General features: G+C 30.9%; 9 protein-coding genes across 14 annotated transcripts; 2 read left to right on the top strand and 7 right to left on the bottom strand.

Annotated features, from left to right (window-relative positions):
- The first annotated feature begins 9,377 nt into the window (after positions 1-9,377).
- Positions 9,378-15,710, top strand: LOC124829089 (RING/U-box superfamily protein). Of its 4 annotated transcripts, none has more exons than XM_088096700.1 (8): positions 9,378-9,547; positions 9,987-11,203; positions 11,936-12,054; positions 13,044-13,625; positions 13,894-14,206; positions 14,694-14,862; positions 15,034-15,136; positions 15,248-15,710. In XM_088096700.1, the coding sequence occupies exons 2-8, from the start codon at positions 10,058-10,060 to the stop codon at positions 15,363-15,365; spliced, it is 2,550 nt and encodes an 849-aa protein (XP_087952826.1). In that variant the 5' UTR covers positions 9,378-9,547; positions 9,987-10,057; the 3' UTR covers positions 15,366-15,710. The 4 variants fall into 4 exon arrangements, with proteins under 4 accessions (XP_087952826.1, XP_047158503.1, XP_087952825.1 ...); XM_047302547.2 differs by having other exon boundaries at positions 9,741-11,203; XM_088096699.1 differs by having other exon boundaries at positions 9,693-11,203.
- Positions 15,711-16,692: 982 nt separating this feature from the next.
- On the bottom strand, positions 16,693-23,152 carry LOC124829092 (uncharacterized). Its single transcript, XM_047302552.2, has 8 exons — positions 23,148-23,152; positions 22,466-22,583; positions 22,193-22,387; positions 21,863-21,982; positions 21,340-21,377; positions 21,090-21,246; positions 17,022-20,520; positions 16,693-16,931 (listed from the first exon to the last, which is right to left on the bottom strand). The coding sequence occupies exons 1-8, from the start codon at positions 23,150-23,152 to the stop codon at positions 16,921-16,923; spliced, it is 4,143 nt and encodes a 1,380-aa protein (XP_047158508.2). The 3' UTR covers positions 16,693-16,920.
- Positions 23,153-31,043: 7,891 nt separating this feature from the next.
- On the bottom strand, positions 31,044-31,777 carry LOC124829093 (leghemoglobin-2). Its single transcript, XM_047302554.2, has 4 exons — positions 31,671-31,777; positions 31,465-31,573; positions 31,281-31,385; positions 31,044-31,169 (listed from the first exon to the last, which is right to left on the bottom strand). The coding sequence occupies exons 1-4, from the start codon at positions 31,766-31,768 to the stop codon at positions 31,044-31,046; spliced, it is 438 nt and encodes a 145-aa protein (XP_047158510.1). The 5' UTR covers positions 31,769-31,777.
- Positions 31,778-41,755: 9,978 nt separating this feature from the next.
- Positions 41,756-42,477, bottom strand: LOC148194638 (leghemoglobin-1-like). Its single transcript, XM_088096645.1, has 4 exons — positions 42,380-42,477; positions 42,175-42,283; positions 41,990-42,094; positions 41,756-41,881 (listed from the first exon to the last, which is right to left on the bottom strand). The coding sequence occupies exons 1-4, from the start codon at positions 42,475-42,477 to the stop codon at positions 41,756-41,758; spliced, it is 438 nt and encodes a 145-aa protein (XP_087952771.1).
- A 2,834-nt stretch (positions 42,478-45,311) lies between these two features.
- On the bottom strand, positions 45,312-47,992 carry LOC148194637 (leghemoglobin 4-like). Of its 2 annotated transcripts, none has more exons than XM_088096470.1 (5): positions 47,104-47,992; positions 46,166-46,447; positions 45,944-46,052; positions 45,737-45,841; positions 45,312-45,628 (listed from the first exon to the last, which is right to left on the bottom strand). In XM_088096470.1, exons 2-5 carry the CDS (start codon positions 46,261-46,263, stop codon positions 45,500-45,502), a joined length of 441 nt encoding a protein of 146 aa, XP_087952596.1. In that variant the 5' UTR covers positions 46,264-46,447; positions 47,104-47,992; the 3' UTR covers positions 45,312-45,499. The 2 variants fall into 2 exon arrangements, with proteins under 2 accessions (XP_087952596.1, XP_087952595.1); XM_088096469.1 differs by having other exon boundaries at positions 47,131-47,992.
- An 842-nt stretch (positions 47,993-48,834) lies between these two features.
- Positions 48,835-49,965, bottom strand: LOC148194636 (ubiquitin receptor RAD23b-like). The gene is made up of 4 exons (XM_088097255.1): positions 49,864-49,965; positions 49,705-49,778; positions 49,581-49,625; positions 48,835-49,045 (listed from the first exon to the last, which is right to left on the bottom strand). The coding sequence occupies exons 1-4, from the start codon at positions 49,963-49,965 to the stop codon at positions 48,835-48,837; spliced, it is 432 nt and encodes a 143-aa protein (XP_087953381.1).
- A 163-nt stretch (positions 49,966-50,128) lies between these two features.
- On the bottom strand, positions 50,129-50,859 carry LOC124835334 (leghemoglobin-1-like). The gene is made up of 4 exons (XM_047310251.2): positions 50,753-50,859; positions 50,548-50,656; positions 50,363-50,467; positions 50,129-50,254 (listed from the first exon to the last, which is right to left on the bottom strand). Exons 1-4 carry the CDS (start codon positions 50,848-50,850, stop codon positions 50,129-50,131), a joined length of 438 nt encoding a protein of 145 aa, XP_047166207.2. The 5' UTR covers positions 50,851-50,859.
- Positions 50,860-54,678: 3,819 nt separating this feature from the next.
- LOC148194635 (uncharacterized) lies at positions 54,679-56,450 on the top strand. The gene has a single exon (XM_088096149.1). It carries the CDS (start codon positions 54,726-54,728, stop codon positions 56,133-56,135), a length of 1,410 nt encoding a protein of 469 aa, XP_087952275.1. The 5' UTR covers positions 54,679-54,725; the 3' UTR covers positions 56,136-56,450.
- Positions 56,451-58,306: 1,856 nt separating this feature from the next.
- LOC124829848 (coatomer subunit alpha-1-like) lies at positions 58,307-64,097 on the bottom strand. 2 transcript variants are annotated; one of them, XM_047303424.2, is made up of 4 exons: positions 63,669-64,095; positions 63,101-63,595; positions 59,085-62,079; positions 58,307-58,746 (listed from the first exon to the last, which is right to left on the bottom strand). In XM_047303424.2, exons 1-3 carry the CDS (start codon positions 63,874-63,876, stop codon positions 59,126-59,128), a joined length of 3,657 nt encoding a protein of 1,218 aa, XP_047159380.2. In that variant the 5' UTR covers positions 63,877-64,095; the 3' UTR covers positions 58,307-58,746; positions 59,085-59,125. The 2 variants fall into 2 exon arrangements, with proteins under 2 accessions (XP_047159380.2, XP_087952427.1); XM_088096301.1 differs by lacking the exon at positions 58,307-58,746 and having other exon boundaries at positions 58,748-62,079; positions 63,669-64,097.
- Between the last annotated feature and the right edge of the window lie 6,592 nt (positions 64,098-70,689).

The following is a 70,689-nucleotide window of genomic DNA, read 5'->3' as shown; positions in this document are numbered from 1 at the left end:
GTAATCCAATTTTATTTATTGAGCAACTATGATCTCACTTAAGTAAAAATGTTTAATATAAATGATAATTGCTCATTGTTTTAACATTGCTGAAATACTTGTTGAATGATTCAACCACTTGTTGAATGCTCAGTGAAATTTACATAAAACTACCAACATCAAGAATGTATAAGGTTTACACAATTCATTCTACTCAATTTTTTTAAATTTTTTTTATAGTATATCAATTTATTGGGAATCCAAGTTGAGTCAAAGCCCCATATTGGATAGAAATGAGAAAGCATTATATAAAGGTGAAAGACCCATTAACTCATTGCTTTAAGGATTTAGGTAAAAAGTAGTATTAATCCTTTATATGATTATATTGTAAAAATTGAGTACCTGAATTCATAATTAATTTATTTTATCACTCTTCAAAAAAGTATTTGCTCACTTCTATAAATTATAATTTAATATAAAAAATAAATATGTTTGGATAAACTTGTTTGAAAAAACTTTAGGAAGAACAATACCAAGAAAAATATATGAAATTAATTTTTTAACGAGTTAAAATTAATTTCATGTACAAGTTAATTTGTATAAGCTTTCTAATGTTATTTTAAAGAAAATTAGTATTTAATTAGATCCAATTTTAATTGGAATTTTTCATTTCTATATTGATATTGTTAACTCTTTTTATAACATGTTGATATTAATCACACGACACCTATAACTAAAATTATTATAAAATATATTGCTTGTGAGAAAATTAATATAATATTAAAAAATTGAATAATTTAAATTTTAATAAAGTAATTATAATACTTTAAGTATAATTTGTAACAATCCCCAAATTGTTACTGTGGTAAAAGTGATAATATAAAGCTCATAAATAATATAAGCCTTAATATATACAATTTTTTTTAAAAAAAAATGTTGTATTATATGTTTATAATAAAAAAAATTGAGTTTAAAATATATTTGATCATCAAATTAGTTCCCAGGTATCTCTCCTATACATTTGTGTGGTAAGAATCTTTATTGCTTAAATTATATTCATCACTCCATTCATATAAAAAAATTACAACACAATCTCAAATTTAAAATCTTAAAATAATTTACTTATAATTAACCTTGTACTGTATGGTCATCCAGTCAGTCAAGAACCGAGCGGTAGACCGTCCAGCGAGAAAATATTGACCGGTCTGGAAATTATTCTAAACAATAATAACCATTAATGGATAGTTAATGAGAATAATAATAATTAATTAACAATTAATAGGAATAAAATATTTATTAGTAATTAATGAGTCAGACATAATGGTAAACTCATTATAATATTTACTAATATTTATTACAAAATTATTACGTTTTGCAGACACCCTACTCCACGGCCAGGACAAGAGGAAGAGAGAAAGTAACTGAATGATGAAGCGGACAACTTTGAATGATTTGAATAAGATATCTTAACCCTACTTAAACAAACCTAAACGACTCAAACTTATTTATAATTAACCTAAACTTCAGACAAATTATTGGATAAAACAACATAAAATTTAGTTGAAAATATAATTATCTTATAAACTCATTCCATAACCACCGATCAGATTATAAAGTAGCCACAATAATTATTTATTATTACAAATTTATCACTATATTTACTATTTGATTGATTTAAACACATTATTTTTTATTAATATTAGAGTGTTTTTACAAAAATACTAATACCAAGTAGAAGGAAGAAAAGCACATAACATTTAAAAGAATCAACATTTTCTAATTTTGTGAGGATGTTATCAACATTTATAATAAGAAGTAAGTATATACTAAATGAAATAAAATATTTTGATTCAGAATTCTTAACTACATCTTAACACAATATATATATATATATATGTGTGTGTGTGTGTCATTTTTTACTTATTCATTATTTATTTGTTATTGTACTTTAAACTTGATTAGAAAATAATAAATGTATTATGTGACAAGTTAAGAAAAATCTATATTAATATATTATTTCCCGTACCAAATAAATAATTTTTAAGAGTTTTATAATTTATACTGGCTCCGTATTTTTTGTCTTTTTCTAAATAGTATGGAAGAAGTTTATGTGGAAATCTACGAAATTGGAAACTCAATGAGTGAATGGATTTTGCAGAGTTCAGAAAATCGAGGGTGAAAGATGAGGAATAATATATAAAATTAAAAGTCAAACAAGGAGGAATGTTCGAAAATTTAGATATTTGCCCTTGAAAGGTGAGACAGTGACTTGAAAACAACCAAAGTGAATTGGTTTCTTCAACGTCTAGAACACATGCATCAATCTGATTAACTTTATATTTTTCTTAATTCCATTATGGATTAAAAAAATACTCCAATCTTCAAGGAAAATACGTGTATCTACGTTTTCGTGTAAGAAAAAGTTCAAAAACACTTTTTTATATATTTCAGTACGTAACTCAAACGAATACATTACTATTTGAATATTGAATATATTCATTAGAGTTTGACTCAACAATCACAGTCTGGATTAAATTATATTTATGAAATATCGAATCGGAAGATAAAAAAATAAAAAATCAGTGAGAATATATGTTTGATATTTTAACTCTGAAAAAAAATGGATCAGTGCTAAAATACTATTTTATTGAGTTTCTAATCATGCTTGAGAATCGCGAAATCATTATTAATTTGAAAATGTGGTTCCCACCTAGAATTAGGTCTTGGGTTAGTTTTCGTAACCAGGACCACTATAATCTTTGATCATAAACTAATTGCACACATTTTAAGAAGATTCACATTCAATATAATTTTCTCGGTAAAACTAATTTTGGTTAGGTGTAACCAGTGATTTTTCTTGTAATCACTCGTTCATCTAATTACAAGAACAATCAATAGAAAAACACTTTAAATTTTCTATAATGTATTGTGATTTTCTAGTTTGAGAAAAAAGATTGAAAAACCTAATTTCCGTTTTAATTAGAGAAAGATAATAAAGTTTTAAAAATCACAATCCATGCTATAACTATATAAATAGTAGGTCAGCTCAATGACTGAGTGTGATGATTGATGGTTGAACAAACCTTTGACCCAAATTAATTTTGTTAGGTAGATGAGTTGATGCTTGAAGGATAAAATGAAGATGAATTTTGTTACAAAACCTAATTTGAAATTCATGAATGGCCAACTTTATAGTTGTGATTAATTTGAAGTTTGAATAGAATATATTATGTGAAGGGTTGGTTGAGATGAGAGTACGAAGTGTACTCATAGTGTACTGAGTACTAAAAGTTGGAAATCAGTTCTGCAAGGGTTACCTAATGAAGGGACTGCCCAGCACAAAAGGGAACAACAAACATTCCCCACCTTTATACAACACATCTATTCTCCATCAAAATAATCCAAAAAATTAAAATTTACTGTTTAACCAATCGCCCCACTAAAACACAATTCCACTCGTTGAATAAAAACTGCTTTTTCTGGTAAAGTTAAAGTGCCAAATTACCTTACTTTCATTACTGTCTTTTGCTTCAACACTATTTTATGACAATGGTGGTGACGTTTAATCTTTGGCAAAATCAAGAGAATCATGTAGTTTTTCTCCAAAATTACATTAATACGTATATTTGAGAAAAAATTTACTGTGTATGATTGTGTGATGCTTGAAATTGGTTATATTTGGTGTTAAGTTGATAACTTGAGTTTTTGACCATTTGAGCAAATTAGTATTCAATCTGACTTTGAAACATGTTTTTGGACTAAATATTGAGTCAAAAATATCAATTTGATCATCTGAATAGGTCTCTAGTTCACCATATTAAAATTGTGTTGCATGTTTTTGGTATGACGCTCAATGTCAGTTTTCACCACTGAGCCACCCAAAGTGCGAATGGTCTAACACTAAAGAGTGATAGGGTACCGTTGAGCGCTAGTTATCACTACAAGTCTAGTGTTATTTTTTCTGTCTTTTTCATTGAATGACAAGTGAGTCTCACTGAGTTAGCAAAAGTGCGAGAGCTTTGGCATTGAACGCTCTCTTTTGCGAGAGCTTCTGTGTTGAGCGTCAATCTTAACACCAATGCGTCTTTTTGTAATTTTCTGATATTTGCTTACCTAAAGTGGTTCTACATGAATGCTATGTATGTTTAGTATGAATTTGGATGCCTTATGAATTATAGTATGATTATATGTATGTATCAAGTATATTGTGAAAGAGAATTCAAGGAAAAGTTTCTTATATGGTTTTAAGTTGTGTATGTAATGATGTAAGGATTCCATATTGGGGGTTATCCTGACCTCTAATAACCATCCAATCTTAAGTAGAGAATGATGGGGTGTGTGGTGAGAGGAATATGAGGTCCTAGTCTAGAGGCTTTATCTTAGCCTAAGACGTTAATGACTAACCTTGTGTGTGGTAGAGTAAAATTCATCAATAATGGTTCCGCAAAGCAGTAGAGACTATCACAAATGCATAACTTGTCAGAGTTTAGTATCAATATATGTATCAAGATGGTCAAATTTAAAATTAATGATTGTACGCTTTAGGATTATTTGATTTACTTGTGTTTAAGTGTTCATATTCATAATTTACTTGTGTATGTTTCTTTGATAAATTAGTTTACCCTTTCGTTTGTTTGTATGTTTGTTTGTTTTCTTGTTTGTTGTGATTATATTGATAGTGTGAGCAGATAATGCTGTGAGCAGATGAAGATGTTTCTATAAATCAGATATACAGTGATGATTTAACAAGGACATAGAATAGGATAATATATATATATATATATATATATATATATATTAAGTAAATAAATAAATAAATAAGTAAAAACGATTGTTTTTAATTTTATGTTTATTTTTATCATTTACAAAAACAAATCTTTATTTCTTACTTATTCTTTTGTCCAAATGAATAGAATTATTATTATTTATAATTTATATTATAAAGTTAATTACTAATTTAATTTTTATATTATATGATTTATTTTAGTTCTTATATATTTTTTTATTCAATTCAGTCCAAATATGTTTAAAATAAAATCAATATTATTAAATTAACATTAACCATTTATTTTTAAAGAATCACTTTTCAAAATCTAAATAATATTTAATCTTAAAAAATATATATTCCAGGTTTTGATACATGATATCTTCCCTGTATCTTCCAAACATGTTTATAATAATTTAATGAAATATATCAAATTGATGTTATAAAAAAATATTAAAACTAAATTGAATAAGAAAAACAATAACAAAAATAAAAAATAATCCTAAATATATAATAATCAAATAATTGAGTATTCCTTTATATTCTATTTAGAGTTAAATATGTTTTTAGTCCCTCAACTATTGGTCGTTTCTGATTTTCGTACATCTTTCAAAATAAAGTACAATTTGGTCCTCATTCTTTTCGAAACGTTCGTTTTAGTCCTAAAAAACTAACACCGTTAAAAATTTGGTCCTCATTTAGTCAACAAAACGAGGACTAAAACGAACGTTTCGAGAATGAGGACCAAATTGTACTTTATTTTGAAAGAGGGACGAAAACCAGAAACGGTCCATAGTTTAGGGACTAAAAACATATTTAACCCTTCTATTTATTATTATTTGTTATGTACATTTTAAGATAAAGATACCAAACAAATTTAAGACCAACGGCTAATCAACAAATTTATATAAAAAAGATTTTGACGTTATTTTTAATATTTATGTTAAATACTTGTTTTCATTTCTAATAAAACTTAAGCAAGACACGTAAATTTCTAACTTTTTTTTAAAATTTAATTGCATTACCTAAATTTAAATTTGTAATGTTGACAAATTACTATAGATTAAAGATAATTTCAAGAATATTATTGATATAATCTAAGTTAACTTTAATTTATTTCTTAAAAGTTTCACTTGTCATATCAGTAAAATGGCATGTTCTGGTTTTTAATTTTATTTCACAAAGTTCTCCCTAATTTTAAAAGTTGTAGTTCTTTAACTTCAATTTTTCCAATAAAACGTTTATTGTTAGTAGATTAATAACATTAATTATGTTTTACGTATTTATATTGATAAATTTCACATAAACTTAAAGATATACTATATTGTTTGAATTTGAAAAAGCAGTGATATTAAAATTCTACAACTCTATAAACAAAGTCCAAGCCCTGAGATTGGACTGGTGTGATAACAAGGGTCTGAATAATTGATACGAAACCATAAATCTAAATTTGATTAATGTACTCGACAAAACTATGGACAAACATTGGATAAATAAGCTCGTAATCTTAAACCGAATTCGGAATAAACTTAGAAGCAACTCCTAAAAGTAGAAGTAACTTAGGTTTGAGCAATTTGATGAATAGGATCAAAATCAATGCAAACCATTGTTGTCACTTTTTGCTTCAAGTCATTTTTCTTAAAGCAAAAATTACAACGTGAAGTCATTATTCAACATTACAAACTTGCATTAGATACGTTTCGTGCTTCTGTAATCTCTCAAAAAGTTTGCAATTAAATCAATATTTGAAGGTAACATGTTAAAGAATTTGTTTAGCCAATTGTATGCAGCTCTATATGAATATTCTCAACAAATTTAAAACCATTGAATTATTTCATTCCTTTATCGATAATTAAATTTTGTTAAAAATATAAAAAATTTATTGGTAATAACTTTTTTTTTTATGAATTTCTGATAGATTAAAATTTGTCATTAATAATATAATCGGTAAATTTATCAATATAATTTTATATTCATTGATAATTATTAAAAAATATTTATCAATAATTACAGGAAAAAATCGTCACTAAATAGAAAAAAAATTATAGATAAATACTGTGATTTGATTCATTTTCTTCCTCTCCTATCATTTTTCTTTCTTTTACAAGACCACTGCTCTTACCAATAACTGTTGTGGCATGGACCTCTCACAAACGCAACTGATGTGTATCAACCCCAACCACACTTATTTTTGTAATATTTTGAAATTTATGAAATCAAATAGATGAGTCAAATAAATATTATATATATATATATATATATATATATATATATATATATATATATATATATATATATTCACTATGCATGTGAGGATTTACATACAATTCATATATATTTGAATATATTTAAATTTACATTAGGGTGCTGCATTTATTTAAGCGAATTCTGTTTTTTTTTTCTATTTTATTGGTAAATATTGTATGACTATTATTTATTTGAATGTAATAAGCGGATATGTCCCTGTATCTAGCCATACAACATAAAAAGTATTCTGTTGTTAATGTTTTATTATCTCTAAAGTTTATTTAAAATAAATATTATGAAACATTTTTTAAAAAGTGAAATTAATTTAGTCACTGAAAAGATATTCCTTACAATTTAAAATAAGATTTTATAAAAAAATAAATTTGTTTCATTAAAGTGAAGAATAAAAAAAAGTTATTTCTATTAGGAGACACTTGTGTCCTGTGTCTAGGAAAAATACATCCCAAGTTGTAAAGGAGAGGAAGGCTTACCGTAAATATATATATATTGAAGAAGAAAATAAGAATTAAGACAAAACATTTGAGTTTAATTAAGGAAGAATTAATAGATTTTTCCTTCTTAAAGTTATTTTACTCTCCTAGTTGTACTTTAGTGGCTTTCACTTACAGCTATTTAATTTCATTATGAAAGATGAATTCAAAAGGTACTCTAGATTAATATACTGTAAAACAAAATTAGCAATGATAAACAAACTGGATTTTAGTATTAATATGAATCTTTATTGTCACAAGAAGACTAAAAGAGAAAAATTGATGATGCGATAGTTTTTATTTTATGGTTTAATTGACTTTTTTTTTTAAAAGTTGAAATTTCTTCCTTTTATATTTGTTTAATTAAATTTTATTTTTTTAAAATTAATTCAATTATATTTTTCTAGTCGTTATTCACAAGTCACATTAAAAATATGTTACATGTCCATAAGTAGTTTTGTTTTTGTATTTTTTTCATCTAATTTATTTTTATTTTTTGTAAATTTTTTTATTATTCATGTATCAAGTTTTATGACATGTCACAGATATTCCTAATGTGATTGGTAGGATAATACCTTGTCTTTTTATCTTGTATTCAATTTAGTTATATATATATATATATATATATATATATATATATATATATATATATATATATATATATATATATATATATATAAACTCAATTTAATACTATTATTTTAAAATAAAACAATTTTGTTCTTTCTTATGTTAGGGTCAAATTTTTTAGTTGTATCATTATTATATTAATATTTATATTAAAATAAACTTTTTATTAAATATTTTTGAAATTATTTTTAAACAAACTCTAATATTATAAGATTACATTTAAAATTAATTATTTTTAATTTTATAAAAAAATATAGATTAATAATATAGTGGTTTTAAATATTTAGTTTTTTTAATAAATGAAACTTAAATTTATTTAATAAATATAATAATAGTTATTCAATAAATAACAAAACATTATCCAAGTTAAAATACAATAAAATATAGAATAAAATTTAATTATTATTATTATTATAATAATAAAATAATTTAATAACATATATATTTTGTTAACTCTTAATTTAAATTGATTAAGTTTGTTTATTGTCGTTTAACATAATAAAGGTTTAATTATTCATTAAGTATCTATTTTGGTTGAAAAATTATAAATAGATTTTTACTTTTATTATTATATCAATTAAATCTTAATTTTTGAAAAATTTATTCAATTAAGTTTTTTTTCTGCTAATATTTTATAAATGACAGAAATGTCCCGTATTAATTAATAATTTCATTTTCTATTTTTTTGAAAAAAATTGTTATTTATGTGTCAGTTCTCGGGGTAAAAATTTACTATCTTTACATTGAAAAATGCATTCAAATTTATAACATTAAAATAAGTTAGACTGCATTAAATACTTTTAAAAAATAACTAAAACTTAGTTATAACGGGTGTCAGAAACTACCTTTCAGTTAATAATTAAGAATTACGTCAAAATAATAAATAGTCCACAAATATTATTACCATAGAAAGGATTAATATATTAGAAATTACCAAATTAAGTTTTTTTGAGTTAAAAAAATCAAGTTCGTTTATAATGATTAAAACTTTCACTCAAGTCAAAAGTTTGCAAACACGGATATTTTTAGATTTGCATGGATAAAATTTGCGACAAGATTATAAGTGTTTTATCTATATAAAAAAATAACGAACATAATGATTTTTATTTTTATTTTTATTTATGTGGAACTAAGTTTTTTTTTTTGTTTTTGTTTGTTTGTAAAGAAAAAAACACGGTTAATGGAAAACACAAATTTCGTGTTAAGATTAGATTAGATTAGATTGGGCACACACACCACTCTCTCTCTTCTTTCTCTCTCTTCTGTAATAATTTATAAATTGTCCCATCAAAGGCTCTTCCCATCTCTCTTTCTTTTTCTGTTTGTGTTGTGTTGTGTTCTATTTCCATTTTTTCGCCAAAATTTTCTCTCTTCGCTTCTCAATTTTCCTCCATTCCCACGAAATCTAGGGTTTCCATCTCTCCTTTCATCCCAGGTACGTGCTATGCTCTTCCCTGCTTTGGTTTCAACCTCACCTTCCCATTTTCGGTGATCCCGAATTTGATTTAATTTCGATAATTTTTGTCTTGATTTCGCCAATTTTCTTTTTCTTTTATTTTCTTTTTATTTTTCTGCACCAGAATTCTTCGTGGTTGTGTATGTTGATTTTGACTCGCATCGTTTATCAGGTGGCATGTTCGGTGGGGCTTTGAATTTCAGTTTAATTAGGGAAACCCTTTTTCATTTCTTCCCCTGTTTCCCCATGGCCTTCACTCCCAGATTGGGGTTCCCTTTTTTCTTTTTCTTTTTTGTTTTCCTTTTCGGTTTCCGAGAGATTGAAATGGTGGTGGCTTAGCACTGCTCTGTATTTATGTTAGTCTTAGGAATGGATTTTGTTTGAGGTGTATTTATGCTTCGTGGGTTGATACATACAGGGATAGAGGTTGGTTGGGTTCTCTATAGTGTAGTGGTAAGAGGAGGGTAGAAGAAGGAATTTTCTGTGAGGATGACAGATTTTCAGCCGCTACAGCAGAAACCCGAGCCTGCTGATTCCCATTCCGAGTTTGAGAGGGGACTGGAGGAGTTTATGCGCGGGCACTTGGATGAGTGTATGTCGTTTGCTTCATGTAGCTCCTCCCGCGCACCTGATGATGAGGATGACGAGAGCGATCAGCTGGTTCGGAGGAGACGGAGGTCTGACCTTGAAGGGGATGATTTAGCAGAGTCGTCGGCTGCACGCCGGCGGCATTCAAGAATTTTGAGCAGATGGGCTGCACGGCAGGCACAGGAAATGATAACCACTATTGAGAGGAGGAATCGAGAGTCTGAGTTGATGGCGCTTGCGGGTTTGCATACAGTCTCGATGTTGGATTCTTCTTTCCTGAGGGGTTCACAGTCTCCAACTTCTGGCCAGGAGGGGGCTGTGGAGAGGCCAAGCACTCAGGCGTCTGCCATTTTGCAGATGTGGCGTGAATTGGAAGATGAACATTTGTTGAATCGGGCACGGGAAAGGATGAGGGTAAGGTTGCGGCAGCAGAGGAATTCTGACTCTAATACCAATGTGTCCAGTACCATGTCAGATAGTCGAGGCAGTGAGAATCATGGGAGTTTGGGAGATGCAAGTGAAAGTGAAAATGATTATGGTACTTGGTCACATGATCAGATTGGGTCGAGGAATGCACATGGGGATCATAACGGGTCTAGCAGGGAGCAATCTCCTGATCTTGGCGAAGTTGAGAGGGAGAGAGTTAGACAGATAGTTCGGGGGTGGATGGAAAGTGGCATTAGTGATCATTCCTCCAATGTGAGTCAGCGAAACAATAACCGGAGAGCAGAATGGCTTGGAGAAACAGAGCGTGAGAGGGTAAGAATTGTCAGGGAGTGGGTGCAAATGACTAGCCAGCAGAGAGGTTCGCGTGGGAGCCGTAGGGATTCTCAAGTAAGTGAAGGTGCTCAAGCTGATCCAGTCCGTGATGTAGCTGACAATGATGAGAGTCAGCCAGAGCATGTTCGGCGGGACATGTTGAGGTTGCGCGGAAGACAGGCTCTAGTTGATTTGTTAGTGAGGATAGAAAGGGAAAGACAAAGAGAGCTGCAGGGATTGCTGGAGCATCGAGCTGTTTCTGATTTTGCTCATCGCAACCGTATTCAGGTTTGTTGAGTACTCTATTTGAATTGTTTTGCAACTGATGGTGTCTTCACTTAAATAGAAAACCTGAGATGATAATGGAAGTAATGAATTGTATAAGGACCTGAGTTTAGTTTGAGGCTTTGCTTGTTGCAATATTTAACATAACAATATCTCTTAAAAGTGTGGTTTCTCGCTCCTTGGATATGTTTATCGATTGCTATTGGTCCTAGTATTTAAAGTTGCTACATGTGCTGTGTTATTTTCTTGGCCGATGCATGACAATTTTAGAATATTATGAAAGAGGTATTTCTGTGGTCTGGATTACCGAACTCTTTTCTAGAATGGAATACTTAAGGTTGCTAAATATGCTTAGTTATTTTCTTGCCTGATGCATGGCATATTTTGAATATTATAAAAAGGCAATTTTGTGCTCTGGGTTACCGAACCTTTTTCTCGAGGGGAATAATAGAAGGAAGGAAGAACATTTTTCTTAATTCCTCTGGTTCTGTTGATTGTCATAGTGGATAGTGGCCAAATTGTGCTTCTATATATAATCTACTTATTATAAGAGATCTTTTATTGTTCTCTTAAAATCTATTGCTTTCTTTTTCAATTTGATTTATTCAGTTGATTAATTTTTTGTTTTTAATTATTTTGTATTTGAAATTTTGACAAATCATTTGATTAGGAGATGTTTATGCACCCATCAATTTGATTCATTTTTTTTTCACCATGATTACTTGTTTTTGCCAGTCACTGCTTAGAGGTAGATTCCTGCGAAATGAAAGAACTGTTGAAGACGAGAGGCCACCATCTATGGCCGCTAGTGAATTAGTTCAGCTAAGACAGCGGCACACAGTCTCTGGTTTAAGGTATGCAATTCAAGAGTTTTCCAAAGTGTCCCTCAACTCCCATCCCCACCTTTCGTTATTTATTCAATCTATTTAGGGGTTTTATGTTCGTTTCTTTTATTGTTAGAGGCCAAACTGATACAAAATAAAACTGGCCCTCACCCTGTTATATTTTAGGCTTCTCCAAGATAAGAAAGAAATATGTTATACAATCCTATAATTTAAATGAAATTGAATGTTCTCTTTTAAATCCAGTATGTGGGTTTTTCTTCTGCCAATACTCGTCTGTGACAGGGAGTAGTAGCTTTTGGTAAATAAAATAAAAGTAATTGAGATGCTCTAACATCTTTGACAAGAAGTAGTAACTTAGGCACACGTTGGTGGAATTTTTATGGACTCCATGTCTTGTATTATGTAATTTCGTGCACAATGGTTGATTTTTATTCTAATTCATTATATCTTGGGAAATAGTCTTGGTACGGGGAAGAGTATAATTTCTTTTGATATTTGTTTGTGGTTTTAAATGAATGTTTATTTTTATTTATTCTGCAAGAAAAATGGCATTTTTGTTCATAATGACAATGTACCAATACACATTCTCGCTGATTTATTTTTGTGGTTGATTACTTATAATAGGTTTCTTCTCTTCTGAGTGGCACTATAAATAAAATATTTATGATTAATTTATCATTTTTTATAGTTTCCGTTTATTTAGTCATGTTTGTTAGCACTTTAGTTTTTTCTCTTAAGTTTCTTACTCTATTTTCTGAGCTCTGTATATTTATGCCCTTTGATAAGACGCTGGGCTATACCATGTGTGTTAACTTGGCTTGCTTTTTTATTTCCTTTTAAGATTTTTATTTGACGTACGTTTATAATAAATATGTTTATGATTATACTTCTATAGTTCTATTCCAATATGGTATGTCAATGAATAATGTGTGTACAATTTGTTCCTGTCATAGTTACTAGTTCATTGTCATGCATTGATTCTTAAATATGTAATCCAGGGAGGGGTTTCGTTCAAGATTAGAAAATATTGTCCGTGGTCAAGCAGGCACAAATCCTGATACCACATCAAATAGTAATGCCACTGAAACAAGAGGGGATGAAAACCAAGCAAACAGTATGGTAGATGGCCAACAAGAAAATTATGAACAACAGCAGATTAGGAGCCTGGAAACTGATGTGCGTCAGTTGCCTAATGGAACAGGAACTATGGAGACTAGCACAAGTGAGAGTATTAGTTGGCAAGAAACTGGTAACCAAGGAGGGAATTGGCAGGAACAAATTACTGAGGAAGGGGGAGGAAATTGGCAACATAGTCCATTCAATCAGATGAGAGATGGAAGGGCAGTCAATGATTGGCCACAGGAACCTCCCAGAAATTTAGCTGGGGAAAATCCTCATCCGCGGGAAGGTCAAAGAATTTGGCACGAAGATAACAATAGGGAAACTGCTGGTAATTGGTCTGATGGACCTTCTGGAGTTTCGAGGAATCACCGTGGGGTTCCTGTTAGAAGATTCAATAGATTTCATCCACCTGATGATGATAATGTATACAGTATGGAGCTTAGAGAACTTCTGAGCAGGTAATTTTTTCCTTTTGGATCTTTTGCCTCAGATGGATTTCAATTTGTCCCAATGGGCCTTTATGAAATGGAAATCAGAGGTGTTTCTCTCAAGAATATCTTGCTTTTCATACAATATCTGTTTTACCCTTTACAAAATCTGAACGAGTAGGCAATTTATACATTGAGATTGTACTGAATGTGGTTGATACTTCATTTATTGTCTTTCATTTATTCTAGCCACTGAGCCTTATGATTGTTATGGATTTTTTTTTTGCAAATATTTCAGGAGAAGTGTTTCTAACCTTCTACGCAGTGGTTTCCGCGAAAGTCTGGACCAACTAATACAGTCATATGTGGAAAGGCAAGGTCGTGCACCAATTGACTGGGATTTGCATCGGAACTTGCCGACACCAACTCCTGCTTCACCTGAACGGGACCCAGATCAGCAGACTGGTGAACGTGCTGAGGGTCAGCATGAAACAATTAACAGACCTTCACTGGTGTTGCCATCTCCACCTGTGCCTCCGCCACAACCTCTGTGGCACCAGGATTTACATCAAACTGGATGGTCTCGCCATAGCATGCATCGTTCTGAAATTGTGAGCATCTTTCAGATCTAAATTCCTTGTGGACTTCCATTCATGTAATGTCATGTAGAATAGTATTACGTTACTTCTTTCTTTCTCTTATTTACTGGCAACCAATCTAGGCATTTCTTTGCAGAGTCTTTAGTGGTCACTACCAAGCTAGTAAGCAATCACCTTTTTGTATTGATTGCTACCGTGTTAAATGATGCCACATATTTATTAAGGCGTCCAAGTAAAAGTATTAGTTGAATCTAACAACACCATACTAAAATGAATTCTAGTCTAATTAAAATGAATTCTGGGTAGCTTATAATCTTAGGCTAATTATCGTTTGAAATCTTTGATGTCATTCAGGTATTGAATATTAATTTTCCTTTCTGACAATCGGTCAACTTATTTTACCTCTCATTTCTGGAGTTTTTTCTTAGCCTAAATAGTTTTCATACTGTGTTTTATTAAAATCCTTTTTGAAGTAGTGGTATTGTTTGCTGGTTGGTAGCAGGAGTGGGAGATAATGAATGATTTAAGATCAGATATGGCAAGACTTCAGCAAGGTATGAATCACATGCAGAGGATGTTGGAGGCCTGCATGGATATGCAACTGGAGTTGCAGCGCTCTGTCAGACAGGAAGTATCTGCAGCTCTGAACCGCTCAGCCGGTGAAAACGGTGTGATTTATTTTCTCTTCTGTCAATGCAGTCATTTTTTTTAACTTCGTATGAGGGGTTTAATTCTTTTCATGATAGTGCAACTGTATCGGTTGACTTATTTAAATGTCAGTTATCCGTGTATATCTTTCTTTATATCCTGTTCATATTAGATATTAATTTATTTTGTAGGATTGGGTGCTGAGACATCTGATGATGGGTCTAGATGGGGGCATGTGAAAAAAGGAACTTGCTGTGTTTGTTGTGATAACCATATAGATTCTCTTTTGTACAGGTATTTATACATTATACTGAACATTTCATTTCGGGGTCCGTACTTTATACTCGTAACTTTTCTGAACAATGGTTTTGTTTCTTCCTTTCTCCAAATTGCAATTTCTTGCAGATGCGGGCACATGTGTACTTGTTCAAAATGTGCCAATGAGTTAATTCGTGGTGGTGGTAAGTGTCCTTTATGCCGAGCACCAATTGTTGAGGTGGTCCGAGCATATTCCATACTGTAAAAAGGAAGTTAAAAGGACACGGAGAAGAAAAAAATCTGAGGGTGTTGATGCCAATTCTCAAGGTCTCAGAGGTTCTTATTTATAAGTGTTCAGTAGATGCCATTGTTTTTCTGATTATATGGAACTCCACGAATTGTATATTTTGGATTAACAAATGGCGCTGTTAATTCATCATTCTTACGTAAATAAATAGTTGCCCTGATTATTCTTTCCAAAAAAATTTCGTTGAAAATTCCAATCTTGTATATGAATAAAAACAGAATTACCAAAAAACAGAGATGGTCAATACTTTGCCTCAGTATATCGCAAATAGGAAATGGTTACTTATACTGCATATTTTCAGAATATTTTTTTCTCAAATAATTCTCAACCAGCTTCGGAGACTTAAAAATAACGGGTGTTTAATTTTGTATGTTTTTGGTTTCTTTTAATGTTTAATTGATATTGTCTACATTCTTAACCTTACAATCCTCATCATTACTAGAGGAAATATAGTCAAAAGATTTATAGGTTACTCGACTCTAATCGTCACAAATAAGATAAATTGAGCAACAAAAGAAGATAAATTCAGGCACGTTGTGCCTATAACACCCAAAGTATATTAGGTGCTGTATTGCTTGATTTTTTATTTTTCTTCTGTTCTCTTTGCTCGTACAAAAGATATGTTGATCTTGAGTACAAGTTGATTCAAAGTAAGGGCTTGCATGAAATTTAATTTACTGTATTTTGGCCTTTAAGTCAATTGATTACTGGAATAGTTAGTTTTATGTGTAACGTATATTCCCTAGCGTTTGCTTAAATGTTGTAGTAATTTAAGCATTCGCAAACGTGTAAAAACATTAATAAGTTCTCTATTACAACAAATAAATGCAAGAAGCAGGTAAAGAAACATGTTGGAACAACCTAAGTGAAACTGTAAAATAACATATTACCTCCTTTCAAGATTATACGTACACATCCAAAGCTATTTGCCTGCTACCTTACCTAAATGAAAGCTAATTTCCCGTGTGTTTATTTAATAACGTGATGTTGGGGAAAAGGATTTGCAAGGATGGCGACGTCATGAAGAGCGAGTTTAAGTTTTGTTTATTGATGCGCATGTTATAATATAGCCACCACTTTTCTTTGTTAGGATATTGGCCGCGACGTCGCAATATTGTTATTTAATTTTGGAAGCGTGACAGTAGTGCTTCCTGTTAGTTTAACTTGTACAACAATCATCATTGAATCTTGGTAAATCTCGATAAATTCAACTAAATAGTTATTGCTGATTTGCTGTGAAGCGTTGCTACATGAAATTTTAACAAGATAACGCAGGCATAATTGGTGGCAAATAGAGTGGAGAAAGAACTAGTAGGAATGGAATTTCATGGACCTGAAAGCCAGGTTCTTTGGATTGAAAACCCATAAAATAATGATTTCGAAATTAGGAAAAGTTAAAATCAGCTACATTGTTATGACTTGCAGTCTTGTACAGAAAAAGGAACAAAGAGAATGGTTCTAATGTAAACGATCTGGCAAGAATGACCCTTCACTGGATTTGGTACTGCTTCAGTTATCCTGTTCCTGCAGAACCAAAGTTATGAACCCCATTATCTTTTTGGCGCAGTTTGAAAGAATAAAAAATAAATTAACTGTTTTTGTTTTTGTACATACCTGTAAAAATGTTCAAATCATGTATGGCAGTGTTAGAAGTACTGCAATCTTTGGCGTCATAATGGTCTTCTTTTACATCCTTCTTTTGTTTCAGCCTTTCTTCAAGATCTTTAACCTTGTTCTTGTACTCTTCATTCTCTTGTTGAAGAAAATCTTTCTTCCTGTGAAGCTCAGCATTGTCTTTTGTCATTTGGGCAATTTCATACTTTAACTGGGCATTATTGATACAGGAAGCTTCTTTTGTTTTTAGATTCCATTGCAGCCGTAGGATTTGTTCCTCAAACTCAATTTTACTGCGCTTGCAGTCCTCCAACTCAGATGTAACTTTCTCAGTGGTTGAGATTCTTCCAATGTAAGATGCATTCTTGGCCTTCAGCTCCTCAAACTCCAAGGATAGCGTCTGATATGAAGCTTCCAATCTTCTGAATTCAAATTCTGCTTCATACAGTGATCTCTTGAGGATAAAGATTTCATCTTGAAGCATTTCTGTTTTCTGAAGTTGAACTTCTAGTTCAAATATTTCTTCAGTTGCTTGTAGCCCCTCTAGTTCAGAGGCTTTCAATTCTGCTTCGAGCCCTCTGACAGTGCCCTTCAGTTTCTCCTCGTTTGATTTGACGTTATCCAACAAAGCAACTACTTTTTCATAATTAACCTTAAGAGTTTCTTGGTCTGCCTTGGAGGTTGCCAGTTCTTCGGTATAATTTTGTATCATGACTTTGTATTCAGCTTGAAGATTATCAAGCTTGGCTTGATGTAGCCTTCCTTTCTCCTGTTCTTGTTGAAGAGCAGCTTCAATCATAGCTTTATCAGCACATAAATCATAGACCTCAAGTACAGTATTAGAAGCCATCGTCTTGTGTCTATCACAGATACAAGAGATCTGGTCTCTTAAGTGTTCAACCTCTTTCTGCAAGTAACCTACCTCAGTTGTTTTTTCTAAATTCGTCTGTGTTAACAATTTCTCTTCAATAATGAACCTTTCTTCTTGCTTTCTGCTTTCCTCAAGAATGGAATCAAGATCTACATTAATGGTTTTTTCTTTCAAAGCTATTTCTTCCTGCATTGAAGTAAATTTGTATTCCAATTTTTGAATTAGTTTCAACATATCAGAAAATGCAATATGTGATTCCCCCAATTTAGAATCTAATACTGTACATTGGCCATGCAAGTCCAAATTTTTCATTCTTAACTCATCATTTGTTGTTTGAAGAGTTTTAGATTCTTCAATCAATTCTTCATTTGTAGCTTGTAATTCTAAGTTGGCTACTTTCAGAAAGCTGCACTCCTCTTGAGCTTCTTTCCATTTTTTCTGCATGCTTTCCTCCTTTCTTTTCAATTCAACTTCTTGTGCCTCATTCAATCCTTCCATTCTTCTGATCTCATCCTGGAGATTTTTTACAACATTTTCAGTATTCTTCAGTGCCAAATTAGTCGACTCCTTTTCTTCAATCAAATGTCTCATTTCAGCTTCTAAGCTAAGTACCCTTTCAGAAAACTGTTCCTTTTCTGCTTCTAGTCCAAACAAAATATTGCCTTCATCATCACAACTTGCAAAAGATGGATTCCTTACACGATCTTTGCTGATCAAAGCGTGGGAGTCCTTTGTCCAATAATGAAACTTCATATCGTTTGGAAAATCAGCTGAGCAACTTGAAGAAATTTTGGATTGCAAATAAGCAACTTCAGTTTCCAGTTGTAACTTGGAATATCTTAGACAGGTTTTCTCCTTCCCTGACATATTGTGAGATTTAACCTTGTTCGTCTCTGCAGATTCAACCTGTTGATTTTTCATCTCTGGTGGAATATGAGACATTAATTTTTCCTGTATATTTCTCAATTCCTGACAAGAAATACAGACTATATTTTCCCTTACACTGCAATCTCTAACTTCATTCTGATATACATTATCATCTCTGATTTTTCTCCCAACTAACTCATCTTGAGAATTAATCTTGTACTCAAAGGAAGAAGTTTTTGTTTCAAGCAACTTCTTCAACAGGATAATGGTACATAGGATTGCTTCAGACAATTCCTTTAAATCTATTTTTCCCACATCTTTTGAGAGATCTGATATACTGAAACAATTCTCATTCTTGGTTAATGTCATTTGACTCAGAAGATTCTCTTGACCCCTCAGTTTTTCTACTGAAAGCTGCAGCTGCTTATATAACTCAAGGAACAATTCAACGATGTTGATAGTACTACTATCAGAGCAAAAGAGTGGAAAGTTAGAAGAAAAGGAACTAGAAATTATCAGATTCTTTCTGGACTCTCCTTGTTCCTCACAATATTCAGCTTCAAGATCTTGCACCCTTTGTGTTAAAGATAAGATTTCATTGCCAAAAGCATAAACACCATCAGACAACCTCTTTTCAAAGTTGATGATTTGTTTGCCTTTCTCAAACAGCCTACTCTTCCATTTTGCCTCATTTTCTTCTAATGTTTGAGCCATAAAACATCTTGCAGTTTGCATCTCTTTATCTTTGTCGTTCAGAGTTTTCTCCAGAAACTGGATAGTACTTTCCATATTTTTGTGCTTCTCCTGCATAAGTTGGTGCTCAAGTTCCAAGTTCCGGAATTCCTGTAGTTCAATCCCTTCATGCAGGCATCTTATTGCATTTTCATAAGTGCCAAGATCAATATCTGAATGACAAAACTCCTTTTTCATTTTCTCTGGTAGCACTTCCTTGCTTAAACTAAAGTCCTCTTCCTCACTGTCTTCAGGCACACAGCTACTAATGTCAACATCTTGAAACGGCAAACAATTCATTGATAGACCAGCAATCTTCATTCTCTGCTTTTCTTTTATCTTTTCTAGTTTCTGTAGGATGGAAACAAGATCAATTTTTGACTCATGTGTTTGCTTTATCAACTCCAAGTCACAATTAAGTCCTTTCTGATACTTGATCTCATTCTTCAACTCCTTTATTGTATTATCCATTTCTTCGATCTGGAGCTTAAGATTTCTGCTGTCATTTTGCTTTATCCCTGAGGTTAGTAGTTGAATTTCATCCTTCAATGCATCAATCTCTTTGCGTGATGCTGACAACTCCATTTCCAGTTCTTTTTTATTCTTCGATTTCTTGTTTAAATGCTTTTGCAGTCTCTCCACATCAACCATCAACTTTGTAGCATTTTCTTCCCACATCTTTGCTTCACCATGAAGTAAATCAATGGTTACTTGTGCCACACCCAGAAGATCTTTAGATGAACCAACACTCCTTGTCGACGTCGTGTCGCTGGCATGTGAAACTTTCCCAAGCTCTTCTATTTTACCTTGAACCGGTGTCCTCGAACTTGAGGTTACTGGAGATGAATGTATTGATCCGGAGGCATCATATGATGGATAGTGGATATTTTCAGAGTAAGTTGAATCTTGTCTCTCATTCATATTCTTCTTCAGTCCACTGACATTGCTTTGTTGGGGGAGCTTCCCGATCCAGAAGGACAAGGAGCTCCCAGTATCGTGATCTGAACATGTTGCCAGTGGACTTATTCTCTGTAACATCAGAAAGTGATTTTATCAATTTATTGTCTTAGAGGAAAACCAACTTGAAGAAGAACTTATCAAAAGAGGAAAGAGGACAAAAATTACAACGAAAATATACTTGTATATACTCTGGGAGTTATGGGAATAATTAGTATAGTTCTTTGCAAAGAAAAGATAGATCGGGAATGGTTTGCACAGGTGCATGTGAATATGCTTTTACGAGTATCACGCTTAATGATTTCAAGCAACTAGTAGGTTTGCTTCATGTAAGTCGTAATCAGTAGAATCTAAATTCTTCTTCTTAAGTACAACCCTGATTACTAGGTGTGTTTCAAATAATAAAGTGGAGACTAATTATTTCAAGGGAAAAGAGAAATCAATGAACACGAAGGAATTGCGTCACTGAAATGATAGTACTTGATGACTCTTACCAAAATACAAGAGTTTTCATTTACCAGGAACATTGAACATTCCACTATTAACATGTACAATTGTTTGACTAAAGACTGAAACACAGGACATTGGAAGGTATAAAAGGTTGATTACATGGAAGTTGATTAACTAAACAATCCACATACCTTACTGCTAAGTTCTCTTCGATGATATATATTTTCTTGATAGTCCCAATATGGAGATCCACTAGTCCTGCTGAATGTATTGTCAGATACATCAGATATGCTGTCTACATCATCAGAACAAACACTCATTTCTTCCACAAATGAATTTGCTCCCTTCCTGTGTAATCCCATAAGAATAATACATAAATATATTTTTTTATAAAAAGCAAACATAACTTAAAGCAGAATAGTTATTCTAAAAGCAGAAGACCTGTGTTTGCTTCTCGGGGTCAAACATTGAATTTTAACCTGAAGAAAAGAGAGAAGATAAGATTTTTGACAACTGCACAAAAACTAAGATTTAAGAAAGGCAAACCAACTTTTATCTAAAAGCTGAAATCATGATTTTCGACCACAACTGAAAACCTTCTACTGATTCTATTAATTTCTAGATGTATGAATTGCATCTTAGAATACCTATGATCTTGTTTTGTCATTGGGTGTTCAAATTCACCGGCAATTGAAATTAATATGCTTTTCTAAACCACTGAATACGTTTTCAGAAATTTTGGGACTTGGAGGTGTTTCTACAAAAATTAAGGCATTTTCTTATCGAGTACTGTATTAAACTTCACTGGTAATTATAAAAAAAGTATAAAAAATTGGACAAATTGACGATGTCCGTGTTCTACAGTAGTATGGGGGAGTAAAACTTGCTGAAAACTGGTAATAGCCCAAGGTTATTAACAAGTTTGTTGCATTTAATAATGTAATTGAAGAAAGAGAATTCTTACTTGTAAGATTGTCCCATGGGAACATTGTCTCAAAGGCAATGATGCAGTACTCACATCTGGTCTAATGTAAGTTGCTAAATTAATGATAGCCTCCCCAAGAGTCCCAAATCTCGCAGATCCCTAACGGCCATTGAATTTCAGGTTCAGTAAGTTATACTGCACAATGTTTAGGGTGATCAAACACACTGCTGATTGGAATTTACCTCGGCACCAATAATGAATATGATTAGAGGTTAAATCTTATCATATGTTTGTGTAAAATTGATTTATACCATATATTAAATAAACAAAATCAAATGTGAAGCATGGTAATGAATGTAACCAACAGACCATGGCAACAACAAGCTTAAGGAGGAAGCTTTCATTGTTTTGTAAAAGATCCTCAGAAATCCACATGGTACTTAGCATCGAATCTTCCCAATGACACTTCCCATTTTGTACTGATGCTTTGCCAGACTTGGCTATGGTTTCCCCTGTTTCTATGGAAATAATGGAAACAAAAAGATTGTTCCACCCTTTTTCTATCTGCAATATAATAATAATAATAATAGTAAGTAACCATGAACCTTTTTAATACTAAGAAGTAGAGTTAGAAAAAAAAACCTCCAGAGCGTGGAAATCATAGAATTTGAAATCTAATCTCTCCTGGAATTTATCTCTGCTATGCCTGCTCAAATTGCATGTTTTCTTTTTCCCTTTTCTCTCATAATAGGCTTCAACTCTGTCACATTGAACCGATTCACGTCACATAATTTGCTACAATAATGAGATGTGCATAGTTTATAGATTAATAAGAAAGAAACATATAGATGAATTTGTTATTTTTTTTCTTTTTACGGAAATTCATATTCATGAGAACGATACCAACTACACCGAGCCAAACTTATGTAAGAAATTGATATCATTTTCAACCCAAACATTAAAGAAAACGAGTTAATGGTCTTCTTGTTTAACTTTGTGAGACTAAAACTAAAACTAAAACTTGATTTTCAGAATATGTTCTTCCTTGTACAATTGCTCATAGTATAACTAGCTATTCACATTAATAAAAAATAAATACGATTCATTTTGGGTTTTATTAGGATCATAAAGTTTAGAGTAATGGTGGATGTGGTTATGAAGAACGTAGTGTATCTTAGGAATAGCAAAATAAATTTTACCTTGACACTGACATGGGCCTTCCACTTGTATATGCAGTGCAGAGAGTAGTAAAGTGTGATAATAGCAGGGGTATGTAAATTGTGGAAAAGAACAAGAAGGTTTATATACATATGTGCTAACTAACCCCATTCTTAGACGGCAAGAACTTTAAAAAGCACTTTTGGAAAAAGTTGATTGAATAATGAAATGGGGAAGGGAAGTAAGCACTTATGATTTGTGATTTCTTGCGGTCCAATGGTAAGTTTTGGTTTCGTCATTTTCATTACATAAAAAAAAAACAGTACTAAAAATATTAGATCGATTAAAAATTAAATTAATTTAAAATGTATATGATCATGAATGTAAAGTACAAATTAGATTTAAGATTAAATTAAACTTAAAATTCATTTTTTAATTTAAGTTAGAGTCAATCTTAAGATTTGTATTAATTAAATATATCATTTCGTCTAATCTAATGTAGGACGACCCATTAGTATTACATTTTTTTTACAGTAAAAAGTCAAAAGAATTGTGTTTGGTAAACGATTTTAAACCTCATTTGTAAGGACAAAGTATTTAACAAAATATTGAGCGTGACTAACGTATTTTATTCCGAGTTTGAAAGTCTTAAAACCATGGTTTAAGCGTATTAGACAGCTTTTTTTTTATTATTTAAATTATGGTTTCAAGCTTTCCAAACACAAAACGACGTGAATTTATTTTATTTTATCTTTTAAATTATGGGTGATTGAAAAATGAAGCATTGAATTGTATTCAAATAGTTGATCGATGACAAACGTGATTCAGAAAGGAAATTGAGCTAAAATAACGAGTTGAGTTTTCCCACAAAAATTAGTCATCAATAAAAAAAATCGCACCTATAAGACATTAACGATAGTAGATATATATATATTCATAATTTTGAATGTAAATTGGTAGATAAGAAGATTACTGGAGATCAATGTTGTATCTTTCGTACCATTGAGGAGATATTAACAAGGATAAGCCAAAATAAGTTTTTCATCACAACCTTCTTGTTAATAATAGGAATATGAGATTGTGAATGTTTTAATTTAGAGAATATAGTATATTCTATTTGAAAGTCTAGGTTATTGATTTAAATAATCCATTATAATTTTTTTTAGATTAAATGTATTTTTAAAAATATTATTTTAATTTTAATTGTCCTGAAAGATAATTGAAAGTAATCAAATTAAACAAAGTAAAACATTCTTGAACGCAAATAATCATATAATATATATAAAAATATAAATAAATTTATTGTTTTTATATGATATTATTATATTTAATTAATTTTTCTTATAAATCATTAAGTAGTGAAAATATATTATTGAATAAATTATAATTAGTATAAAATTCCATGCCTGTATATATTATTGAAACACACATTAAAAAAATATTGTTTTATTTTTGTTTTATAAATTATTTAAAAAACAATCGAATATGTATTCACGTAACATATAAATAATTTTGTTGATAAAAATTATAAGGAGAATAAATTTCCTAGAAAAAATAAAATCCATAATAATTCTGGTGATATACAACATCCGTAGCAAAGGTTTTACAAGTAAGTCCACAGGTAAATGTATTTTTTACGGAAAATATTGGTGAATGTGCCCGAAAATTTCACAAATAATTTTTGAAGCAGAAAAATGTAAAAATCAAATACTTTTCTTATTTTGTAAATAACACATGACTCTATAGTTTTAAATTTAATTATTATTGTTTTATTATAATAACATTTAGTTTACAAAATATTAAAAAATTATTTAAATTAATGACTTTTGTATATAAAAAAGAACAATAATATATTAAATTTTAATTGGGTAAGTTAACTGATTTTTCACAACAAAGGCTAAACATTTATTACAACATATTATTTCTATTAGACATCTGGTATATCAGATATAGCAAATGCAATCCTATTTTATATATGAGAAGCAGGAGAGTCTTTTTTATTGTTGAAATGAAGAAGAATAAATCTTAAGATGCAGCAGAAGAAGAACCACTGATCTTTAAAGTCTGTATTTGTTCTTTAATCTCATCTAACTCATTTCTCGTTATCATTTTCTGTTCTTGGAGTGATTTGTTTAATGCTTCAATTTGACTTCTTAAAGCATCCACATCCTTTGACCTTCCAAAAATCTTTGCCAGTGGAAACAAATATACAACACCAAGACCAAAACTCCTTCTTTTGTTCACATTTATGGTTGAATCTACCCTTGTACTTAAATCAGATGGAACATCATTTCCAGACAATTGATTATCAACTTCGTTCTCTTCTGATATGGACTGGTATCAGAAATAGTGGACAATAGTCAAATTTGGAATAAAAGGTTTACATGCAATACAACAAGATGAAAATGTATATATCCAGAAGCACCAAGAAAAGTTCACAGAGCTAAAGCAAAAACCAGTAATTATGACTTGTTTGATTGAATTACTACGTAATTAAACTTAAAAACATTTCTTAATTACCTTAATTTCTTCAGTGGACTTTCGAACAAGATACTTTAAAACTCCTTCAAAAAAAAGCAGCATGTCAGTTTGAGAAATCCTAAATAGACAACAAGATGTAGCACAATGAAACAAAACATCTGTTCACCTTTTCGTAGTCTTGACTTGGGTTTGCTGCTATGGCTTGAAAGTTTTAACTGCTCCTTCTTCCTCTGAAAGCTTTATTTGCTCACGAAATATTGAAACCAAAAACATATCCACCATCAATTTTGAACACTCCCGTAAACAATAACAATCTAGAAACTCTCTAATTTTAACTTCATTGCTCCGACACACACAAAAAACAAATATATAATTTCACACACACGTACGTGTTGTCCAATCATCTACATTTTTAGGGCAATGGACAGTAATGATGATTGGAAATGGAATTGATAAGCATGTACCAAATTAGGGCTTGATTACAGGATTTAAAAAGAAGTATTCAATTTTTTATGCAGATTAAAATCTGCTAAAAAATGCTAATGAGAAAAAGATGATGCATGCATTTGTAGTAATATAGTGGAGAAGACACTCACTAGGCAATGAAACAAAGGCTATTATTATGAAGAATACGTTTCTTCACTTCGTCGTTTGAACTGGTCACTGCCTCTTGTCTTTGGGTTAATACTCCCATTTTTTTTCCTTTCTATTATTTGTATGTTTTTTCAATCCAAGAATGTTGAGTCCAAGGCTTCTTTATATATATATATATATATATATATATATAGAAATCTTGGAGGGTAACAAAAGCTTAGGTAAATTTCGTGATTGTTTGTCCTTGGCTTGTGGTGGGTGGGAATTGGCATAAGATATTATATACTAAGTTTTTCTAAGAATTTAATCAAACAGTTCTTATTATAACCTAAAAATGCATCAATAATTTAAAAATGTTGTAAAAGTGACTATATTATAATCCCTTTTCAGTTGTTCATGTAATTGGCGAAATTGCTAAAATGGATTATTGGATGACATTCGTCTATTTTGTTTTTGTATACACATTTGAAGGGATTAAGCATGGAAAGGCACCTCACAAATTATGAATACAACCACCATTTAAAGTATATGTGAGGTATACGTAAATTTAATCTTAAAAAAATTAGATACTTTTATTTTTTTTTCAACTTAATTATACGTAAGAAATGAGATTTTATTATAGATAAGATTTTAGATAGATAAATAATACAAAGTTTAGAAATAAGGTATGGGCATTTCATTCATTGTTTCATCATAATTTTTTTTAATTTTTTATTTGAATTTTTTTAAAATATAATATATCATTAAGATATTGTTGAGTTGATATAATACAAATCTAAAAAGATAATAATAAAGTTTTAAGCAAAATTAACTTACTAATGAACGTGCAATTTTATATATTTATACCTATGATTTATGTGACGAGTATATGTTTGATAGTGATGATGATAAATTGCACGTATTTAATATATATATATATATATATATATATATATATATATAATATTGAGATGTATATTATATGTGATATATGTATAATATTTTGTTCTCATGATATAATTATTTGAGTGTGTATTATTTGATATCTTTTATATTTTCTTTCACATTTTCTAAGGAAATAATAATAATTTTTTATTAAAATGTATTTACATTGTTCTCTATTTCATTTTTCTTCATAATTTTTCATTTAAACAAGTTACATCTTTCTACAGGCATACTTACCCTATATGCTATTTTTTAACCTAATTATTTGTGGCTAACAATAAATGAATTTTAATTAGTGTAAATATGTATTTAGGATAGTATTATGACAAGGTTACAATTATTATACTGATATAAGTTTAGGGTTTAAGAATTATGTCTAAATAATATAAGTTAATAAGATATTTTTGTGTCTTCTTACTAATGAAGAAAAGAACTAGCAGGAATCATAATAAGATATTTTATATTAGTTTAAAAGTTAGTCTTTAAGTGAATTTTAATTAACAATTAATATAAAAAATATAAAAAAGTACTCAAAGTGTGATTTTGAATGTGTAAGCATTTTAAAATGGTGTTGGCTCTTGGTGCTTCCAATTCCAAATTTCTGAAAACTGGGATTTGGAAGACTATATAGTAAACAAAATCTCTTGGGAGATAATAAAAGTTGTTGGGTGCAATTTGATATTTGGTTGGCTCCTCATGCTTCCAATGCTAATAACTGTGATTTGGATTACTTTAAACAACCATGCAAAGAAATTAGGTCTCATTTTAAAACAATTATAATAACTCATTTTGGCAATTAAAGTCATTAATAAAAAAATCATTACCACCCATTCCCATATTTATTAAGTTAATCAGCACAAATTAAAGAATAGCAAATGAATATAAAAATATCCCTTAATTAGCTGCTTTTCAGATATTATATATTTGATTTTTTTTATATTTGTATTATTTTTAACATTTAAGATAACATTAGTTAAGGTTTTAACCCAACAAACCACCTTATGATCGTGCTTGTCAATTAACTGGTTGAGAATGGGTCAAGCGGAAGAATTCACCCATCTTTTTCTTTTAATATTATTAATATCCAACACTAATTTAATATATATATATATAATTTTTTCTTTTTTATTTAATATATGATACTTTAATTTAAAATTTCATATAATTTAATCTTTTTAAAAATATTTAATATTGAAAAAATAAAAATATATTCTTTTAATATTAAATATTTGATAATATTATATTTTTTAACTGTAATTTTAATTTTTAAAATTAATTAATTGATGTTAAAATAATAATAAAAAGTACAAAAACATCTATTAGCATATTTCTTATTTCTATGAGATTGAAGACTAGAATAAATTTTTATACCTATTAAATATGAGAATAAGAATGAAAATGAATTTTTATTTTAACAACATAAAGGAAAAGGAAATTTTACTCGTTATCATTCCTAAATACTCACTCATAAGACTCTAAATTTGAAGTGACTAATCTCAATAGGTGAAAACTCTTTCTAATTGGACAATTTTGAAGTAATACGTAAGGTGGATGAAAATATGAAGGGGCTTCTGCATGCAAGTGTTTTCTTCTTGCAACTCCAATTTTTTTTTTAAATGGCTAAAATATTGTTTGGGTGTTGCTAGCTCCACCACCACCACTTCTCTCTCCACCTCCCCAACCTTCCGAAAAAAATTTTAATTACAAAAATAACCTTTTTTACTATTAACCCTATTTATTTACTTTAAACTCAAACCTTATATCTTTCTACCCATTTTTACTTTTCACTCAGTCCCACCTTCCAACTCTCCTTCTCTCTTTTTTCAGATTCTCATCCCCCAAACTCCACCACATTCGTTTATTTTAATTACAAAATATTAATATAATAAAATTATATATTTCATATAATTAAACTAATAAATAATTTTTTATATAATTATAAAATTGTTAAAGAATACAAAAACCATATATAAAAAATATATATTATACAAAAACATTAAAACAAAAAACAAATTATATATAACTGCAAAATACAAAAAAATATAAATATAAACTAATAACAATAAAAATCTTAAAAAACACATTATTAAAATACATCAAAAATATATTAAAAAATAATACATCAAAACATATAAATTACATTATTAAAATATCTCCAAAATTAATATAAAAAAACTAAAAAAAATAAACTCGAAAATAAACATGTAACTATAAACGGATGCGAGCATCCGTCAATGGATGTCAACATTCGTTTAAGGCAAAACGGATGTCAATATCCGTTTAAGGCAAAACGGATATCGACATTCTTTTTCTCATAAACGGATGTTAACATTCGCTGAGGGATGCTCACATCCGTTTAAAGATTATACGTTTATTTTTTTAGGGTTTATTACGCACCTTCACGATGAATCCTTCAAGCACCACCACACACTGATCTTGGCACAGTTGATCAATGGCTTCCACCACCACTTGCAATCACTCACTAAGCACACCAGCTATTGAAAGTCCACCACGCTCTAAGACCACAATTCTATCACAATTAAAGAATGAAAGGAAGAAGTGAAACGCGAAAAAGAGGAAGAAGAACACAATGAAACAATGAGAGAACAAACAATAAAGAGGAATAAGAATGGAGTGTGTAGAGGTTAAAATATTAACCATAAAATTTTACTAAGAGTAAAATAAGAATGGAAAAATAAAGAGAAGAGTAAAACAAGAAGGAGGTAGTGAAGGGAGCAAGGGGTGGTGGTGGAGGGAGCAACACCCATATTGTTTTGATTTTGATTAAGTTAAAAACCCTGTATCATACATATTTTGCTTTGCGTAGCTGCACCTCCTTCACATGTGGGGTACAAGAAGAAAAGCATGGGGTGAAAGAAGAAGCCCCCGCATATGAATGGGAAAACGGAAGTACTTGTACCAAGACACCTGCCACTAGTCTATAAGAAATTATTAATTTTTAATTTGATAAAATTTATTTAAACTGATAAATTTATTAAATAAATAATTAATAATTTAGATTACTTTTTAATAACTTTAAATACAGTGTTACAATTACATCAATTGAGTTCATAAAATAAATTAATAATAAAAAATTACATAAAAATAACCTAAATATACTAAACAAGATAGTAACTTTTTTAAAAATAAAAAAAGTTAAGCGGGAACAAGCATGTAAGTCTACTGAGCGGTCTAATTAAATGTAAGAAATTTTATCACTTTTATTACACAACCACTACTAATAGGGTATACGCCACAATTATTTTCGATGTTAAATTATGGTTAATAAACCATAATATAGGAAATAATTAATAAATAATAAGTCCTTTAGAATATAGTTTTAAACAGGCGTATAGTTTCACCGTGCTTAAATTCCATTGCTCATTAGACGAATACTTTGATAATAGTTTCAGGTTTTTTTTTTAAGTATTATTTTTTCTTATAATTGTTTTCTCAGTTTTTGATCATGTGGTAAGATAAATTCTGTGTATCTCTATTTTTTATACAATAAGTTAAATTTTCTTATTTATTTAATATTAATCTTTTTTAGAATAAAGATTGCATAATAAACAATATTCATTAAAAAATTTAAATTTGTTGGTGTAATTAAACTTGTTAATTTGCATATTGTTCTTTTCATTTGACAGATGACTTAAACTTTTAACAATTGTCAAATTTTTAAAAGTCACACTAAAATTTATATAAAGGTCATAGATAAATAGGTAAGAATCGGTCCAAAACCTATTATGAATTATTTTTTTTTATCTCAAACAAATATGGTTGTTAAAAGTTGATCATTAATTCAGTCTTATGTTCTCTCGTTCCCAATCCCATTTAATTAAGTTTAATGAAACAATTTTAAAACAGATAAACTATTTCGAATTTATTTGTGTAAATTATTATCCATTACGATTCGCAAACATAAATATATGGAAATATATAACTTATAAGATTGTTTATCAAATAGTACAATATAATTTACTTATTTTAACCAACATTTATATGGGTAACTTGTTTATGAAACATAATTTATTTATTACAGTTTAATTTAAGGCAATAGAAGCTAATATGCCTTTTTGATAGCCGCTGCCAATTCATCGTAAGCTACTTCCACAGCACCGCTGAGCTCATCGCTCCATTTGGCTCCAACAGCTTCCTTCAATGTTTTCACGAAAGCTTCTTTTACCACCTGCGATTCATTAACACATTTTTATTATTATTATTATTCAGATAAAAAAACTTGAAAATTATGCATTAATTTATTCTAAATAAGACCATAAAACAATAGTAATATTGGTACCAGAAACTGAGCATCGGTGACTGCTTTCTGAGAGTGGACAGCACCAAGTGCAGCATCAGCCACGACTGCTCCATTTGCTTTAAGTTGTGCAGCCGAATCACGCACCTACAATTTCAAAAATATGATAATGATATGATAAAAGTATAAAAAAAGAAAAAATGAATATGATTTGGTTGAGAGTTACCAATCCAAAAAGCTTTTCAGCATGACCGGTGAGCTTAGGATTGCTGGGATCAACTCCGTTAGCTAGAAAGGAAAACAAGTTCTTTGCTGCTGGTGCTTTCTCCAGTATTCTGTTCATTTTGTTTTCGTCAAAACCAAAACACACACACATACGATGCATGCATGCATGAAAAACTGCACATATGTTTGTTTAAGGAAAATACTTACGAGGTGTAGAAGACAACACTGTATTTAGGAATGTCTGCCTTGAATGCTTCCCACGCGACATTCACCAAAGCCTCTTGCTTGTCGGAGAAAGCAACCATTTTCTTTTCTACTTTTCTCTTCTTTCTGTTTCTTCTATTGAACTTAGTTATGCAACAACTTCACATCCTTTACTTCTTTATATAGAAAGCCTTGGACAGTACAAAACATCTAAGTTCACGTACTCTCTTGGCTCGAGGCTGCTAATAGACATCACCAAGAGACAATTATCTTTTTAAAATCGTAAAATCATTTTTTTTCTCATTAATCAAGGTAATAATTAATTTATATCTTATTATAAACACTAGAATATATAATGTCTATAAAAAAAAAATCAGTTTCAAGTAAGCACAATTTTTAACTTAAAAATATATCTACAAAAAACTGTGTTTTAAGTTTCATTAGTCAAACAAAATCTGACTTTTTTTTCCTTTTACTATCATTTTGAAGTCTCAAAATATATTGATTAAACATGTTTAAAGTGATAATTGCTTTCAGTGGCTTGTATTGTTTAATATAGTAGTTCTAACTTTTAGCATTTTATATTTATTTTTTATACTGTTAGAATTTATCTTTTAATATTCTCCATACGAGATAATTTTTTTTTATATATTGTTTCTCTTCTTCCATTTATAAAATAAAATTTTGTTTTATTATTTTCATCGATAAATAATAATTATTTTTGGATTTCTATATCACATTTATTATTTTAATATTTACAGTATTTGTTTTGTCATTTTGGAATTAAACTTGAAAATATTAATGTTGTTAGATGCTAGTTTTTATATATACTTTTTAAACCATTATATTATATGAATGTATGACGTCAATCTGAGTTATGATATTTTACTGTATTTTTAGTAGACCTTAAGGTAGTTGAATACATAACAAAAATATATAATAATTAGAAGAAAACCGTATAATTAAAATGATTTATTTGCAAACAAAAAATTGCAAAAGTTTAAAATTATTTTTTCTAAATAGTTTTCAACTGCAAACTAGTTTCTTTCTTCGGTTTTTAAATAGTCTTTCAACTTCCAACTAGTTTCAACATTACTTTAATTGTTTTGGGAATTGTAAATAAACTCTTGGATTTTAAACTTTTTTCTTCAATCTATATTATTTGTATGAGTAATGATAGGGTGATGCAAATAATAATTTTTATATTTAAAAAAAAGTAAAAAATAAGAAATAACAGTATCAAATAATTGTAAAAAATTAAAAAAATTATATAAGTCAAAGTATCATTTTTCTATTTTTATTTCTTTTTAAACATTCTTAAAAGTTGTTACCAAAAGTTTTAAATAAATTATACAAATATTTTTTGGCGATGATTTATCGAAGATTAAAAAAAGGCAATTCGTGTGGTGCATGTAAGACAACGGTGACGTTTGTTATTTTAAGCTGATTACGACTACTGGTTTGGCTTCTCATGCTTACAAATCGTTGGCCTTGTGGTTTAAGTTAATGGTACTTTTACTATTATGATATGAATTATTTATCAATGAAACTAAAGTTGCAATAACGTTATATTATTGTAAAAGAAAACGTTGGATTGGAATGGTTAAAACTTTAATTGTCAACGACGTTCAAATTTATTTAATGTTTCAACGGTAAATATTAATGTTGAGAGTTTTTTCTCCATATCAAAAAACATCTCAAGTCAGTCTTTGTCTCCTTCTCCTTTCTTCTTTCCTCTTCTAAAATTATTATGAGTTTATTTTATATTCTTAAAAACTTATGGCTCACATCAACAACTCAATCCTGGAAGATCAAAACTTTGTTTTCAGAACTCAGACAATGTTTGCGAAACCCATAACTTCCGGAGGCTGCCAAGGTGCTTGTAGAAATGATGGCTTCTAATCGCATTTGTAAGGACTGCGGATGAGGACATAGAAGATGAGGTACTTGAGTAAATTTTCGTATACTTTACCTAAAAAGGGAAAAGCACAACCAGGTATTATTCTCGTTTACCAATTTTAAAAATTATTTTTAAAATTGTGGGGGTGTAGGTAATTTTACTTAATTACTCGAAAAAATAAATTTTGGTTTTTCACTTAATGATATTGATAGTATTCTAAATTTGAAAATGGTGATTCTGTCATTATATGTTTGTATGTGGATGACATGCTAAATTTTGGTACACGCAATGAGATTGTAGTTAGAACTAAATTGTTTTTAGGATCAAACTTTGACATGAAAGCCAATGTGTTTTTAGGTATTAGAATCATAAGGAAGGGAGATAGTATATTACTATCCCAAGAACAATATATTGAGAAACTTCTTAAAAAGTTTAGGTTTTATGACCTAAAACCAGTGAGTACCCCTTATGATGCTAATTCTAAATTAATGACAAACAGAGTAGAATCATTATCTCAATCTCAGTATGCCCAGATAATTGGGAGCTTACTGCACTTGATGAGTTTTTCTAGACCTGATATTGCTTATGCAATAAGTAGACTGAGTAGGTACACTCAATGTCCAAATCAAGAACATTGGGATGTACTTTCCAGGCTTATGAGATACTTAAGAGGTTCAATGGATTATGCCATTGAATATAGTGGATTTCCCGATGTACTAGAAGAGTATAGTGATGCTAACTGGATCTCTGATTCAAATGAGACAAAATCTACTAGTGGTTATATATTCACACTTGGGGGAGATGCGATTACATGGAGATCAGCCAGACAAACAATTATTGCAAGATCAACAATGAAATCTGAGTTTGTCGCTCTTGAGATGACTGATAGTGGGGCTGAGTGGTTGAAAAACTTCTTAGCAAACATTCAACTAGTAATGAAACCAACCCATCGGTGTCAATACACTGTGATTGCCAATCGGTAATAGCTATAGCTAAAAACAAAAATTACAATGGAAAGAATAGACATATTCAATTGAGACACAATTTTGTGAAGCAGCTGCTAAAAAGTGGAACTATTTCCATTGATTATGTGAAGTCAGAACGGAATCTAGCAGATCCTCTGACAAAAACCCCTCAGAAGACAACTAATATTAGAAACATCGAGGGAAATGAGACTTAAGCCACTTGCAAACAAACAAGTGATGGTAACCCAACCTTTATGATTGGAGATCCCATGATTAAGGTTCATATGGGTAAAATCAAGTCACTTGTTAGTTCTGATAGCACTAAATTGATTTTAATCAATTATGTCCATTCCTATGGTGTGTGTGAAAGTGCTAGAGACTGCATTATTGAGAGACTAAACTTTGTTATTAAAATTCTACATGGTGAAAGTTTTAGCTTAAACAAAGTTTTTAATGATTTTCATATCCCTTATGGATGGTGTATGATTTGCAGCATACACTTGATGAAATCACTTATATGAGTGTCAAGTGGGGCCGCTTGCATGAGATCTTGGCATGACCTCTAGAGCACTCATGAATACCGGGCACGCGCATGGTCTAGTAAGCGCAACACAACGATAACAACAAGGATTGTGGGAGTGTATTGTGATTGATAAACCTCTAACACACGTCAAGTGTCTTTGGTTCATATAGCTTGCTATATTAACTACATTGTGTGTTAAGTTTCTAAATCTAAGACTGATTCATATAGCTTGCTATACCAGCTCTGATGCATTACATCCTTTGAGACCCAGAATAATAGTTTCAGAATAAAAGTTTCTTATCTTTTTTCTTTTCTTTTGCAATAAGTGGGGGATTGTTGTAATAATGTTAGATTATTGCAAAAGAAAATGTTGGATTGCAACAGTCCAAACTTTAATTGACAACAACGTTCAAATTCATTTTCTTAAATGTTCCAACGGTAAATATTTAATGTTTTTTATTATCTTTTATTACTTTTATTATTCCCTAGCTCTATAAATAATAAAGAGCTCTTTCTCCATTCCAAAACACATCCCAAGTCAGTCTTCTCTCCTTTTTCAGAGATATTATGAGAAGTTCCTGTTGTATCCTAGGGGTTGCGGGTAAGTCCTTAAGGACAGTGAATCTACACGCCTCAGGAAATACTGTTCGTGATTTTGTCAGCTTTTGTACAACATAGATATGGAATTTGATCACACAGGATTAACATTTTTTCTAAAATAATTTATCTTTATATTAAAACGAGAATGATCTAACTTTAAATAATGAATCCTTTGTTTAAACAAAATGCTAGCTACTTAATAGATGTTTATGTTATATAAATCAGTAGAAACTTGTGTTTGGCGAGAGTGGATGCTAAACAGATATAGCGTGTGCTATGTATTCGTCTTTAGTTCGACACGAAGTAAATATATTGAGTATTTTCGCAATAAGTTAAGAAAAAAAAATCATGACAATGGAGAAGATAGAATTCAGAAAAAAACCCAACCTTGAAGATTCACAGGGTTTAACACATTTATATTTATCTCATTGTAATTATGAGGGTGTTCTTAATTTTTGATGTATAAAAAAATTCGTTTTATGGAGAAATTAAAAACAACCTCTAAGAGTGAAAATTATAATTTTAAGAAGGCTTAATACCTGTTTTTGTCCCTCTTTATAAGGGAAATGTTCACTTTCGTCCTACATTTTTCAAAAAGTTCAATGTAATCCCACGTTGTGAAAAAAGTGTCAAAGTTAATCCTTTTTTGTCACGGCGTTAAATATTTAACGATCCTGCTGCCAGCGTGGACTGATTGTGTGCAACGTGGCTTTCACCGGCAAGGACTTAGTTGCAAACCTGTTCTTTCTGCTTTCTTTTACTCCTCTTTCACAAACAGTTCCCGAACCAGGATCTCTGTCACCCCAAAATTAAATACCCCAACATAGGACCAATATTGGGAACAGAACAAACTTGAAAGGCAAGCATTGGGTAACTTCAGATTGAAGAGATGTTTAGTTTAAAGAAAGTGGTTCAAACCGATAACTCCAGAGGAAGGAGAATCAATGAAGATTCAAAGCGATGTGTTTGAGTTGAGGGTTATGAGGACGATGCTGTCAGGAACAGGGTTTTCTAGAAAGAGGGGTGAGATTGTGTTGCTGTACTCTTGTTCTTTAGGCCATTTCTTAGTCTCAGAGGCAAAAGAGATTCAGGAGTGGTGACCTTTGCTTTCAATGTTTTGTTGGGTGGCAAAAATTTCATTTTTTTTACGTTATGTTGTGGATTTTAATATTCATGTTTGGTCTTTTGATAATATTAATAATAAGAATAACGCGCTTCTGTTTTATCTTTCTGTGACGTCAGTTTTCTGAAGCAGCTTGAGTTTCTTGTTGAGTTTTAACTCCAATATTCAATTTGGTGAACTCCATCTTCAAACTGCATTGTTTCTCTTCTATCCTATTAAATTTTTATTTTTCTTTCCATAGTAATTAATTGCAAACACACAATATCCTTTTCCATGATAAACCCAAATTTAAAAAGAAAATCGCACAATAAATCTTAGAAACAAATATTTCTAACTGCATTTTCCAGCTTTTGGAAATCCTTCACTGCATTTTCCAGCTCACTTATTCTCTTTAAAGTTGTGCAATCTTTTTCATCCACGTTGTCTTCACAACACCACTTCAAAAAGTTACAGCAGCTCCCAATTGAAGATCCACCCTGTTATTCACCATATTAGGGAATCTATGAACAAATGCATCAAATCAACTAAAGAAAACATTAACTGAGAAGGGTATACTTAAAATCTTGTAATAAGGACAACCCCAAAAATTTCTCCCAGCATTCTTCGTAGTTCTGGCCACTTTCATTACTGCAATATCACCACAGTAACAAGTAGGGATTAACCCACCTCCTCTACAAGCACCACCATGGGACGAACGAGAAGATCCTTTGGCCCAGCTTTTCGAAAACGAAGAACACCCTTGGGAACCCATTCTCAATCCTCAAAGACCAATTCGAAATACCCAAACCAAACCCTAACACTCAGAATTTTAATCACTGCCCACTGCCACGTTCTCAGTTAATGGAAAACACTGTCACTGCCACGTTACGAAGGTAAAAAGCCACCTTGCACACATCAGTCCACGCTGTCAGCAGAATCGTTAAATATTTAACGCCGTGACAAAAAATGATTAACTTGGACACTTTTTTCACAACGTGGGATTACATTGAACTTTTTGAAAAAGGTAGGACGAAAGTGAACATTTCCCTTAAAAAGAGGGACAAAAAGAGGTATTAAGTCTTTTAAGAAAGATGATAAGTGGATTCAAACTATAAGAAAGTTTGGTGAGGATGGACGTTAATATTAAATCTTCCAAAAAGCAAATATAGTAAGTTTTTAAGGTCTTTTGTAGACTGTGAGGGGGGTTTAATATAGACTGTGAGGGGGTTTAATATGATGAGCAATTTGATTATTGAACTTTAGTTTTCTATTGGTATTGCATTTATTTACTTTTTTCGATTTATGTATTTACTTACTTTTTTTTCATCATAGGTACTTTTTATTTATGTATCTGATGTATTTTTATCATGGATTTGGTGTGCTCTATTCCCGTTTTCTTTTTTTTTTTAATAAAACATTTATGTTATGACAGTGATGCCTAACATATTATATATTATATGGAAGTTGAAAAATGTTGATATTTAAAGAAGATTTAATATTGTATTTTCCTTTTTAAAATAAGTTTTTCAATTAAAGAAATGATGTTGAGAGAGAATACGGACTCAACTAACTATTTCTTTTAATGTTAATATTGTTCAAATTACATGTTTTCTCTTAATTGGCATTTTATCATAATAAGATGAGAGTTGTTGAACTATAAAATGACATGTGAAGCATAAAAGATGGAAAAAACACAATAAAAAGAAAAATTGTAAAAAGAAAAAAGGTATTAATTAATTTATTTTATTAGCATACACAATTTATTTGCATACAAATATATTATATATTTTTAAATTTCATGAAATTATAAATTATATATATATATATATATATATATGATGAGTTTTTTTATATATAAAATATTTAACTTTCATATTTTATTTCTATCTAATGTGAAATTTAAATTCACACTTATTCGAAGCTCTATGAAAACTTTTGATAAAAGAAACCCTTACGTTTTATAATTAACACATTATAATAAGTGACACGGTGGAAGAATTTTAAATAAGATAACACTTTTTATATTTGGTCATATTTACAACCGGTATAAAAATTGAGTGCGATGACATTGTTGTAATAAAGAAAGAAACTTATTATACTGGATCTAGTTATAATTAGTATAGAAAGTGGACGCGATGACAATTTTGTAATAAGATTTAATTATTTACATAGTCCCTACTTTTGGTGACTTTTCCAAATAGGTCTTTTTTTTTAATCTCAATTGAGTTCTTATTTTTGAATAATTGTAACAATTAGGTCTTTCTATTAGTTCCGCACTAACATCGTTAAAGATGTGTCACATGCTAGCTCGTTTTTTTTTAAGTTAAGTATTTTTTTAATTATTTTTATTTTATTTTTTATTTTGAAAAATAAAATAAAAATTAAAAAAAAATTAAAAAATTCAGAAAAACTACAACTTATACTTAAATTTCCAATAATCTGTACCTCAAGGATACAGTAAGAGAAATAGACACCGGTTAATTTTGTTTATAGGCATCGGTTCTACAACCGAGGCATATACGAGCGAGGTAAAACAAGACAGGTTTTATGCCTCGGTCACGAACCGAGATAAACGAGACAGGATTATGCCTCGGTTCTTAGATAACCGAGGCAGTAGCGTGTTTTTTTTTATTTTTTTAGATTTAGGACTCGATTCACAGTGCTCTTCAGATCCAAAATCCATTGTGGTTGGTTATGTGGTGTAGTGGAAGCCATGTGCAAACCTTCAAGATTACCCAATATGCAACCAAAAAATCTCAACCCGAGATATTGGAAACTTGGAACCTGAAACATTTATGCAACCAGAAAATCCCAACCCGAAATTACCCAAGATTTCCCAATTTCAGAAACCCAATTTCATAGAACCCTAATGCAGAAAGTAATAAAAATGGGGATGAGGATCTGGTGGTGATGATTCTGGTGGTGGTGACGATCCTGGTGGTGGTTATCCATGGCGGCCAACACTCCTCCTACTCGCAAAACGCACCTCCAACGCGTTCTTCCCCTTCGTTTGCTCCTAGTGGTGGTGACGATCCTAGTGGTGATGATTCTTCCCCTTCGTTTGCTCCTCCAACGCGTCCTTCCTACCAAAAGATCTCCAAACCCATCATTAAAAAACCCACCTTTGATCATCCTCACCCTCAGCCACAGCCACCGCCACCGTCACAGCCCCAGCCACCGTCACAGCCCAGCCACCGCCACCGCCACAAGCCCAACCTCATAACCCAAACCCACAACAGTCGCATGCCCAGCAGATTACCAACCGCCACCGTCAATCGTGCCTCTAGCGGATTCGCCCTCCTTCCTTGACGCAGATTACCAACCGCCCGTTCTGGTCCAACCCCTTGCTCTCGCTCTCGCTCAACCGCCGCGACGACGACGAATGGCTCACCGCTCTCGCTCAACCCACGTCCTCAAAGGAGATTGGGCTGCCGCGACCTCAAGGGACTTGTGATGACTGGAGGAGGAGGACAATTGCAGTGGAGAGGACTGCCTAGGCAAAAACGCAGAGAAAATGGGATGGGTAGGAATGAAACGTTTAGGGTTTAGTAGTGCAGAATTTTGGAAGGTGTGCAGAAATAGCAACTTATCAACTCGAGTGTTGTCATAACCGAGGCACTAGGACCATTAGGCATAGGTTATTGGACAACCGAGGCATATATTTTCCCTAAAATTACGAAATTGCCACCGTTCTATTAAATGTTTGAGATTTTCTGTCTCGGGTGTTCTCAGAACCGAGGCAGTAGCCGCTTTAGACATCGGGTTTTGGCCAACCGAGGCATATATTTTTCCTAAAACTACGAAATTGCCACCACATTATTATACGCTTCGGTTTCAGTAAAACCGAGACGTATATAGCGCGTTAAAAATCCTATTTTTTACTAGTAGTACCTTCCATATTGGTATATTCTCCCTTAAACGAAAACATTTTCAACCCTACTTCAATAGTAACCTTCTTATACGGTTGTTATACCACAACATAACACACTTACTTTAAACCCTATCAAGAAGACTTTAGATACAACTAATTCTTCTATCTAGGTTTCTTTACCAATATTATGTCTCGTTTAAACTGATCACCAAAACAAACATTTAACTATGATTCCATTGATAAACTTTTTTATAATAGAACATGAGACAAATAATATCAATGAGACACAAATTCAACCCACATAAAATATTGACATTACTTTTAACCAAAACCATTAAGACATTGAATTTTTCAATTTTCTTCCTTGCATGTTAAATTTTTTTTCTTTTATATTTAGGATTTAGACTCATACTTTTTAAGAAGAAAAAATTATATAACTCAACCATCTTATTCCATTTCTAAAGTTAGATGAGTCGAAATAATTTTGCCATCCGTTATGATATAATTTTGAATTTATGTTTTTCTATCATAAAAAAAATTAGATAAGAAAAAAAGAGGTCCTAAACCATATACATGTTATATACAGACAGAAAAGAAAACCAAATAAGTGTCTTGCCATATATACAAATTTGTTTTCATTGCACTATTCTAATCTTAAACAGTATTCTTCACTGCCAGTGGGAAAGTATCATCTTTATTATGTAATATACTCAATATTCAATATAGGGTTAAATTAAATTTATGCTACATTAATTGTTTGAGAGTATGTCAGTGCTAATTATTTATATTTTTTAGGGGAAATTTTTTTTTTGACCCATTTAATTAATCTTGATAAAAAAAATAAAAAACATATTATTTTAAATAATGTGTACGTGTATGTTTTTTTTTTGTGATTCTTTTTCTCGAATATCTATGAATCGCAAACATATATATATATATATATATATATATATATATATATATATATATATATATATATATATATATATATATATATATATATATATCAAGACCAGTTATCCAAATAGAATATAATTTATAATTTACTTATTTTTAAGCAACATTTATATGGGGAACATGTTTAATAACAAGTTCTTTTTATTTATTTATTACAAATAATGGCAATCCTAATATGCCTTTTTGATAGCTGCTGCCAATTCATCGTAGGCTACTTCCACAGCACCGCTGAGTTCATCGCTCCATTTGTCTCCGACTGCTTCCTTCAATGTTTTCAAGAAAGCTTCTTTTACCACCTGCAATTCATTAACACATTTTTATTATTATTATTCAGATAAAAAAACTTGAAAATTATGCATTAATTTATTCTAAATAAGACCATAAAACAATATTAATATTGGTACCAGAAACTGAGCATCGGTGACTGCTTTCTGAGAGTGGACAGCACCAAGTGCAGCATCAGCCACGACTGCTCCATTTGCTTTAAGTTGTGCAGCCGAATCACGCACCTACAATTTCAAAAATATCATAATGATATGATAAAAGTATAAAAAAAGAAAATATGAATTTGATTTTGGCTGAGAGTTACCAATCCAAAAAGCTTTTCAGCATGACCGGTGAGCTTAGGATTGCTGGGATCAACTCCGTTAGCTAGAAAGGAAAACAAGTTCTTTGCTGCTGGTGCTTTCTCCAGTATTCTGTTCATTTTGTTTTCGTCAAAACCAAACACACACACATACGATGCATGCATGCATGAAAAACTGTACATATGTTTGTTTAAGGAAAATACTTACGAGGTGTAGAAGACAACACTGTATTTAGGAATGTCTGCCTTGAATGCTTCCCATGCGACAGTCACCAAAGCCTCTTGCTTGTCAGAGAAAGCAACCATTTTCTTTTCTACTTTTCTCTTCTTTCTGTTTCTTCTATTCAACTCAGTTATGCAACAACTTCACATCCTTTACTTCTTTATATAGAAAGCTAATTGGTGTGAGAAAAACTAAAGCATATGTCTTGTAATTAATTGGCTTGTTGAGAGTGTCAAAAGGCATGATGAAAAGGCAATTATCTTTATAAAAACTTCATCAAACATTTTTTCAGTTAATTAAAGTAAATTCATAATTTAATTATAAGTGTGGTTAACATATGCCCTAAGAACATCAATTAAGAAATCAAAAATAAAAAAGATTCTGTACTTGTTCAAATTACACCAAATATTACACCCAAAGGTCATCTATACTTGCTGATCGAGTATATATATTACACATTGTTTTATAATAACATGTTTTCAAATATAAAGTAAAAGAAATTACAAATGAAATTTCCATATTTCCTTCCTTTAATGTGTTAATGAGATCTATACTTTGATGAACTTTTGATTTGATATCATCAATAAATTTTTTTTTACAAGAATTCAGAAGAATAATTTAGTAATAATGAAGAGAGTTAAATTCATATAAGATATTGACAAAATGCAAAACTTTAAAACAATGAGTTTATAATTTTTTTTTCCTACATATTACTTAATTTTTGTATTTATATTCAATATATACATTAACTATTTTAGATATCAATAACTTTTAAGTTATAAAATAGTGTTTAACTTATTCAATATAATAATTAATTATTTTTCTTTCTAAACTTATTAATGTTTAATTATTTTCTTATAGTAAAATTTAATTTAACGATTTTTAATATTTTCTGTAACGAATTATTATTTTTGGGAGCACTCCTTTGTAAAAAATCAACAAGATGTGAAAGATGCATGCAGTAACTTTTTTTCTTTAACCAGCAATATATTTGTTCCTATAAAAAGAATAAACGAGTATGTCGTTTAATCCATGTTATAACAAGAAATATAATACCCAATGAGATTTTTTTTATCAGCAGTAATTTCTAATGAGATACTTATTTGTCATGCAAATGTATCGATTTATTGTCTTAATTCATTCTAGTGGATGTTAAAAGTATATTTTGAATTACATGTACAATAGTAATCTAAATCGTTTAAATTTTATTGATTTTTATATTTATGAAATAAAAATTAAACATATAATATTGACTTAACTATTTTTACCAGTACTGAAAATCTATTTATTTTTTGCTTTATTTAAAAGACCTAAACAGTAATATAAAGTCACAGATAGAAAGAATTTCACTGGCTACGATTGGATGTACAAGAAGGTGTGGACAGTAGGACGATTTTTTATTTAAACTCAATTATATTAATTTAAATTGAACTAATTATTGTTCAAAAATACAAATTAAACTAACTAATGTTTAATTATATATTTATTTAATTTTTTTAATTAGACTAACATAAAAGTAAAACTTTTAGAATTAATGAAAATGATACGTTTATACCTTGTTTAATAATCCTAACAGATAATCAATTGTAAATAAGTAATTTATTAATTATATAATATTTCTATTATAATATATATATATATATATATATATATATATATATATTACATAATAATATAATAAATTATAATTACTAATAACTTGTATAGACCAATAATACAATAAATCCATTAATTTGAAATAAATGAAGTTAGACCTTTAAAAATGGTCTATATTTTATTTAAAATATTGTTTAAAGGTGGAATCCAAACAAATATATATATATATATATATATATATATATATATATATATATATATATATATATATATATATATATAATTTTAAAATAATTTCATGTTATTTTAGCTACTCTAACATTTCAAAATATATATCACCACATAGAAAACTGTAAATATGTAGACATATATGTCATATGCCCTTAATTAAGAGTCACCGTATGCAGTCAGATTACGACAACATCAAACAGCTCCATGAGTCCTTTGTCCAATTAGACTGCCAAACAATTTATGGAAATCTTACCGTCTAATATTTATGTTAAAAAAACTTTGAAACTTTAAATTTAACCAGTATTGTGCAGGTACTTTTTGAAAGTTTGAGGAATAAATTTTCAAAAATAACTTAAAATTCCAAATTAGTAAATCGATCGAAGACACTGAAACCGTTTTTTTCTTTAATTTGAAAGGTTAAAGCAATCTTTTCATTTTTGAGATCCAATTTTTAAAGTTGGCTTCACCCTATTCTAGAAAGGTGACTTATAGGATTTTCTTTTGATTTTTTTTTCTCAACATGTAGCTGTCAGAAAAAAAAAATAGTGATAACTTATAACTAAAGTAATGTACGTAAATTATATAAAATTACAGAGTGATTTCTTGAATGTTTATAAAACCAATTTAGTATACTGTAGCGTTTGATACAACTGATAGTATTTTCTTTTAGGAAATTCATACAGAATAGAAGATCAGATATATTATGAATTCAACTTTTCTTTAATCATTTAAAAGTTATAAAATTGGTTTAAATAATTTAGAAAAAATAAAAATAAAAAGTTATAAATGCAACTTATCCACTAATAAAATATTAACAATTAATAATTGTCGATAAAAAAAAATTAAACATTATCTTTAATCTAAAAGTTTTAGAAATTTATAAACCTTTTTTTCTTTATAAAGTTACATCTCTTCTATCCTTAAGGGAGACTTAAATCTACATTTGATTTTTAAATTTTTGTTTTGTTAATATTTCAAATACATGTAAAATAACTTTTCTTCTTATTCGAAAATTCTTGCTTAAATATTAGAATTTAAGTGTAAGAGAATGCTTAAATAATAACAAAAAACCTAATTCATTACACGTATACATTACTTGAACTCGTTAGTCAAGTATCGATTTGTGATTCACAGACGTAAGCCTGAGCAAAAAAAAAATGAAGAATGTTTATCCAAATACAAAATATTCTACTTGATATAACTGACATTTATATGAAGAAATTAATAAAAAATTTGAGCGAAACAAAGATTATTGATTAGACTTCATATGAATAGATCCTAAGCCATTGCCTTCTTAATTGCTGCTGCCATAGCATTATAGGCTTGTTCCCATGCATCGTTCAGTTCTTGATTCCATTTGTCTCCAACTGCTTCCTTTATTGTTTTCAGCAGTGCTTCTTTAATCACCTACGTACCAATCAATTATAATCAGTTCTATGTTTTTCCTTCATTTTTCGGATAAAACTTTCGCAAATGATTAACGTTTATCTATGATTTATTATTCATCATACGTACCGCAAATTGAGGATCTGTGACTTTTTTTTCAGTATGGACAGAACCAAGTTTGGCTTCGGCCACCACTTCTCCCTTTGTTTTAAGTTGAACAGCTGCGTCTCGCACCTGCAATTCAAAAAACATCATATGTCGCACGAAAAGTAGTACGCATAAAAGACATGTTATTAGATTTGTAAAAAAATTATAAGTTTAGTTGGCTGAGTTTACCGTTCCAAAAAGCTTTTCAGCATGAGCAGCCATCTTAGGATTATTGGGATCTACTCCATTGGCTAGAAATGAGAACAAGTCCTTTGCTCCTGGTTCCTTCTCCAATACCCTTTTATTTAATCAAACCAAAACCCGACATACTCACTCACAAACATGAAAGGAAAAACAACACTGACAAATTCTATGAAGGATTCAATTCATACAATAAGAGTCAAAACTTACGATTTGAAGAACGTAACACTATTTTGAGAAAGGTTTCCCTTGAATGCCTCCCATGAGCTATTAACCAATTCCTCTTGTTGCTCAGTGAAAGCGCCCATATTTCTTTATCTGTATTTGTTTTCTGTTGTTCAGTTCAATAATTTCACTCCAATAAGTGTTTATATATAGATGGTTTGGAGAGTGAGAGAAACGAAAACTTGCTTTTATTTGTGATTGTAATTGAATTCTCTTGCCTTGTGTTGTGGAATGTGGAACTTGTCGATCCAAATTATGAGGAGGAGACTGTGAACTTTTCAGAAATGTCGTCAAAATCTCACTTTGAAAGTAGTCAAAGTAAGTACGGAATTCAAATGTGAATTTTTTAAATGTTTAATTTATTTTTCCTTTCTGCTTTGACGTAAAGGTAATTATTAAACAAAAAAGAAGTCAAAAGTTACCTGTACAATGCCTTGTAGTGTTGAGTTTATAATTTATAACTCTCTTTTATATCATTACAATTTTAAAAGATTATACATTATTTATAACTTCATGCATAGCCTACTTTCATTTTCATATTTAAGGAAAATTTTGCACACTTAAGTGCACATAATTAAAAAACCAAGCGGGCCCACAGGCACTTTATTTTTTTAAAGAGTATGATTATTTTTACACGAACAAATTTTTACTGATCACATTTTATATATACTATTTTACTTTTAAATCTCTTTTCTTTTTCATAGATACAAAAATTAACTCTTTTAATAATTAAAATATCGGTTTGAGTTGTCATTTCTCTTTTCTAAAATACATCGTGATGGATTTCTTAACATTTGAATACATCATGCAAATATCTTTTGGAATAAAACCACACAGCTAGTATACCATAAAACAAATAAAAAGGATGCAGTAGGTACTAAAATGTCACCGAGAACCATTCTACATGCATTAAAACAACTCACATGTAAAGAGAACAGCTTAAGGAATACCTCCAAAGCCCAGCCACATAGCCATGCCAGGATAACCACAAAGTAAAACCAAGATAACCTCTCAATATTGGATCAAGAGGACAGCCATGGGAATCAAGCAGAGACCACATTTTCTTCAATCCTCATTCTCGCATTTAATTTTCCATCCAAATAAAGACCCAACCCAAACAAGCTGTTAAAAAATAACAAATGTCTCGCACAACAATTAAAGGCCACTGAAACTAAAAAATGAACACCATAAGTATCTCCAATTTTCTGGAATCAATATATCATCGAAAATACTCCAACAAACAAATAAGGTGGACATTGAACCACTGACATCGAAACAATAAAGTAAAAATAGAAACAAATCAAATGCTTGAAAGCTATAAACAGAACACTCATATATATGCTGAGCAATCCAAACAGCAACAACACAAATCGCACTGGCATTGGGACTGAAACCGAAATAAAAAGAAGGAGAGGTAAACTGGATTCACTAATTCCAGAATCACTCACTATCGGCGTCGCCGGCAGAGAGCAAGGAATCGGCGCTAATTTGACCATAGGTAAAGAAATATAACATTGAAGCAATAGAATATATTGACGCGGTAACGAAAAACGAAAACGCAGCAGACACATTGCAGGTTCATCAAGGCAATTTCATGTTTCCAACAATTACCTGTACTCACGCCTAAATCTAAGGTTCAGAGCATACCTCTTGGAGCTTCTCGACATGTATAGGGTGGAAAGCGTGAGTGTTGATGGGTTCAAACGTGAGAAAAAATGGAATGGTATGTTGCGCGTGGGCAGAAGCAGATGGAGCGTGGGAAGAAAAATCGTGTCATTTTTCGCTTTTCAGACGGTTTTTACTCTTACAAGAATTCAGAGTTTTGTCCAATAATAATGAACGTGGTTAAATGAGAGGGGAGAGGATTTTTGGGGGCAGGGACGTCAAAAGAAAGCGAGAGCACGAGGACATTAAAACATATAGAAGGTGTGAATGTTAAAATGGTAATTGGACCTCTAACCCAATTAACATAAGGTATAAAAACAAAATTAAGATAATTATTCCTTCCACCACCCCCAACTGCTTTCTACTGCTTTCTAGGCCTCTTTAGATTTTTTTCTTTCCCGTTAAAATTTTTTAATTTTTACTATTTAATTTTATTTGTCTTTTTTAAAATCCTTGGAGCCTCTACCTCTTCACTTTTCTCTTTCTCTAATTACACGAAAACCACATCCTCTCACTTTCTCTCTTCATCTCTTCTTCACATAGAGAGTCCCCACCCCCTCACTTTCTCTTTTCCTCTCTTCTTCACACACTCAGAGCCTTGACCCCTCCATCTTTCTCTCTTTCTCTTCGTTTATTCTTCACTTGTACAATTTTGTGGTTAAAGCTTCCTTCTTTTTGTATATGTGTTCTATAAATCGATGTATGTGGTTTGTTGTGTAAGAGGAAAAAGAAGAGAAACAGGAAGGCTTGAACAGACGTGAAAAATTCGTTTAACCTTTAACGGACATCCATCATGATTCAAAAACCATCAAAAATGTATACAAATCACTTTTTTTTATTGTAATAAAATTGATTTTATTGACAAAACAAACAATAAATTAATATGAACTAAAATTGAATATTGTTGTATAAAATTGTTAACATATTAATATGATTCATACAACTAATTATTCACACATAAAAATTAAAAAGATGTTTATTACAGATGTTCAGGTACAACGAATATAACCGAGAATGATATTCAATAACAAGTAATCAATCGCCCGCTCTGAGTTATTATTAGCTACCCGAAGAGCAAGACTAACAGTGTCTCTGTCCCAATTGCCACCGCCCATGTCCATGATTTCTTGAATAGTCTGCTCAAGATTACTGCCAGCAACTAAATTCGTTGCAGCCTGACCATAAGTGTCTGCAGAAACACTGAAAAAATGACGAAGAGACAATATTTAGAAGGCTTTTTGATGATAGGAAAGGGAACAATGTAAATGAAAGAAACAACTCATCCCAACAATGTTTACAGGCCAAAAGAAAAAGAAAGATAACACCATGGTTACAATAAAAGCAGCGACAAAACATCTTACATTACATAATAACTAGGATCAGCAAATATCAAATTTTACTTAAATGATTACTACAATAACCAAATGAACCCCCTAAAGATTCAGTGAAATTATTTGAATAAAAAAATAGACTGCTTCAGGTATCAAACTAATTCCTTTGATTATAAAACAGTTGCAGCAATCGCAAAGCTCATGAGAAAAGTCAAACCATAACACTAAATATTAAAATTCAAAGCATGACAAATTGTTCTTATTGAACTAAAGATCCAAACCATAATTCATTGTTATTCACTCATTAACTATTTTATGGGAGTAAATTATGGCATCCGGAATTAAAAAATTCAGTAGAATTTATTAACAGTATCTTAAGAAAAATGTAGAGACAAAAACCATACTTGGTAGTTGGGACATCCATGCTAAATGTGATGTTGTTCGCAGCCCTGCAAAACTGGATAAAATTAAATAAAGAAAAATGTGGCTGGTTAGTATAGAAATCGACCTCCTCAAAGATAGACTCACTGAGTCTGCACTGGAGGATCAGAAGCTGGGTTGGAATTAGATGTTGATACAGTTGTAACAGCACTGCTGACAGGCTGACATAATTTCACCATATTTAATACAGATAAAGAAAACTAGAAAATAAAGAAAACTTCCACAATTGAGCGGGTAATTACATACCTGAACAGATGGAGCTGCAGCAGAACCTGATGCTTTACTCTGAAAATAGAGAAGTAAAATGGAAAATTGTGGTAAAAAAAGGTAAATTGTGCTTCTTACCATACAAATGCTTAATATATATATATATATATATATATATATATATCAAGACCAGTTATCCAAATAGAATATAATTTATAATTTACTTATTTTTAAGCAACATTTATATGGGGAACATGTTTAATAACAAGTTCTTTTTATTTATTTATTACAAATAATGGCAATCCTAATATGCCTTTTTGATAGCTGCTGCCAATTCATCGTAGGCTACTTCCACAGCACCGCTGAGCTCATCGCTCCATTTGTCTCCGACTGCTTCCTTCAATGTTTTCAAGAAAGCTTCTTTTACCACCTGCAATTCATTAACACATTTTTATTATTATTATTCAGATAAAAAAACTTGAAAATTATGCATTAATTTATTCTAAATAAGACCATAAAACAATATTAATATTGGTACCAGAAACTGAGCATCGGTGACTGCTTTCTGAGAGTGGACAGCACCAAGTGCAGCATCAGCCACGACTGCTCCATTTGCTTTAAGTTGTGCAGCCGAATCACGCACCTACAATTTCAAAAATATCATAATGATATGATAAAAGTATAAAAAAAGAAAATATGAATTTGATTTTGGCTGAGAGTTACCAATCCAAAAAGCTTTTCAGCATGACCGGTGAGCTTAGGATTGCTGGGATCAACTCCGTTAGCTAGAAAGGAAAACAAGTTCTTTGCTGGTGGTGCTTTCTCCAGTATTCTGTTCATTTTGTTTTCGTCAAAACCAAACACACACACATACGATGCATGCATGCATGAAAAACTGTACATATGTTTGTTTAAGGAAAATACTTACGAGGTGTAGAAGACAACACTGTATTTAGGAATGTCTGCCTTGAATGCTTCCCATGCGACAGTCACCAAAGCCTCTTGCTTGTCAGAGAAAGCAACCATTTTCTTTTCTACTTTTCTCTTCTTTCTGTTTCTTCTATTCAACTTATTATGCAACAACTTCACATCCTTTACTTCTTTATATAGAAAGCCTTGGACAGTACAAAACATCTAAGTTCACGTACTCTCTTGGCTTGTCGAGGCTGCTAATAGACATCATCAAGAGACAATTATCTTTTCAAAATCGTAAAAACAAATATAACTTTTCAATTAATTACAGTAAATTAATAATATTCATATCTTATTCTAAATATTAAAATATGTAATGACTTTTCATTTTTATGTAAACATAATTACTATATTTTAAGTCTTCTAATTATTATTATTTTTGTATGAGTTCTTATCTTAAGCTCTATATAAATATATATATATATATATATATATATATATATATATATATATATATATATATATAGGTGTGATTACACAGTTGTAAATATTTAAAAATCATTTAAATTTTAAAAATAATAAATAAATAAAATTAAAAAAATATACTTAAAATATTGTTATATATAAAGTAAATTTTAGTTGATAAAATAAAAAATATTATAAATTTTTTATTATAAGTAATTATTTAAATTTGAAAAGTAATTAACGTAATACCTGTAAAACTTGATTATTTTAATATAAAATAATTTATTTATAAATAATTTTCTTATAAACAAATTTTATTATTTTAAAACTTATCATTATAATCTCTGCATAACAAAATTATTTATAAATAAATTATTTAATATTAAAATAATAGAGTTTCGTTATTTTTAAATTATTATCACTTCTAAAATATTGTTTTTTTAAATTTTACAATAAAAGAGTGGATATATTTTTTCTAATGACTAATTATTTAAATAAAAAGTAGTTACTAAAATAATAAAATTAAAAAATAATTTTTATTTTGAATTATTATTTAAATTTAAAAAATAATAATTAAGAGAATAAAATTGAAAAAAAAATAAAAAAATTAATCTCTTTATATATAGGTATAGAAGTCATAGATTATTTAAAATAAAAGAATTGATTGAATTTGAAACTTTTTTATGAGATTAAATTGAATTAGTTTATATTTAGCCCGTCCAAAATAAGATATACCAATTACTTTATTTTATAAAAATACATTTACAATATAATCTTTTGTAAGACTATATGCAAGACAATTATAATATTAACTTCTGTCTCATGAAATCCATAAAATATATTCTTTTAAATATTTATCGGTTAGATCTTATTTATAATTAAATAAAAAGTGAGCATTTTTGTTGTCAAGATCTTGAAAAGATTTTCATTTTATGAGATAAATAAATAAAATAATATATCATTTATTTTTTAATAATTATTTTAACATTCTAAAATATTTTTAGGTTTAATTTCTTTCTTTGTCCCTGGTTTGGATGCAGTGTGTAAAGTTCGTCCACTCTTTTAAAAAGTGTCAATTTTGTTCAAACTTAGTAAAATTTGCCTCAATCAAGTCCCTTCTGTTAAATACATAGAAACGATGTTAACTTTTTTTCTGTCTCCTCTACTCCTTTGTGCAACGCGTTAGTCTTTATCAGTAATATTAATGTGCTTTTGTCTTTGGATTATGTTCACAATACTCATATGTGTTTTTACTTATCCTTTAGTTGGTACACCAATCAATTATATTAATAATTATTTTTATAATAAATTATAGTTTTATATACTTTATTATTAAATCTGATAACAAATACGTCATAAAAAAAATATAAAAAATTTAGATATACCTAAAATTTATAAATATTATAGTATTTTGTTTAATTTTACCTTGCTTTGATATAGAGATTTTTCAAAGGATATATTTAAATATAGTAAATTTAAATTGATATTAGTTTAAATTATTTTATTTTTCATTATTTATTTGGATAAATAAATTCAAATTAGAATATTTTTATTCGGATGAAATATTTCAATTACTAATACATACAATTATTTAAATGTAAAACAATCATAATTAATGTTTTTGAAATTTTTTTCCGTCAACATTTACAAAAATTGAAACAAAAATATTAATAAATAATAATATTTGTGTTGATTAATAAACAATCATAATTAATTAACTTTTTTTTTCATAAGCTCTCGTTTTTTCTCTTTTCGTCTATGTTTTATTTTTATTTATTAAATTTATTAAAATACTACTGAGGTTTTACAAATTCTATTTGTATTTAACTTTATTATAATATTTTTATTAATTTCATATTCTTTTGAAACTGGGTGTTAAACAAAAGAACATATATTTTGGTTAGACAAGATCCTATGCTACCTTCAAACCAGCAAAAAAAATTCCATTTAAACTAGCTCCTTCACGAATTCTTTCTAAAAATTCTTTCTACTAACACGAATTCTTTCTAAAAATATGACAAAGAGAAAACGAATTACAACATTTGCACTAATTACAAAATTAATAAACTTGAAAACTACATAAAATTCGCGTACAAATATTTTGCAAAATTCTACCTAAAAACGGGTACAAATATATTTTGTAAAATTAAATTACTTTATGCATAAATTTTTAAACTTAATATTTTTAAAATTGATATAAATTAATTTAAGATGAAAAATAATAGTTTATTCAAAAGATCTTTTAAGGCTAGTGTGAATTAAATTATATCCTGAGTTTAATTTTAAATAATTGTGAAAACAAATTTTACAATGTTGACTGAATAAACTACCTTCAAAATATATTTTAAAATTGTATAGTATAAAATATTAACCGAGTGGTTACAAACAACCAACCGGATATTCAGGTAATCTGTTTATATCTTATTCTGTTTATATTTTATTGGGCTTATATCAGCAAGATCCATGAGGTAAATTATAAATACAAAGCCAGGGCCAAAAGCCAGGTACGTTCCACTTACGCATTATTTACTCTACGCTACTCTCAAATATTCAATAGGGATAATCATTCATTAAATATTCAAACAAGAGCCGAGGCTCTTCAAATCACACGCCTAACTTGGGCGTCGGAGTACCTTTTGCAGGTACATCCCCTCGTCAAGAAGGAGACCGATCGGTTTGTGCCAACACCGATCGGCCAATAGCAGGAGTTTGGAAGCGAGCGAGCGGCCCAGACACGTCAGCAGGTTAGTCTCTCGGTCCCAAAAATATCCACCGAAACAAAAATAATTATTACAAATTTTCACATTCTTTTAAGAATATGTGCTTATCATGCATTATAATTTTTTTATTAGATAATAAAAAGTAACTTTTCGCTAATGCGCGATAACATTTAAATCATAAAATAAAACATCCACCATTAAAATTGATTATAAATCGAGCTATAACATTTAAATCATAAAATAAAACATCCATCATTAAAAATGATTATAAATTGTGCAAAGGACAATGGATACAAACACTGACAAAAGACTGCATTGCACAGAAAAGCAAAGAAGAGAGAAAGAAAAAGTTAACGTTTTATTTAACGGAAGAGATTTAATTGATGTAAATTTTACCATATTTAAACGAAATTGACACTTTTAAACCAAATTTAGAAGTAATCAAAACTTTTTTAAAAAGATTGATGAACTTGACACACTACCGATAAACTGGAGAAAAAAAAAGCAATTAAACCATAAACTAACAAAGTGAGTGAGATAGAATGTCTGACTTTATTGAAAGCTTACGTTTAAGGCTCTGTTTGTTTTACTATTTGAAGGAACGGATTTAGTTGTGAGAAGGTTTAAAATGGATTCTGGAAAAAGGGAATCAACTATGGATTGTGCTAAAGTTATTACCTTAAAAATTACGTAATTTATTTTATAAATAAGTATACGGAAATTTAGTAAAAGAAGATATATTTAAGCCTTAAATTTATACCGTGGTTAAAATTCAAATGAGGTGTGTCTCTCCTCCGTGCTTCAATGGCGGCGTTGAAGATAACACTGACTCCACCTTTGGAAGCAGAAAACGCATTAGAAACGTCGCTGAGGGAAGCTTTTGAGTCTCAGATAACATCTCTGAGACCCCCTTTCTCCTTAGCCATTCCAAGCCCCGACCAATACACCCTCCTCAACCGTGCCATCCTTCACGGCGTTTTAACGGAACCCCAATTCGCCAAAACCCACATCAAACACTTGCACGCCATCGTCACCGACGGCTACGCCACCTTCGTCACCCTCCTCCTCAGCCTCGTCAACCACCTCTACCCCAAACTCCTCGCATCCGTCAAAACGCAGCTACTCTGGCTCACTGATCAAACGGTGTGCGTTTTGGGTATCGGCTACGACGCCGTTTTGGTCTCCCTTTTGCGCCAAATTGTCGGCGCCGATTGCAGCGATGGAAACTTGTGGCTCTGCTCCAAGTTGGTCACCCTCTTTCTGGAACACTGGGGCCGCTTATTAGAAGACTCGCCCCACGTTTTGTCGTTCGCGTTGTACACGTTTCTTAGGGTTTTGACGGATCATTGTAGGGGTGGTAGCGTTGAAAAGTTGGAGACTTTGAAGCGGTTGGAGATTCATCTGTGCGTGAAGATAATGAGAGAGGAGTTTCACTTGTGTTTGAAAATTGGGAGGGATTTTATTCGCTTGTTGCAGGATTTGGTTCATGTTCCCGAGTTTAGGGCTATGTTGAAAGACATTGTGTTTAATCCGTGTGTGTTTAATGTTGTGGGGTTTCAGTTTAAGGATGTTGCTCAGATTTACTCCACCAGGACTTCCAGCAGGTATTCTCTGCTGCGGATCAATCCTGACATGGAGACCCAATTGAGGTTTTTGCTTACAAGCATAAAGTTGGGGCATCAGAAGAGGCATCAGGTTTGGTTTGCGAAGAAGTTTTTGAATGAGCCTGATAAAGAGTTTGTTATAATTGATATTGTGAGGTTCATATGCTGTGCGCACCACCCTCCAAATGAGATCATTCAGTCTGATATCGTTCCTAGGTGGGCGCTTATTGGTTGGCTTTTGACCTCTTGTAGGAGGAACGATGTTGTGGCTAATGTGAAACTGGCTTTGTTTTATGACTGGCTCTTTTTCGATGAAAGGGTGGATACCATTATGAACATTGAGCCTGCGGTTCTGCTCATGGTGCATTCTATTCCAAAGTATGTTGACATTACTCATGCTCTTCTTGAGTTCTTATTGCATCTTGTGGACAGTTATGATGTAGAAAGGAAGAGTGTCTTGGTTAAAGGTGTGTCATCGGCTTTTCAGTTGCTTGTGCGCAAAGGTGTCATTCGGTCACTTGATGTCTTGATTTCTTGTCCTGCTCTTCACACTGCTTTGAAAGAGAGGCTGAAAAGGTTATTAGCATGTGGAAAGCTTGAAAGCTCTTGAAGGATTCTTCCTAAGATAATTGCTGCTTGGTAGCCAACAGTATTGAGTTTCTTCAAATTTTGTCCTCAATCTGAACCAATGTACATAGACTAGAATATGCTTGATAGAAGCATGTACCATAATTTCACTGGTAGCTAAGGATATTATAGAATAGAAGTCTGTATCAAGCAGTAACTCAAATGTAGGTTTTGGTTCTTGTAAATTCAATTGATAGTTTTAAGTTATAACATTGTAAAAGGTCCCCTATGGCCACTTTAAGTTTGGATTTCAAATGAAAAAGATGACGTTGGGGAGGGTATTTCCTGTTTGTCACAATGGTGGAAGCTACCCTGTGTTGTGGATTGATACTTCAAATTTTTTTATTAAATACTTTTATCTTATTTAAATTAGTATCTAAACTAATCAAACAAGTTATTAATTGACTGAAACTTGCATAAAGTGAGACATGATTTGGTTATGGTTTCATGCATTGTCTTTAAAGAACATCATCCATTATCTCCCACTTCCAGGTGTAATTATTCATCTTTTTATTCAACTATGTGGTTTGAGGATTCTAGTACATGTTTTTACATTCTATTACAAATTGGGCTGATTTATTTATTTAAAGAATTCACTTCTGCATATGTTTATTTCCTTATTAGTATTCAGAATGGCGGGGAGAAATAGGCTGAGGTTCACTTCTGCCAGCCATTACTTGCTTGAGCTTCTGAAAGGACTCTCATCTCATCTGAACAACATTTGATGCCAATGTTTCTAAGTCATTCTGGTGAGAAAAAGTAAAGAAGGCCTTGAGCGAAAAAATGAGTGTAATCGAATGCTTGAAATTCAATGTATAGAGATTGATAAATTCTTTCAATGTATTTTTTAGTGATAAATCTTCTTGCAATATACTTAGGATTTCTTTCTCATATTAGTGATTCTTTTTTCCAGAAGCACTCTCGTACTGACTATTTGTTAACTTCTCTTTCTTTTACATACTAAATTACTACAAGAATTAAATTGATTTTTTAAATTGATTTTTTTTTCTAATTTCATCAATCAAATTGTTCTGCAATTTAAGGGATCTTAAAGTAATTTTTTTAAATCTAATTTTACTTTGTTTGAATTATATTATGTATATTTATTTTAATATTTTTAAAAATATATGTAATTTTTCTTTTAATGCTGGGATTTATAAGATTGTTTTTATAATCCAAAAATTAATTTAATAATAATTTACTATTTTATTTTCAAAACTAAGTGTTATGTACCAAACTCTTAAATTTAAAACTCTTATTATATTTCATTAACATATATTAATTAGGATATCTCTTAAAACCTAAATTTTAAACAAAATACTCTAAGTTGCACTAAAATTTTTTAACTAATTTGGTCAACATACTTTATAATGACATATCAGAAATAGTGAAATGCCTAAAAGATAAATATTAATAAAAATTAAAACAAGAAATGTCATAATTAGTTTTTTAAAAAGACGTATATGATACAAGGGTAAAAATTAAATCATTTTAATGATTATTTTATATGTAACGAATATTGATAATTAATTTTATTTAGATAGATTTTCTGAAAATTAGTTTCAAGATAATTATATTTACATGGATGCAAACATTTCAAAAAAAATAAGTTTTATTCAAGATAAAGGTTCACAAAAGAACTGTTGATAAAATACAAAAAAAAAAAATCATTCATATAATTAGTTTATTTTGTAACATTTTCTGCACTATTTGATGTATTAAACATTTTCTGCTTGCCATTAATTACAAATGCGTTGTTTCGTATTTACATTCTTATTCAACAAATTTATAAAAAATAGTCGAAACAGAAAACATCAAATAATTGCTTTCTTTACAAAACTTTAAAAAAAAATTAAGAAAAAAGTGCAACATTTTTTGAATTAAATAAAAATAAGACATTTTCTAAAATTAGTTAGCACTTAACTTCTTTAATTTACAAACATCAAATTCATTTAATTAAAAAATCATTTAAAGGCAATGTCAACTTCTGCCCATAAAAAACACAAATATAGTGCTTGATGATCAAATATCCAGTTTCGTATAATTTGTTCATGGACACCACTTCTCCTTGGACAACAGAAAATCCTTATATGAAAATATCCAACCGGTGTAGCAAAAGCTAGTGCAGTTCAAAAACAATCTCAATCGCGTACCTTTGGCCATCAACAATAGAGTTGGAATTTATTGACAATACAAAGGTGGGTTAACTGTTCTGTATGCTAGTAGTACAACTATAAGGTGCTACTCTGTCCAAGTTTAACTTTTGAAACTTCATATCCATATTTATATTTCGAATGTGCAAAATAGAAGTTATTTTAAAAATAACTTCAATTTAGATATAATAGTCAGTTGGACTTTATCTAAACCCCAAATCAAACATGCCCTAGATATATCTACCCGGTACCTACGGGTGAATAACATTGCTAGGAGTAAAAAATGCTAACAAAGACACTCTATTAGCCCTCGTGTGCCTCACCGATAAGAAAAATGTAATAAAAACAAAAGGAGATGATAGTATTCCTCATGCGATACTTTAAGAATTCTTAATGATAATTCTGGACGCGGTCATTGAGAGCACCTAGAACTTAATCAACCTGCAGGTAAATTGCAAGGACCAAATCAAATAAACAATCATGTGTCACATAACTACACAGACATACTATGTACTTTCTCAAATAAAACCGCGCCAATTTAACTCTTGCACAGCCTATAACCTTCGTTTGATCTAAGTACAACCTTTCACATTCTTATGTATGAAAAACTAACACCCCTCGGATACGAAATGGATTTATTACATTGAAAATCATTTTCAAGAAATGAGAAGGGCAACCATGGTGAAAATGTAATTCCTCATGACTAACTCGTGCTTATATCATAGTGCCAAGAACATATTGACTAATTAATAAGGATTCATCTAGTGCTGAAAACTGACCCGAAACAAAATTTAACGTTGGACCTGATCCAGTGACTCAATCAGCGTATCTGGGAAGGTGAACAAAGCAAGCCAGAAGCATCTGCCCCAATCACGGCCAGATCACAAACATTACACAGTTGCCCCTCCTGAGTTGGCACGAAACGAGAAGTACAATATGGGCAAGACACATCCTTCTGTCCCCTATAGATTGGCACGTAGGTTGCACCACAAATTACAAATGGGTTGCGGAAATCATAGTTCAATTGGGTAGCATCAGTCATGTTTTTTTCAGCAGCTGCTACCACTTGCCTTGCTGCCTTGGCTTGGTTTTCAATGGTAGGATTTGTTTCGAGTAGCCTCCGTGCAAAGTTAGCAGCGGTAGCAAGGTTCTTTGCCTTGAAGCAGACAGTCATTGCATTCTGCAAAGCTAACCTAAGGTGAGGTGTCTGAAGATTGCAGTGTGTGAAATATGCCGCAAGCTCCTGCTGCCGTGCTATATTGTCCTTAACTTCCCTCCTCCTCAGTTCCATCTGCAGAGCCAAAACATACTCTTTCACTATGATAATTAGTTCCTTCACATCATCCACTTCCCTCCTTGACTCAACAACAATCAAAGGAATTGTATGAAGAATATTAACAAATGTCCGAAGAGCATCACTGAATTTTCCAGCAGTAGTTAATTTATAACCAGCTTTAAGTTTTTCATCCAATTGAGACAACTTAAAAGGAAGTGCTGGTGGCCCTCTCACGTTTGCACTAGCTGACTCGGTCCAGCCTCTTTCAACTGCAAGCGATATGACTGGAGCAGAAGAAAATGCCCGCAGATAGGAATGACTGCCAGAATGAAGATCAAGAAACATGGATTTCAAGGGGGCAAAATTCGTTATTCCAAGTTGTCGATTCAGTAACCTCATTGCAGTATCAAAATTTCCAGCAGCTGCGTGATCAGCTGCAAGAGATGACTTCTGAATCCAAATATGACTTACAGGCATGCCAGGTGTTGGGGTCACAAAAACAGAAGATTGTGTACTGATAGAAGCTTTGGGAGTTTCGGCTTCAGGGCCCAGACCTAAATCCTCCAGGTCCCATCCACCCTCTTCGTCATTTTCTTCAGCTACTTCTCCATCCTCCAAAATCGCAGCAACATCTCCATTTTGTAAGCCATCTGCATCAACTATGTCAAGCTCCTCACCCCAATCTGCATCAGCAGCCTCATACTCGTCCTCATCAGCAACTCCCCGACTTGTATTGTCCAAAACACCATCAAACATGCCTCGCATGACCCTAAGAAGAGGCCAATCACTTCCACACATGACAGGTGATGGAGGCATCAAGAGAGAAGAAACTTTCCCTGCAGGCAATGATGGAACATTATCTCCCAGTTCAGCAGCAAGACGCTCTGCAACATCATGCAGCCCGTGGACTGAGGCAGTGATGTAAGCAAGAGGCAAATGGCCCACATTCTCCAATATCTTGACACGTTCTCGAACATCACCCATATATAGGGCATTGTGAAACTGGCCCATAACATCATTCTTGACTTCAGCAATTTTCAACATCTTCGATAGTTTCTCCAGGTTACCTGTGACAAGATACAGGAAAGACAATCTCTCAAAATTTTTTGTTCTCTGGTATGCATACTCTACAATACCAGCATTGCCCTGGCGAAGAGCCTCAACCCCCAATCGGTACCAGTGATCTTTCTCATCAATTGCTGTAGCTGATGCAACTGCAATTTGAATGTTCCCACTCTCTAAAGCCAAATTGAACCGAATTTTCTCATCTTTCACAAAATGCAGTGCAACCTCAGGAAAGCCTTTCTGCTGTAGATAAGCAATCATAGCCTGCCCACAAAGCTGTGAGTTCCTTATCATGTTCATAACATGATCGTATCTTTTCTTCAAGAGGGAAAGCTTAAAAATATACTCAGTTGCATCAATAATTATTGTTCTGTTCTTTCCATCCCTATCCAAGCAAAAGATTGTGTTTCCAGAGACCTTTGTGATATAAATTGGAATATCCAGTGTCTTTATTATCCCACTATCCCCATTGGGAAGGCAGTATTTTACATGATTTAGTGTTGTATAAATGAAAACACCATTTTCATCCCAGGCTCCACTTTTTACACGGATTGTCTCATGTAGAGTGCATTGGTGCACAAGTTTCTTGCTAGCAATTATAATGGCATGTTTGCTGAGCAAAGCAACATGTTCCATGTCATCAGACCAGACAACATATTTAATAAAAGGAGTCTGCAGTTCACCAAGAACAATTCTTTGCTGAAGGTCAAATATAACAACCCTATCCTCTGCCCTACATAGCAAGTTGCCTGTTCCAGCATAAAATATAGCATCAGTGGCAATTGGAAGGACACTCTTTTTCACAATCTCATTCTTCAAATTTTTTATAAGGACTTGATTGCTGCTCTTATCAAGCACAGCAAACCGATTACGGGCAACAAAGACTGCTGAAGCTCCATGACCTCTTTTTGCATCTTGCACATCACCCCTACCATAACTGTCCTTTGATATACAATACAACTCATAAGATCCACCATCTACCTCTGAACACAGAAGAAAAGCATTTTCAGATGGGCTATAGGAAAGAGTTTTTGGGCATTGATTCAAGCTTAAAGTGCCCGGCCTTCGAAACGGAAGTACTTGTACTTCTCTTTGTGTTGAGAACTCATAGAAACACAAGAACCGATCTTTGGTGTAGAACAATGAATCAGCACTAACTATAAAAGCAGGCCTTTCTCTCTCCAGCTTAAAAACAATCATGCCACTGTCATGACCAGCTGCTAACAGATTCATTTCAGGATGGGCCGCAAGAATCCAAAACCTGTCATGCTCTCTGCGAAATGTTTGAATTCCAGTTCTCTTTGTTGCATCCCATATCCGAATACTTTTATCTTCAGAGTTTGACACAATGATATCCTGTTTGGCATGGAACATAACACATGAAACATTATTCATGTGCCCTCTCAAGGTGTCCACCTCCCATGCCTTGGTGTCTGAAAATACAGATATAAATCTTTAATAACATAAAAAATACCAACCAAAACACTAGAGGTATATTCTACACTACATCCCACAAAGTTTAAGATTCAAGTATATATTCTACGCTATATCCCACAATGATTAAGATTCGACGAAACAGGGTATACATCATAAGATTTAGTGCCTCTTTGATTCTCTACTCAACTTTTTCTTTTTTTTAAAAACCTTTTTCTTAAACAATTCCACACTATCAACAATCAATTTCTCATCCAAAATCTGCTACATTTAACAAATAGAAATGTGCTCGTAGAACAAATACATTGAAATGTACTCAGGGAATAAAAACAAACAAACAAAAAACAGGTTTTGAAAACAGAAAACAAACGGGTTTTAGTTTTCACCTCAACAACTACTGATGTGTTTGGTAATCAGTGCAGAACTCAAGATGGTGGTTTATGGATGTTCAATGATATTTTTGTAGTTAAAATACGTTGTTCGGTAGTTTTCATTTTTCAGCAAAAATCAAGCACAGATAGGAACAAAAAATGGAGATTCCACATCACGGACAAAATTCAAACATAAATTCTTATATACAAGAGCGAGGCTGATTCCTACTTTTAAAAACGAGCTTAGCTTCAAAAACACAACAAAAATAAGGTTGTTCAATAAACTGATGGTGGTAGCAAGACGTAGCAGAGTGTTGACTAAGATGATGAAAGAAGAAAATGAGAAAACATCTCCCAAATGTTTGTGTTCTGGTCTCAAGAACGCTTGTTTCAGAAACAAATTTAAATACTTTATAGACTCTGATTGAGAATTTGATTACTGCGTATCGCAGAATTATTCCGGTAATCAGATTTTAAAACCAAAATGAGAGAAAAGAATCAAACAATCCCTAAATCACTTCCACTCACTCAACCAAACACAATAATCCGAATAGCATCCACCATCTAATCCTATACAAGAATCCAGTAATTTGAGCACAGTTTAAACCATGAAACTGGAAAGCCAGACACGTGAAAAACAGTAATTTACCATTCATCCTCCAAAGTTTGACTTGGCGGTCATCGGCAGCTGACACAATGAGAGGCAGATTGGGATGGAAGGAGGCCCAATTAACGCCGCGGTCATGGCCTTCCAAAACATACTTAACAACGGCATCAACGCCGCCGAAGAGATCGGTGTTCATCTGGCTTAGGCGAAGGATATCGTCCGCGGGGGACGCGGTCTTCCTCTTGAGAGAACTGATATCCCAGACGCGAACGGTCTGGTCGAGAGAGGCAGACACAACGAGATCTTCTTTGGGATGGAACAAGGCACACATGACGTAGTGATTGTGACCGGTCAAAACGGAGATGCATGTGCGCGACTGCCAGTTCCAGATGCGGATGGTTTGGTCGTCGCTGGCGCTGACAATCCATGGGTTCTCGTGGTGGAACTGGACGGTGCGGATGTAATCAAGGTGTCCGAGGAGAGTGAAGAGGCACCTGTGAAGCTTGTAGTTCCAGACCTTGATCTTGTAATCGTCACCTGCGAGATTAGGGTTAGCGAGGTAGGGATCTGAGGGGAAATGCGCAGATCTGAGAGAGTTAGTTACAGTTACCTCCGGAGACAAAGAGGGGCTGGGAGTGGTGGAAATGGACACCGCGGACGGGGCCGTCGTGTTCATCGAACTTGTCGATTAGGGTTCCCATGCGGTAGTCCCAAAGCTGGATAACGCCGCTGTGGAGACTGGCCAGGATCCATGGGCGCTTTGGGTGGAAACTCAATCCCTTCACTCTGTTACTCTTCGTCTCGAATTTGGTCAACATGTTGGGAAGAGCGTGATGCAGTTAGGGTTTGGAATTGTTGGGAATGAGATCAGAGAAGATGAAGAAGAAGAAGAAGAATGAGGGTTTTGGGAATATGAGATTCAGATCTGCGATCCCTCGTCACCCTCGAATCGAGCATATCCCCGTTATAGTAGTAGAGTGCCTTCTGATTCCTCACGCTATATATACCTCGCCTCAATTTTGTTTTCTTATTCTTATTCTTCAACGTAATTCATTTCATTCTACTTCCTTTTTCTCAATATCCTCTTACAGACTTCCATTTTCATTTTCATTTTCATTTTCATTTACTTCTCCTCCGGAAACAAAAATAATTTAGCTCTATCTTATCTAAAAAAATTATTATATCATTTGTCTTTTTCTTCCTATAAACCAATGTTATAGGCGTAAAACATGTTTATTTTTATACATTCTCAACTTAATTCATGTTTGGCTAATGCATTTATATGTATAGAAATTAAATATATTTTCATATATGAAGAGTTTAAAGTGCAGATTCACCCACGTTAAGTTAAGTCGAATCTCACCGTATGGAGCCTAGATCAAACTAATTTAAATATAAATTTAAATATAAATTTAAATCTTATTTATAAAAGTATGTAAATTATATTGGAAAATTCAATTAAATTTTATTTAATTAAAATATATTTGAATTTTAAATCCAATTTGTATAAATTAAGATCTAATGTAAATTGGATTTTGGAGATTTTAATCCATGACACCCGTAAAACTAACATTCTTTCTTCTATAATTTGTTGTGATAGACTTTAATATTTTTTAAGAAATAATGTTAATATAATAAATGAAATAAATATAGAACTCTTTTTAACATATAATCAATAATCTATTATAAAACTTATCTTCCTATTATATTTCTGGTCTTTTCTGTTGTACTTACACACATATTTACTCTTCTTCCACTGTAATCACCCGTTTGAGAGCAATGTGTTTTAGACATAGCTCAATTTCTTATTTTGTACACCTATTGTCTTACTTTTGTATTATCGAGCTTATCCGTAAACTTTATCCTCATTGTTTTGTTGCACCTCAATATTCACTCCACGTACTCACATTTTCTTAATAAAATAATTATTATTATTATAAAATTAAAAAAATATATTTTTTATATATTAAAGGTAAGAGTAATGCTGTGATCTTTTCATCATCCTAATACTTAATATTTTTATTTTTTTTAACTCTGTGAAAATTAGAAAAAAAGTAAAACATCTTCAGAAACTAAAAACACTAACATTTTTAACGGATTTTATTGAGAACTATGTGATTCCTGGTTTTCCATCGTAAATGGAGATACATTTTGTCATGTTTCCATTAGTTTTTTCATAAAGAACTACCTAATCCTGAGAGCAAGATTAATCCTTGTCGGACAAAAAAAACAAAAACTAATTTTATTTCTTTAGAGTTATTTTCAGAGGAAATTAAATATTTTGAAAACCATATCAACTTTATATATTTGATTAAAGGTATTGTCTTCAGGTACAAGCAGTAGAATGCTAATATCTTTCCTATGTGTAACCTAATCCCGGACCCAAAACTAATTTTTGTAGACTATGTTTTATTTTATTATTTTTTGAAGATTTTTCTTGAATAAATTATGACGACGACTATAAAATCACTTTTTAAACTCATTATTTTTATGGTTCGTCATTTCGTCGTGATCTTAATTGCCACAGATGGTAACTCCAAAAAAAGAAAAAAAGTCAAGCCATTTAATTTGGTGTGAAAATTTTTGTGGTATTTCTTTGTATTTTTTCTTTCCCCTTTCTTTCTGTGTATGTATATTTTTGTCTCTTTTGATATTTGGAATAGATGCATATGTATTTTATTTTATTTTTGAATAATTGTTGGATATTGAACCCCAAGATAGATGATGTGTTATATATATTTGCATGAGACTTTCCTAGTTATTTTGTAGGTGCAATTTGGTGTAGTCTTAGGTTCCTCCCTTCACACACTACATATGTTAGGCTAGTGCATTCATTTTGATATTAGGGTCCTATATTTGAGTATGAGTGAACCTTAAATAGTGTAGAACAATGGTTATGTTAATCTCGAATTTACTTAGTTATTGTGAAGGTTAACTTCAGCTATAGAACCCATGATATCATTTAGAGCTACCATAGAATTAGCATGTAAAGAGTCTATAGATCAAAACATAAGTTTCTCCACATGATGTTTAAAAAAATAAAATAAAAATAAAACAAAAAAATGTCATATTTTAATGAATTCATTGTTTTTCATGTTTTTTTGTTATATTGTCCATATAATATTTATATGAAAAAAATGAACAAAAATGTAAAAATTAATAAATGAGACAAAATAAACATTATTTGGTCAAATTAGTTAATCGAAAAAATAGAATAAAATAAAGATGTTCATTTTTGAAACATTTATTTGATTTGCATGAAATTGCTAAAATAAATCTTTTCTCCATCACTTTACATTATATAGTCTTTTTATCCACAAAGAATCATCATGGGACAATATTCAAGTCTCTAAACAACATAAAAATAAATAAATAATGAAATAAAATAAAAAAGGTAAAATAAGAGATAACTTATCGCAACTAAATTTTACTTTTCTTGTGAATTAAGACGTTTGAAAAATAAAACAATCATAATTTGAGGTGATATGTGGACATCTCTCTTTGTCATAAAAACAAAAATTATCATCATATTCATTTTGAGTTTTAAAATTAAAACAAAAATCTTCCTTCGAAATATCTTGAAAAAAAATCACCTTAATCCTAAAGGTTGACATAACATTGGCATATAGTCCTTTCAACACATAGTTAACAAAAAAAATAAGTCTTGCGCATGAAAAAGAAAGAAAATGATTCAAATAAAAATTGAAAAAGAAAAAAAAATGAAGAGAAATCAAACAAGATGCAACATTATTCACATACCATTGTTACAAATAACTACCACATCATTTTTGGGCCTTTGATGTTTCTTTATATCACAATACAAGCTTGAGTGTTGTTCCCTCCACCATCACGACATGCTTCCTGCACCTTCTCAAATTCTTTTATTTTCAAAATTATTCTTAGGTTAAGGTTAAAACTTTTTACTTTTACCATGAATTTTTAATTTATTTTCCAAACCTTAATTTTATATTTTCATATTCCCTGAACGCACAGCTGCACCTCTACCCCTATGTCAACTCAATTTTCTTCTACCTAGTTGTATCTAGGGATGGCAAAAAAATCCGCGCCCGCGGATATCCGCGGATAAAATCCGCGACGGATAGTTGGTACCCGCGGATATTTACTATCCGCGGGTTGCGGGTAGCGGGTTTTTTAATACCCGCTTATAAACGGGTCGGGTGCGGGTATTATACTATCCGTATCCACGGATATCCGCTACCCGCAAAAAATAAAAATAAAAATTTAATTTATATTTTATTAAGTTAAATTTAATTAAAATTAACATTGATTTATATTTTATAAAGTTAAATATAATTAAAATTAAATTTTAATTTATATTTAATTTAATATATATTATATTTTATATATTTTTTGTAATTTTATTTAAATTTTATTATAATATTTTATAAAAATATATTTTTTTAAATATTTATGGAATATCCACGGGTATCCACGGATATCCGCGGGTTTTAAAATATCCGCGGATATTTTTTAAGCGGATATCCGTGCGGGTAGCGGGTCGGGTAGCGGGTGGATTTTTTTTTGTCGGGTCGGGTTGCGGGTAGGCACTATCCGTGCCCGACCCGATCCGTTGCCATCCCTAGTTGTATCCACGTTAGATATAGATTTTTAATTATCTTTTGTTGATGAAGTACATAAAACTATCATGTATTCGATTATACCTAATAATTATTATTGAATTTTAGTTAATTAATCTTTTAAATTTGAATGATGAAAATAAAATTAATAATAAAAACCTATTAATTATTTAAGAATAATTTAAAACATGTGTTCACATAATTCTACATTTTTTATTTAGACCTATAAAATTGAATTTATTTTGTAAGAGATTAAATTTTTAGAATTTATATTTTGTTGGAATTCATTTAAATTTAATTTCTAAAAAAGTTAAATTTATTTGCACTAATATTTCATATAATTTTATTTGAATTGTACTTAAGTTTTTTTAATCTAATCTAAGTTTATATTTTATTTTTTTAAATTAAAAAATATAAAATATATATATATATATATATATATATATATATATATGTGTGTGTGTGTGTGTGTGTGGATATCCAATGATATAAAAAAAATACTACAATATTTTTTCAGATACTCAATCGATAACATGGTGATTAATGGATCTGTCAAATTAGGTACAATTAGGTAGAAGAAGATTGAGTTGACATGGGAGTTGGGATGCAGCTGCTGCGTTCAAGAAATATAAATGAGGTAAAATAAGGGTTTCTGAAATAAATTAAAAATTCATGGTAAAGGTAAACAAGTTTTAATCTTTAACCTAAAGATAGTTTTAGAAATAAAACAATTTGAGGAGTGTGCCATGGTGGTGGAGGGAAGAACACTCTAAAAACTTAACAAGGTCCACACATATTAAAGATTGATTGTTATTAACCTTCCAAATTTTTAATTCATAAGGAAACATGTAACATGCTTACAAGTTTGTCATAGAAATGATAAAATAAGAGAATTGAAAATTAAGAATTAAATTGTTTTACGATTTTCTTGCAAATAATATGACAAATTTCTTAATGAGTAACATGTTTTAATTGTCCCTCGAAAAAATAATCCTTCATTCACAGTATCAAGAGAATTTATTCTCATTCTTTCATTTTCCATGGATTTCATTTGTCATCTATTCTCTCTTTGATGTCATTGTCCATTACTCTCGACCAAGGTCCATAAGGACAGACATTTCTTTAATTCTTTCAATTCATTTTTTTAAAATCTGTGTTCAACCATTCACTTTGAGCCCAAATATTGTCCAACTTTTTCTTACCAGGTTTCATATCTCAATTACTAACCAAAACAAGGATTGTTAATTCGTTTACCACTTAAATACTTCAATCATTCATTTAATTATATATTGATCATTACATGTAACTTAGAAATCTCCATTGCTATTTTTCATCCTGTTGATGTCATTAATTGATCCAAGTCACACGTTATATTTTCATTTTAAGGTTCATCCAGGCTCTTATATTAGGGACACATTTTCAAGTCCTTGTCTCATTTTAAAAGAAGCATACCCAAACTAATATTATGTTTTGAGGTCCACACTTCATTTTCAAATTAGGATAAATCCATCTTCATCACTTCATCGGTCATCCAATATATAAATCTTTTCAAAAACCATGAGCAACTTCATGCACGTTATTCAAATAATACTTTAAAACAAAAGACAAACATAACATTTTTCAATAAATTGATCAGACCAAGGAATTAATTTTTTTTTTAAATTATTCCATTCAAATTAATTTATATAAACTTTCAACCAATAAAGAAAAAAAATTACATTAAAAAGATAAAAATGTTGTAATATAATTTTTTTCTAAATTTTCTAACCCTTTCTGATTCTTTTTTCTGAAGAATAATTTTGTTTGATTTCATAATTTAATCTTATTAATTTTGTCATTTGACGAGAAAATAAAATCACAACATTTTTCATTTATTTTTTCTAAAAAGTAGAAGAACATAAAATGATTTGATTTAAACCATTTATCATAAATAAGGTGTGATTCTTTTACCAAAGGTTCGCCTTTTGCACATCCAACGTTTCCTCCTACATTCTCGTAAATTAGAAAATTTCCACTTTATCCTTCTTCTATTAAATGTTATCGGAAGTTCTGTTTTATATTAGGGTGTTACTCCCTCCACCACCACATTTTCTCCCTCCACCTCCCCAATTCTATTACATATTTTTTGAATTACAAAACTAACCTTTTATAATTACAAAAATAACCTTTTTTTTTAATCCTAATTATTTACTTTTATAATTAAACTAATAAATAACTTTTTATATAATTATAAAATTATTAAAGAATACAAAAAGTCATATATAAAAATATATATTATACAAAAATCCTAACTATATATAACGTGCAAAATAAAAAAAAAATCTAAATAATAAGAATAAAGATCCTCAAAAATATATTATTAAAATACATCAAAATATATTAAAAATAATATATCAAAAAATATAAATTATATTATTTAAATATCTTCAAAATTAATATAAAAAAACTGTAAAATATAAACCGTAATCTTTAAACGGATGTGAGCATCCGTTTAAGGGAAAACGGATGTCAACATCCGTTTAAGGGAAAACGGATGTCAACATCCGTTTAAGGGAAAACGGATGTCAACATCCGTTTAAGGGAAAACGGATGTCGACATCCGTTTTCCCTTAAACGGATGTTGACATCCGTTGACGAATGCTCACATTCGTTTAAAGATTATACGATTTATATTTTAGGTTTTATTACGCACCTTCACGCCCTCTCACGCCTTTGAACCAGCACCTTGAAACACCATCACAGTCACGGCTGAAGATGAATTGCTTTCCCCACTTTCAATCTTACTAAATACAAAGTCCACCACACTCTCACGTCACAATTCTATAAAAGAGAAGAAGAAGTGAAACATGAGAGACAACCCAAAGAGATAGTGGAACGTAAGAGACAACCTGGGAAAAATAATAAAGAGAAAGAGGGAAGAATGATAAAGAGAATGAATGTACGTGAGATTTTAAATAATATTAACCCTAAAATTTTAATAAGGGTAAAATAGGAATTAAAAAATAAAGAAAAGGATAAAAGGGGAATGGGGTG

This window comes from Vigna umbellata, chromosome 8, assembly GCF_029865625.1.
Source record: "Vigna umbellata cultivar VRB3 chromosome 8, Vumbellata_1.0, whole genome shotgun sequence".
NCBI lineage: Eukaryota > Viridiplantae > Streptophyta > Magnoliopsida > Fabales > Fabaceae > Vigna > Vigna umbellata.
Note: the sequence above shows the minus strand (reverse complement) of the source record. Positions and strands in the feature narration are given on the sequence as shown.

Bases quoted from the DNA above. Each gene is read 5' to 3' on its own strand.
- LOC148194637 (XM_088096470.1), bottom strand. From the start codon at position 46,263: ATGGGCGCTTTCACTGAGCAACAAGAGGAATTGGTTAATAGCTCATGG. The intron at 46,053-46,165 runs GTAAGTTTTGAC...ATTAAATAAAAG, and splicing joins AGTGTTACGTTCTTCAAATC to GGTATTGGAGAAGGAACCAG. The intron at 45,629-45,736 runs GTACGTATGATG...ATTGGTACGTAG, and splicing joins TCACAGATCCTCAATTTGCG to GTGATTAAAGAAGCACTGCT.
- LOC124829093 (XM_047302554.2), bottom strand. From the start codon at position 31,768: ATGGTTGCTTTCTCCGACAAGCAAGAGGCTTTGGTGAATGTCGCGTGG. The intron at 31,574-31,670 runs GTAAGTATTTTC...CAAAATGAACAG, and splicing joins AGTGTTGTCTTCTACACCTC to AATACTGGAGAAAGCACCAG. The intron at 31,386-31,464 runs GTAACTCTCAAC...TTGAAATTGTAG, and splicing joins CTGAAAAGCTTTTTGGATTG to GTGCGTGATTCGGCTGCACA.
- LOC148194638 (XM_088096645.1), bottom strand. From the start codon at position 42,477: ATGGTTGCTTTCTCTGACAAGCAAGAGGCTTTGGTGACTGTCGCATGG. The intron at 42,284-42,379 runs GTAAGTATTTTC...CAAAATGAACAG, and splicing joins AGTGTTGTCTTCTACACCTC to AATACTGGAGAAAGCACCAG. The intron at 42,095-42,174 runs GTAACTCTCAGC...TTGAAATTGTAG, and splicing joins CTGAAAAGCTTTTTGGATTG to GTGCGTGATTCGGCTGCACA.
- LOC124829092 (XM_047302552.2), bottom strand. The intron at 22,388-22,465 runs GTTTTTTTTTCT...ATTATATTGCAG, and splicing joins ATGATTTCCACGCTCTGGAG to ATAGAAAAAGGGTGGAACAA. The intron at 21,983-22,192 runs GTCTGTTGGTTA...AATGGCCGTTAG, and splicing joins TTAAGCTTGTTGTTGCCATG to GGATCTGCGAGATTTGGGAC.
- LOC124829089 (XM_088096700.1), top strand. From the start codon at position 10,058: ATGACAGATTTTCAGCCGCTACAGCAGAAACCCGAGCCTGCTGATTCC. The intron at 11,204-11,935 runs GTTTGTTGAGTA...TGTTTTTGCCAG, and splicing joins CTCATCGCAACCGTATTCAG to TCACTGCTTAGAGGTAGATT. The intron at 15,137-15,247 runs GTATTTATACAT...AATTTCTTGCAG, and splicing joins ATAGATTCTCTTTTGTACAG to ATGCGGGCACATGTGTACTT.
- LOC124835334 (XM_047310251.2), bottom strand. From the start codon at position 50,850: ATGGTTGCTTTCTCTGACAAGCAAGAGGCTTTGGTGACTGTCGCATGG. The intron at 50,468-50,547 runs GTAACTCTCAGC...TTGAAATTGTAG, and splicing joins CTGAAAAGCTTTTTGGATTG to GTGCGTGATTCGGCTGCACA. The intron at 50,255-50,362 runs GTACCAATATTA...AATGAATTGCAG, and splicing joins TCACCGATGCTCAGTTTCTG to GTGGTAAAAGAAGCTTTCTT.
- LOC124829848 (XM_088096301.1), bottom strand. From the start codon at position 63,876: ATGTTGACCAAATTCGAGACGAAGAGTAACAGAGTGAAGGGATTGAGT. The intron at 63,596-63,668 runs GTAACTGTAACT...CTAATCTCGCAG, and splicing joins GCCCCTCTTTGTCTCCGGAG to GTGACGATTACAAGATCAAG. The intron at 62,080-63,100 runs GTAAATTACTGT...CTGTATTTTCAG, and splicing joins CAAACTTTGGAGGATGAATG to ACACCAAGGCATGGGAGGTG.
- LOC148194635 (XM_088096149.1), top strand. From the start codon at position 54,726: ATGGCGGCGTTGAAGATAACACTGACTCCACCTTTGGAAGCAGAAAAC.
- LOC148194636 (XM_088097255.1), bottom strand. From the start codon at position 49,965: ATGGTAAGAAGCACAATTTACCTTTTTTTACCACAATTTTCCATTTTA. The intron at 49,779-49,863 runs GTATGTAATTAC...AAATTATGTCAG, and splicing joins CTGCAGCTCCATCTGTTCAG to CCTGTCAGCAGTGCTGTTAC. The intron at 49,046-49,580 runs GTATGGTTTTTG...TCATTTTTTCAG, and splicing joins ATGGATGTCCCAACTACCAA to TGTTTCTGCAGACACTTATG.